This window comes from Equus caballus, chromosome 17 (genome assembly GCF_041296265.1).
Source record: "Equus caballus isolate H_3958 breed thoroughbred chromosome 17, TB-T2T, whole genome shotgun sequence".
Taxonomy (NCBI): domain Eukaryota; kingdom Metazoa; phylum Chordata; class Mammalia; order Perissodactyla; family Equidae; genus Equus; species Equus caballus.
Genome location: NC_091700.1, coordinates 41,914,770 through 41,967,777, shown reverse-complemented (window position 1 = coordinate 41,967,777; position 53,008 = coordinate 41,914,770). Strand labels below are relative to the sequence as shown.

Here is a 53,008-nt window from a genome sequence, read left to right as displayed (position 1 = left end):
CCAGAGATCAGGGATTGGATTCCAAGCAGAGACTCCTCTATGACGTTGACCAAAGCAGAGGGGAGGAAAGCATCATGAAGCAGGGCGGGAAATGCACCTTAGCTGGGCAGGACCCACTGGGGTTCAATCGCACCCAGCCCTGTAACAAAGCATCCCTCATCTTTCCTGCAGTGTCAGCTCTGCTTGGAATGGGGCTGCCAGGTGGGAGAGACTCAACCAAAGCTCTGGGGTCTGGGAGTGTGGAGAGGAGGGAAACCCGGGAGGAAGGACAGGCAGATTCAAGGGCTGTGGCTCACTTGTTAGTATTCAAGGAAAAAATGGGGTGATATATCAGAATGCTGGCCAGGGTAGCCAGCGCTGAAGTCTTCTGAATTTTTATTAGCTGGACCGGCTCACCTAATAAAAGGCTCCTCCCAGGCCCATGGCATTCCAAACACATGTTGGGAGCACAGGATGAGGAACCGGAAGGGAGGGAAGCAGGGAAGAGCAAGAGATGTCTGTCCAAGGGGTTCCCAGCCTCGAGGTGAGCTGCGCTCTCTGAGTGTTGATCTGGGCGGGGACAGCGAAGATGGCTGTGACAGATATGAAGATGCAGGAGAGTCCTCTCTCCTCTGCTGCCGCAGGATGGCTCAGCTACAGGCGAACTGGAATGAGGTAGAAAGCCAGGGCTGAGCGGGATTAGAACCAGGGAGATGGGCCAGGTGGGGCTGGCTCATCATGGCATGAGCTCAGGTTCACTTTCAGAAGGGATCAGTGCCGAAGGAGAGGCCATCTGGGGCGGAATGCAGCCACGGGTCAAGGCAGCTGACAGCTATCACGAGTTGACTGTAGCTTGATTTGGGCCAGTGCTTCCCAAGGTGGATTCTGTGATACACTATTTCTGAAGGACATGACGAGCTATTGACTTCAAAAGAGAGTTCCATGGTCCAACAAACTGGGGAAATGCTGAGTTCAATGGAATTAAACACATTTCTCTACTGCAGGACATCTCCGAGCCCTTAAATATGATGATGAGAATAGCCAATCTCTAAGGCATGGTGGGTGGGGATACGGTACAGTGTTTGATCACGGCCATGCATCCTTTCTACACAGAACATTACAGTGAACCAGTAAACTACTGATAACACTTTCCAGAGTCGGGGCTGGGCATCAGTTGGGCACCAGTACTAACGGGAAAAGGATCTGGTTCCTTGTATGTAGACACCTTCACCATTGCCGCCAAGCTACTCTCCGCTGTCTAGGTCTACTTAGTTTCAGGGCCAACAGGCAAATGAATTGAGGCTTGAGACAGATTCTGCCCTTATAGAAACTGAACGGCTAAATAAACAAAGAAATGCAGTTAGAGGTCTGGTTATAAGTTTCCTAGGCACCCAGGAGGGAGGCTGGGACCCAGTGCGCCCACAGATCCATGGCATGTTGACAAACCCACGCAAAACTAAAATCAAGTCTACAGCAGCCTCTCCACAAGCTGGGGACCTCGAGGCTCACAGTGGCATGCCTCGTCAGGCTTGGCTCTGGAGATGGGAGGGGCAGCTGTGGGGAGGACAAGCCCAGGGTGTCCAGCTCACCTGGTCTCAGTGACACGCAGGAGTTGACAACCTACAATCATAGCCATCCCCAACTCACTCCCCACAGGAGGCTGGGTAGTTTCATTGTCCCAGTTTCTCCAGGTCTCTCATGGTGCTGACTACCGTTCCATTCAGGTGCTGACAAAAATTCCTGTCCCCTGAGGCACAGGCAGAATGCTTCCTTAGAAAGGAAACAAAAGGATGCCAAGGACAAGGGATTGCAAAAGCATTTACGCCACCAAGTAACTGCAGTGTGAATATAACTCAAATCCAGTCTCAGATGGTCGGACTGACAAAGCTTCCAGTGCAGCGGCTTTTTAATTTTTACCTTGTGTTTTCTCCAGTGGGTCTGTTTAGAAGCCCAGTTTTGGGCAGTTGTTCTGCTCTAGGCCTGAACACCCTGGCATGTTTAATGGTTGGTTCTGAGATTTTCTCTCACATGAAGGAAGTGGTGATGTTGTATATTCAGGACCTGGACCATGGACCCACTCAGAGCTAAATAAATGTGAGCTTTTATTTGGATAAGAACGGCTTATTAAATGCTTACTATGTGCTCATCCTCATAACTGTATGTGCCAAGTACCACGATGCTCAGCTTCTGGATAAGGAGACCAAGCAGTTAAATGTCTTACCCTGAATCCCACTGCTCATGAGCCGCAGAAGCGGGGCCTAACTCAGCACTGCTTACAGCAAGGCCTGGCTTCAGGTTCCATCACATGCACTCCGTCTGGCATTGGGCAGATGCTCACCCTTCATCACCAGGTTCTTCTTCCATAGAAGGAAGATGATGACCCCTGTCCACAGAGTTCACGGGGTCGGTGTGAGGATCAGATCACACAATGAACAGAAAGGGCTTGAAGTGGAATGAGTCTGCATGCAGGGTGTTAACAGCGTCCAGTCCTGTTCCAAGACACCAAACAACGTGGCATCCTAAAGTTATCCCTTTCTCTAGCTCGAGCTTACAAACTGACCAGGAAAAGGAAAAAAGACAGACAGATGTGAGAAGACGGTTTTTAAAGTGGGGACCCTCGCACCAACAGCCTGAGAGCGCACAGGAGGTTAGGGAAGAGACCCCACAATCAGGTGGCTTTGAACTTGAACCTTGGAAGAATGACTCCCCCAGACCTCACTGCTGCCTCCCAACCCCACCCAACCCTTCTCCTAAAGGCTCCAGACACTAAAAATACCCCGGCCACCTGCTGCCCGGGGAGGCAGTAAATCACTGGCCCTCCAGCACCAGAATCCAGGTCAGGCCTGGCCTAACATGGCCGATGGCAGCTGACACGGGCTCGATGGGTTAGGTTCACCTCTTCCCACCCAGGCAGCTATCAGGAGCCTGTCTGCAGCTCAAGAGCCAGCAGGGCTGGTAAGAGAGCGCCCCGAGGAAGCAGGGGCCATGTAGAAGGTGCTCACCGGATGTGGGGTGATGGGAGAGGGATGTGTCACAGGAGGGGAGGGGGCGCCCTAGGAAAGGGCAGTGGCTCCCATGGCGGCAGGAATAAGGTCATCTCATCAAAATCCACAGATCGGAGACTCCGCTGCTGTCCTATTACCCCAGGACCACCAGATGTCACTGTTACAGGGAGCACGAATACTTGTGATCAGCTCTGGGGGACAGGCACTGAATTTAAGGGGACGTTTCAAATCGTGGGCGCTGGGGGGCATGCTGGTGAATCCATTTTCAGCTTCCAGTTTTTACTAATTAGATCCCACCCCTCTGAGAACTGAAGTCAGTCCGACTCCCAAAACGTAACCAAAAAATCTGTTCAACTTTATTCTCATCACAATACTGTGAATCAGAAATGAGAGGCCAAGACAGTAGGTTTATTTTTTACTAAAATGCATGCTCAACAAACACATGTGTGGGGAACAAGAAGTGGTGAGCTCTCCTGCAGCGTTGCTCAAATTTGAAAAAGTGGGGACCCCTGAGAGCGTGTCCTCCACTTTGTCACTCTGCCCCCTAGTAAAACCCGTGTATCACACGTGAACCACTGTCACCTGACCATGTGGTCCAACCAGTGAAAAATACTAACAGGACAACACAAAATCAAACTGAAATTAAGAGGCCACTCAAGTATAATGAACAGATTCGGATGATCAGAAACGTGCTTAGGTTAAATCTTTTAGATCATAAAAATAATCCAGAAAATTGAATAATTTTTACAACTTGTGGGCTCCTGGGGACATGTGTAGCACTGTTGGAAGAGAAAGATAACTTTTAAGGGAATTGGGTCCTTGCTCACTAAAAAGCTGTGTGGCCTTGGGCAGGTTATCTAACTCCTCTGAGTCTGAATCTCCGCGTGTGTAAACTGGCCCTCTCCAAGGTCCCTTTAAGCAGCATAAGATTCTAGGATTCTCAGTGTGGCCTTGAGAGGCTCCTGTGCATCTGTGAAGGTGGATGTCAAAAGTCACAATGCACAGCCACTTGGGGCCGCTTCAGTGACACAGACAAGGGATGCAAACCGTCAGAATCCTGCCCTTCTGCCTCCCAGGGGACCGAGGGACACCTCCTGGAAGGGGAGGATTAAACACCTAGAACAAAGCCCCACAGCACACTCAGCACACTTGATCCCTCCCTTGAAGAGCTGGGAGGTGGCCAACCAAATATTTTGAGATGTCAACTTGATCTGCGTCAACATAAGCATCTAAGGAAACTGGTTTCCAAAAATAAATGAGAACCGCTACCTACCAACCTCCGTAAGCGCATGAATTCTCACGAATGGGGGCATGTTCCGTAACACTATCCACGGTCGGCTTTGTGTGCACATGTACAACTGCTAGTTCTTGGATAAGTTCAGGGCAGGGGAGCGAGAGGAAGGAAGGGAGGTTAAACTCTCCCCAAAATGTCAGTACATGCACAGACAAGGGCTTCAGACACAGAAGCTAGATTTGTACTAGTGGTTCTCTCTGATGACACTGGGGGTAATTTTTTTTCTTTTTGCTTATCTGAATTTTCCATTTTCAGCAATGAACATGTATCAATTGTGTAACATTTTTAAATGCAAATATATTCAGGAACGGTAATATATCAAACCACTATCAATCATTAACACCTAAATGTAAATTAATGGATGCAATTTGCTCCCTACAGTGAGTGGTGGTGGGAAATGGATTTTGTTAGCTCTGGGGTCTGCCAGGGTGTCAAGGCAGTGGGAAGGGGGAGAGAAGATGCAGAGATTCCAAAACGGCCCTGCGTGGAGGAGGCCTGCCAGGCCCTACCTGTGACCTGGTGGGCATTTAATTAAAATTAAGGATGGCAATGGTTAACCTTCCCTATGCAAGGCTTTGCCCAAGTAAATTATCTTATAAATTATCTTTAAATCCAAACTCCAGCTTTCATAACAAACAAACTGAAAACGGTTCACAGATTTTAATAATAATTTAAAAATAAAGAAAAACAAACAAAGGATTTGTCTCCAAGCTTTTTTTTTTTGGTGAGAAAGATTGGCCCTGAGCTAACATCTGTTGCCAATCTTCCTCTTTTTTTTTTTTTTCTCCCCAAAGCCCCAGTAAATAGTTGTATATCCAATTATAAGTCATTCTAGTTCTTCTATGTGGGATGCCGCCACAGCATGGCTTGATGAGTGGTGGGTAGGTCCACACCCAGGATCCAAAATGGCAAACCCTGGGCCACCAAGGCAGAGTGCATGAACTTAACCACTCAGCCACAGGGCCGTCACCTTCTCCAAGCTTTTCGCATTTTGGTTTCCATCAAGCCTTCCTTCAGCAAAATTTTATTTTACAATTTCACATTGCAATTTGTAGACTTTTCCTGGCGCCCCAGTGCTAATACTTCAGGAGTTGTAGAGCTGACATACTTAAATACAAGGAAACTTCATCATTTAGACTCCGAGTTTAGATGGGTTATGCTGATATTTACCTCAACATTATCTGGAAAGGAAGAATTTTCAAAGGAAATTTATGGTGTAAACAATACTGGGGAGGGATGGGCTGTTTGCAGAAATCCAGTTACCTTCCATGTAAGCAAGTCATGACCTACTGCAAATCATTTTATATATTCATCAAAATATGTCTTCTACGGCTGGCTCCTGGGCAACAAATGGGACAAAATGGGAGTGGTGGGTACTAGAGTAAATGATCTCTAAGGTCTCAAGCAAAATTTAGACTTTTAAAATAAATTCAAACTATCACCTCCAAGTAGTTGGAGATATTGGGGCTTGAGGAGGGGAACCACATTGAAAGTTGTGACTGATTTAACTGAATCTAAGATGCCATCAATTATAAGACTCATCATATTTTTGAAAGAAAATATCACTGCCAACTAAACTATGACACATCCACTGTAAAATGCATTCTAAATTTTTTTTTTTTGGTGAGGAAGACTGGCCCTGAGTTCACATCTGTTGCCAATCTTCCTCTTTTTGCTTGAGGAAGACTGTCTCTGAGCTAACATCTGGACCAATCTTCTTCTATTTTGTATGTGGGTCACCACCACAGCATGGCTTGATGAGCAGTGCATAGGTTAGTGCCTGGGATTCGAACCTGTGAGCCCCAGGCCACCAAAGTAGAGCCCATACGAACTTAACCATTATGCCACTGGGCAGGCCCCATGCATAGAATGCATGCCCCATGCATAAAAATTAGAAATTTTTAAAATGTTAAAATGTGGGAAGGAATATCTTAGTATTAATGAACTACAGTATTACCTAGCACACCTTGGCCCCACCTCCCTGTGACAGGGAGATGGGTTTCTATTCACAGTGACCTGTTAAGACTTTCATACGGCAACACCAACCCTTCTCCCAACTCATTTACTTCACAGTTAAAACATTTAGATCCTTCCTGACTCAGCAGTGGAGTGTATCTGCACCCAAAGTTCCTGTCAGTGTCTATGATCTCCATTGCTCTCCCACTCAATGCTCAGCAAAAACTCAGTTGAGAGAAATCGTGTTTTCAGGGCTGCCTGCAGGATACGCAGCCCATCCATTTTTCTCTACTCTGTTAACCCTTGGATTGAGCCAGGTCAGCAGAAAGCAAAGTACTGGAAACAAAGAGGTAATCCCTCATGGAAAGGCCTGCACGGACTCTCTCTCTGGCATCCTGCCTTCAGCCCACATCGGAGACACTGTCAGGAATGACCCGAGTTGTACTGCATCTGTTGTCGAGGACAGAGCATCCGCTTCATAAGGACCCACTGGAGCCATTTTTTTTCAGGTCTTCATACCAGGAATTTCCTAAACTTTTGAAATTAAACTATGACATATGAACAGAAAAGCACACCATTCTTAAGCGTATAGCTGAATGAATTATCACAAATTAAAACTGCTGCTCAAATGAAAAAAAAATAAAACATTACCAGCATCTCAGAAGACCCCTCCTGACTACTCACCATCACCCACCCTCTTCCCCAAAGGCAACCCTTGGCCTGACTCCTAGCACCATAGTTTTCTCTGTTTTTGAAACTCACATGAATGGAATCATACAATATGTACTCTTTTAGTCTGGCTTCTTTCACTTATCAGTATGTCTGTGAAATTCATCCATGTTGTTATGAGTAGAAGTAGGGTGTTAATTTTCGTTCCTGTGATTTTCATTGTATAGTAGTCCATTGTATGCATATACCACAAAGGATTTGCTTAGATTGTTTCCGGTTTGGGCTTACTATGAATAATGCTGCCATTCTGGCGCCCTGAGTAAGCATTTCTGTGCAGTATCCACCTGAGAGTCAGATGGCTGGGTTATGGGGCATGCACATGTTCAGCTTTCATAGCTATTTCAAAACAGTTTTCCACTTTACGTTCCAACCAGCAGTGCATGAGAGTTTCAGTTGCTCCACATTTTCACCGACACTCATCGCTGTCAGTCTTTTTCTTTTTAGCCATTTTGATAGGTGTGTAGTAACATCTTATGGTGGTCTTAATTCTCATTTCCCAAATTCTCATTTGCAGATTCTCTTTTGTGAAGTATTTATTCGAATATTTTGTCATCTTTTCTATTAGATTCCATGTCTTTTTCTAATTGATTTACAGTTCTTTAACTATACTTGGGTTGGATCTTCTGTCAATTATATGTACTGCCAAACATTGCGACTTTTTGTATACTTTTTAAGAATATATTTTTCTATTTTTTTCTTCTTGAAGCTTTATCATTTGCCTTTCACTTTAAAATCAACAATTCGCCTGTGATTGATATTGTGCATGGTGTGAAGTAAGGATCCAGATTCACTTTTTCTCATATGGACATGCAACTGACCTGGCACCATTTATTGAAAAGAGCATCCTTTCCCCATTGTTCTGCAGTGGCACCTTTGTCATAAATCCAGTGTCCATATATGAGAAGGTCTGTTCTGGACTCTCTAGTCTGTCCCATTGGTCTATCTGACTATTCCTGTGCCAATACTCCATTTCCTTAATTACTGTACCTTTATATTAAGATTTGATGTCTGGTTAAAAGCATCCCATTTGCAACAACACGGATGGAACTTGAGGGTATTATGTTAAGTGAAATAGCCAGACAGAGAAAGACAAACATCAAATGATTTCAGTCATATGTGAAAGATAAACAAACACAGGGATAAAGGACAGATTAGTGGTTACCAGAGGAGAAGGGGAATGGGAGGGTGGGAGAAAGGGCTAAAGGGGCACATATGTATGGTGATGGATAAAAATTAGACTATTGGTGGTGAGCACAATGCTGTCTATACAGAAACTGATAATGTATAATAATGTACACCTGAAATTACACAATGTTATAAACCAATATGACCTCAATAATTTTTTTTTTTTATAGATTGGCACCTGAGCTGACAAGTGTTGCCAATCTTTTTTTTTTTCTCCTTTGTCTCCCCAAATCTTCCCAGTAAATAGGTGTATATATATATATATATTTTTTCAGTTGTGGGTCCTTCTAGTTGTGGCATGTGGGACGCCACCTCAGCGTTGCCTGAAGAGCGGTGCCATGTCTGCACCCGGGATCCGAACCAAAGAAACCCTGGGCCACTGAAGCGGAGCATGTGAACTTAACCACTCAGCCATGGGGCCGGCCCCCTCAATAAAATAATTTTAAAAAAAGATTTGATGTCTGGTGGAGTAAGTCCTCCAACTTTGCTCTACTACAAAGTTATTAGCTTTCTTGGCCCTTTGCATTTACATAAAATATCTTAAAATCAACTTGTTAATTATCATTTTTACAAAATCTGCTGGGATTCTGATTGGGATTACACTGAATCTATAGATCAACTTGGGGAGAACTGCCTTCTTTACAATATTGAGCCTTCCAATCCATAAACGTGACATCTCTCTCTTATTTAGGTCTTATTTAACTTCTCTCAATGTTTTATAGTTTCTTTTTTTTCTTTTGTGTAGGTATTGCACATCTTTCATTTTTTCCCTAAATATTGGAATGTTTTGATGCTATAGTGAATGGTATTTTTAAAACTTCTATTGTAATTGTTTATTGGGAACTGGTTTGCTTTTTTTGTTGTTTTTCTTTTTAAAGATTTTATTTTTTCCTTTTTCTCCCCAAAGACCCCCAGTACATAGTTGTATATTCTTCGTTGTGGGTCCTTCTAGTTGTGGCATGTGGGACGCTGCCTCACCGTGGTTTGGTGAGCAGTGACATGTCCGCGCCCAGGATTCGAACCAACGAAACACTGCACCGCCTGCAGCGGAACACATGAACTTAACCACTCGACCACGGGGCCAGCCCCAGAACTGGTTTGTTTTTAATCTCATGAATACTGAATTGAATTACTCACTGTTTCCCTACCTGATGTTCCATGAAACATCACCCCACTTGCTGAAGTGGTCTGTTACACATGCTGGGAAAAGTTGGGTTAAACACTTCTGCAGGACTCCTACAGCCTTTAACGTGCTAAGACAATGTTCCTCAAACTTACGTGGCTACACTTATTCAATACCATAGTCAGGTATCATTCAGGATAAAAGTGTAGAAAACAGCAATTACTCCAGGTGTTTTCTGGAGCAACTTCTGGTGTTTTAATTATAGGGAATTAGGTGCTTACAAAAACCACCGGGGGCTGCAAGAGCAGGTGCTTGGCTAAGCTTCCAGGAATGACTCCCAGTGACTGCAGAATGGACCCTCCCAAGGGAGGCACTACCAGTGAGACCACCCCTGGAGCTACTCAGCCCACAAACCCTTTATTCTTGTTGCCCCAACTACAACTGCCTCTCAATACCAGGGAAGTTGAACACTTGGTGTGCCAATGCCCCAAACCCTCACATTTCCATGACCTCGCTTGCCACCACAAAATAACAAAAAACCCCACAAAGAACAGTTGAAAACAGTCTCCATGCTTTCACCCTCCAAATCTCTCTCAAGTACCTGTGAAAGGTGAAACAAGTTTTGCACCCAGGACCATAAGCTACAGTTCTCTGCAGAATAAGATGGAAACATAGAAGGAGGGGGAACACAGACTGAGCTCTCTGAGTGACAGGATCCAGCACAACTTATCAAGTGCCTGGTGCATGTGCCAGGGACCTTTCCAGGCAGAGAACACATCTGTGAACTTGCAGTCTAGTAAGAAAGGCAGGTGGTAAACAAGTTCATGTGAGTACCTGCTCCACATCTCCGATAGAATCGTTCTAACCATCTCTCAAAACTAGTGTCTATGAAACACAATGTGGTCATGTTTCCCTCACGGACCTGAAGGTAAGCACCAAATTTGTGCTTCACGTCTATCAATTACATACGACGTTACGGCAGGCATTTTCCATATTAACTTTACCTTCATCTCATTCTTTCTCACTCATACTTTCCCTATGTTCCTAGTTCCTGATGGACTTTTTATCATAATGCACTATGTAGGTCTGTAAGGTATCCCAAATCTTCCTCTTTGAAAAAGGACAGATATAAACGAATCAGCTGTCTGTGTGAGACCCCAGTGTTCACTCATGAGGAGTGAGCCCACTCACAACTTCCTACTCCTATCATTTTTTGCTAGCTTCACAAATTTGATAAAGTACAAATGTAAAACAGAAGCATGCCTTTCATTTCTGGTTTCACTTTGGTAACCAAAAGACTAATGGGAAGATTAAAGTTGGAGCAACATGCTCCTTGGATAAAAAATTAATAACATGCTTTACAGCATTTTATGATAATAGGCTTTATTAATGTGGAACAATTAATACTAGCCATAAAAATATATAATTAAATGTGTTATTATTACAAATTAAAATTTATTCCCTACATTGCCATTTAATTGGAAAAAAACAACAATAAAACTTGCCACCTTACAATCAATTTGAAATAATTTGTTCAGGAACAACAATATAAAAAGAAAATGTAGGCTGGAATGTATTACATTTGGCCAAACAAAAAGGTTTGATCTATTCTGGCTCATAAAGCAAGATAATTATTGTTTATGATTTTGAAAACTCACTGAAACTTTTTCCTTGAACTGGTTCCTTTGAAATGCATTTTCTTGAGTTCTACCAACGACTGCCACAGTAAGAGTCCTGGGATCAGGACCCACACACTATTGAAAAATACCAGATAGACCCAAAAGTAGAGCCAGTTGTTGGTGTTGAGGTTGGGGCTTCCCATAAGCCAGTCTGGGGCGAAGGTCATCCACCCGCCATACAGTTCACACACGCACAGGGTAATCTGGATGAAATGCCTGTTAGAGAGAAAGAAACAGGGGATGAAACTGCCAGCCGGGCACAGTGTGGCACCCTGAGTCACGACATCTTTTCTTTAATGGCAGCATCAACACAGTCTTCCAAGGTGGAAAACCTCTCCGAAGTTGGACCTCAGGTTTCACGTAGCGCCCCTTTGAGGGGGCAGGCCAATCTAATTAACGGAGACCCATGCTTTCCTGGGAGGAGCACCACTACCCTTTCTAGAAGATTATTCTCAGAGTTAAATAGGTCTCTCAGGTGTCCTGTCCTAGTCTTAGGAAGATTTTACTGAGGTCACCCCTGACCTAGCACACAGACCTGAATGTGAATCTTGCTACAAGCTGCAATTTCACTAGTTGTCAAAGGAGATAACAATAATAGTCCTTTTCTCAAATAATATTGTGCAGATTCAATGAGATAGGTAGATAAAGGGCTGAGCGCTGTGCCTGGCACATAGTAAGTATTCAACAATACAGATATTATCAGTGTTTGAAACAATCAACAGATGGGTGCATGTAGTAAGTCTGCAATCAAGATCATGGAGTCAAAGATACATAAAGGCACCAGGGAGACATTTAATTTTTCTTGCCAACTATCTATGTGAAATTGTGGGGAGGGGATTGGATTAAATGACCTTCAAGGTCTCTTTCAAATCTGAAATTTTGTGATGAAGCCTTACACAAGACTTCTTCAATACAAGATGGTGGAAAATTGAATGCAATTGTGCCTACTCCACATTGTTTCATGGAGTCATCCCCAGCGTGGCAATCCACTTGCCCGGGTCACGTGTCCGCAAGGAGAGGAAGGAAAAGGGAGGGTGGTGTGATCAAGTCTCAGAGTCTGACTGGTGGAGGGTTAGTCTTCCATCTTTCTCCACCTCCTCTGCTTCTGCCTTCTTTGTACCCTCCACAACATGCTGCTGAAAAGGTTCCTGACTTATCTTGTACGTCTAACTCAGAATTACATAAAGGATTTACTTTGTGTCAGGTGGAATAGGCATTTTCTAGAGTGAGTTGGGGAAAAAAAGGATGGAAATGTTACCTTTTTATTCTCCAAAAATATTGGTGGCAAACCATCCAATGCTGTTAACATTGTGCTTACCTCTCCAGTGACTAGGTTGTTACTACAGTCACTTTTCTCACATTTTTTATTTTGAACAGTCTGAAATTATCCTGGTGGCACCAAGATCCTTATCTAACATCAAACAATTTTCATTTCTACTCTGCTTTTCACCTAATAAAGAAATGTGATCTAATCTACTCCAAATGTCACTTAGGTGTTGGGACAGCTAATGCCTCTCCTTTTTCAGTGGGACAGGAGAAGACACTTACCGGTAATATTTCTCTTTGACTATGGCATAAATGAGGACCAATGCCAGAGACCCATCCACGACAACGGTCAACATTTCCAGAGACACAATGGTTGGATCAAAATAAAGCCATCTTGCATCAGCTTTGCCATATTCTTTCCCTAAAAACAAAATACATTTCGTCACTCATCTGGCAATCATTTTTATGACAGTCAAGGGAAATGACCTTTTTTCCCTTACAGAGGAGATAAGCAGAACTGCCATTCTCTCCACATTCTTCATCACGCCTCAGTGGAAGGCAAGAGAAACCCCGAGACTAAAACGCATTTGCCACCTGACACAAGTAACAACAGTATCGTGTTATATTTGTAAAGTAATTTACAGTTTCCAAGGTGCTTTCACATATGCACCCTCTTCGCCCTGTCCCTTTTCATTATCAGCAGCAGAATTCTAAGTTAATGTGGCAGAGTCAGATTTTGCAAAGACGATCTTTAATTATTACCTTGGTAAATGCCTCATAGTTCCTTACTTCAAAATTTCAGTATAAAGTCTGTAAGTATAATTGAGATGCGGGAAAATTGTTTTAAAGGAAATGTTTATAAAAAACACAAGTTTATGAATAATTGAAGAGAAACTGAGTGCTGACGGGGCAGCAGGAGGGGAATGATAATGACACAGCCTAGACTCTACAACGAATCCAAAATGGACAGAGGGGGTGCCTCAGTCTGCTACGGGGACAGGATTCACCAACAACAGCCACCACACAAAGCCTCAGTTGTGCTGACCAGGGAGCGCGTAAGCCCTAAGAAATCTTTCCAGATCCCATTATCGGGAAGGTTTCTTCTAGAAAGCACCATGAGGCCAGAAAATCCTTTTAGAGCTGGACTGAGAGGTAGGCACTGGGTGAAGACATTCCCTCCCTCCCTCCCTCCTTCTCTCTTTTCCTTCCTCCCTTCATCTCTCCTCTCCTCTCTTCCTCCCTCCCCGCCTTCCCCCCCACCCCCACTTCCTTCCTCCTTCCCTCCCTCCCTCTTTCTTTTTTAATTTATCAAAGTAATACATGCAGGTCCTAAGATCTCAAATCATCAAAGTAAAAAAAACCCCACCTCTTCTCTCTCTTTAACCACTGTTCTCATATTATTTAGAAAAGGTATGAATGATCAAAAATCAGCTATGTCATGATTGGTCTGAGCAGCACAAAGCTCCAGTCTCTTAATGGCCAGAGTCAGGATCCCTTGGAGCTGGGACAAAGGGTTCTAATGAAAGGCTGTCCTGAGAGAAAGGACGGCCAGTAAACAGGATTAGCTATTTAATGAGATAACACACAGACACAGGCTGAGAGGAGACTCTGAAAGGCCAGACACAACGAGCAGACCAGGCAGATCTGTCCAGCCTGGCCTTAGCTGACTGCCAGCCATGAACTAACTGGAAAACAACATAATAGTGAAAGTAACAGTTTTTCCTTTATATTTAAACATATATACAATAGGTGAAACATACCATCTAGTGCATCCAAAATCTAAAGCAATGTCACTTAAATAAAATGCCACTGCTTTCGGGACGAAGAGATTAGTAGCTGTTTAGACATTCACAAAAAACACAAATCTTTTGGAGCACATGGAAGGCTCTGTGCTTGGCCTTAAGAATGCGGCAGATACTAGCACACAAACTCTGCCCACAAGTGGTGCACATTCTATGAGGTCAAACCACGCAATAAGTGATGTGACAGAGTATGGGGACATGAAGGAAGTGGCACTTAAGCCAGACGAGGAAGAGGAGGTGTTGTTGGTGAGAGTGGGATTCCTGCCTGAGTTATGGGGAGGGCCCTCCACACAACGAGCGTCATTGGACAGATGAGGCTGAGGGCAGTTCATTAGTCACCCACGCTCACAGCCTGGAGGAGGAGGCCAGTGTGCCACACAGGGCGGTTGCACTGGAAGTGGAGTGAACAAGGAGGAGCTGTGGGAGGCAGGGCTGGTAGTAACAAGAGGAGAGGGTGAGCCCTGGTTCCCTATGCAGGCACTGGGCCTGGTCCCCGCCGTGAGGAGGGTTGTTTGCCTGGGGACCTTACAGGTTGAAGCGGAGTGGGGAGGGGACTAGCAGTTAGCCCTTTGAGCCCTCTGGATTTCACCAGATGTCAAGGCACACAGAATATTGGATCTTCATTTGAGGCCTTACAGCACAAGAGGTGCCCTGAGCAGGGTGAAGGAGAAGGGTGTTTCAGGGAGGAGCATGTGCAAAGGCCTGGAGCTGAGAGAACATGGAATGTCTGAAACTACATTTAATTCAGTCAAGCTGAAGAAGACAGTGTGTGTGTGTGTGTGGGGGGGGGGGGGGCAAGGTTAATGCTGGAGAGGAAGGCGGGGAGGATGGGAAAAGCAGGCCGGCCACCCACAGGTCCCAGGGCATCACGCCTCTGGCATCCTCTGCTGCTTAACCTTGACCATCTCTTTGCTGGTTAAACACCTAGTCAGCAAAAGGACAAACAGAGCACCAATAAGCCTAAGGACGTGACCGTTATCATTTATTTTGTGACTGACTGCCAGGCGTAGACAGAGGTTTAGAAGGAAAGACGCACACCAAGGGCTGGAGCAGCAGAGCCACAGCTGTGCCACGGAGGAGATTAGGGGATGGGAAGGGCAACAACAACTTTCTTCTTGACGGAGCTCGAGTCAGGCTCTTCTGAGCCCTCTTCTTGACAAGGCCTCAGCCTTGGGGTGTGTCCTTGGCCTGCTCAGTCCAGTTTTAGCAAGAATCCTGCTGAGTCAGTTTAGCAAAAGTCCCCCATTCTTGGTATCTTATCAGCCTTTTTCTCCCCTGGCTTTATCGAGACATCATTGACGTACGGCATTGTGTAAGTTTAAGGTGTACGGCATAATGACTTCACTTACACATAGCATGAAACGATGACCACAGTAAAGTCTAGTTGATATCCATCATCTCATATAAACACAAAAAAATAAGATAAAAAAATTGGTTTTTTTCCTTGTGATGAGAACTCTTAGGATTTACTCTCTTAACAACTTACAGCAGTGTTAACTATAGTCATCATGTTGTACATTACATTCCCAGTACTTATTTATCTTGTAACTGGAAATTCGTAGCTTTTGACCACCTTCATTCAATTACCCCGCCCTCTGCCACCTCTGGTAACCACAAATAAGATTTCTGTTTCTTTGAGTTTAGGTTGTTTCTTTGTTTAAGATTCCACATATAAGGGAGATTATACAGTATTTGTCTTTCTCTGTCTAGCTTATCTCACCTAGCGTAATGCCCTCAAGGTCCATGCATGGTGTCACAAATGACAGGATTTCCTTCTTTTTAATGACTGAATAATATTCCATTGTGTGTATATATATATATATATATATACACCACAACTTCTTTATCCATTCATTTGTCGATGGACACTTAGGTTATTTCCATGTCTTGGCTATTGTAAATAATGCTGCTATGAACGTGGGGGTGCAGACATCTGATCACTTTTGATATTTGATCAAATTCCTCCTCGCCCACCCTCTCCATCTTATCACCTGGCCTGCCTTCAGCAAGAATCCTACTCAGTTGCTCTATCAAGAATCCCTGTAGTCTTGATGTTTCTTCTTAGTAATTTTCCATCCACTGACCCCTACCTGGCTCCTTGGCTGTAAATCCCCACTTGTCGTCGTTGCTTTTAGAGTTGAGCCTGATCTCTCTTCCCTACTGCAAGACCCCTATTGCAACTGGTTCCTCTTTAAAAATTAAAGAATAATTTTTCTTTAATGGGGTCTACATAATGTTTGTAGCCCAGCTCTATATCCTGGTGAATCAAAGGACGGGCCACCGATTAACATGTGGGAGGTCTTAACCCAGACCCTCTGAATCAGCATCTGTAGTTTAACAAGAGCCCCAGGCAATTCTGTGCACATTAAAATCCGAAAAGCACTGCCTTATATTTTTTACATCATGGATTTTCACTTTTGTGAGAATAAAGGGCACCTCTATTAAATGAGTTTCCACTTTTTGTAAGGTGAAAATGTAAATTGAAGATGACGGATAAAGATCATGTTACACATTTGCATTTCACGGGTCTGAGCCAAATCTGGGCTGTTCCCTTTCTCTGATGCCAGGCAGGGCCACCAGGACAGAAGGACAATGACTTGGGCTGGGTCCTTCAGCCCCCGGGCTTCCCCGGCAGTTCTCAAGCACAGTTTAATCCAGCCTAATGACCAGAAAGGGCTCGGCTGTGTTTCACTCAGACCCTGGAACTGAAGGAGTGGGATTCCAGGTGCGGGGGCGCAGGCTCCCTGAGCGACACTGGAGAGGACCTGAGAGGCATCAGAGAGGACACATGTTTTGCTCTGAGAAGCACTAAACTGTAGCTGACTCAATTCTCTAGAAGTTTCCTAACACTAGTGGTGAACAGCTGTCCCAACACAGATCCTGGCTGGAGGATATGATTTCAGAATCACGGGAAAAAGGTGATGAACAATGCAGAATTTCAGACACAAAGTCTGAAGAAGTTATCCTGTGCAAGGCAGTTCTATGAGAGTGGCAAAGGACCCTGTTGTTGCACAGCTCATCTATTTGTCAAAATTCACATACGACCTGGGAGGGCGTTGATACTGACTGACTGAATGTTGATTGATTTACAGTGAGCATGAAGAAGATAGGGAAAACTAGTGAATACCTCCGCAAAGCAGGGAGATTTTTGGAAATTATCTACAAGACTACAGATATATATATATATATATATATATATATATATATATATATATATAATAGATACGCAAATATATATATATACACACACAAGAAGAAAATTAGTATTAAATGTATGAACACTCAGCTTAAATATTGCAAGCTCTTCAATCTGCACTCACTGCAAACATTTTTTAATATACAGTTTTACTGAGATATAATTCACGTGCCATATAACTCATCCATTTAAAGTGTACAATTCTACATATTCTTTTAGTATATTTACAGATTGGAGTCACCACCATCTAATTCGAGAACATTTCATTACCCCCCAAAAGAAACCCATACCCATTGTCAGTCACTCCCATCTCCCATTTCCCCCACCCCTCCCCCCATGATCCTAGTCAATCACTAATCTATAATCCGTCTCTATAGAGTCATCTATTCTGGACATTTCATATCAATGAAATAATGCAATACGTGATACAGGCACTCATTTAATTGACTTGCAATTAATCTCAAACATTTTAAATGCAAATGTTTTAAATTACTTACACAATGAAGCAATCAAGCCATCAGAATCTGCAATGTTCCCTACCAAAGACAAGTAGACGAAAGGGCCTTCCTGAGAGAAGAAAAGGAAAATACGCTCTAATTTCGCATCACAACCACAGGATGGCACCGCGGAGACGTGGCATTGCCTGGCAGCATTCCCCAGGAGCCTACACCCCAGTCAGTGCACCTGACCCGAAGACTGCACCTACACAGCCCTGTGGGGTGCGATCCTGGAGCCCGGCTCCCAGGTCTTGGAAATAACTATGTCCAAAGTGAATGTTTATATAGTAAATGCTGTTTTTCAATGATTGGCATTATTAAATCAGAGCTGTGTTCTTACGGGGAAAAGATAAGTTGAAAATTTTGCACAAGGAAAGAGCTTAAATGTTATATTAAATAGGCTAAATTCTGGAGTATGCCAGGCATTTTCCACCTGTGAGAAGTACCTCACAGCAGTTTATTTTGTCTCACCTCAAAAAAAATCCAAGCTCTTTCTTAACAAAAGTGATATTCACCTATCAGAGTTGAATTAATTCTTTTTCCTGCATCAGGGCAAATTTCAGAAAATTAAAAAAGCTTACAGGCTACATTTTTTTTTCTGGAGGGTTTTATAAAGGGGTTTTTTTTGGTGAAGAAAATTGGCCCTGAGCTAACATCTGTTGCCAATCTTTCTTTTTTGTTTTTTCTCCCCAAATCCCCAGTACATAGCTGTATATCCCAGTTGTAAGGCATTCTAGTTCTTCTACGGGGGACGCCACCACAGCATGGCTTGATGAGCAGTGGGTAGGTCTGTGCCCAGGATCTGAACCGGCAAACCCCAGGCTGCTGAAGTGGAGCGTGCAAACTTAACCACTCAGCCGTGGGGCCAGCCCCTACAGGCTACATGTTAAATTTTCGGCAGTGAAATATCTGTAGTTACATTTAGTATTTTCTCATCACTAAATTTCAAAAACTAATTAACTAGAGTTCACTAGGATATCTGACTGTCATGTCACTCCTCTGAACAAATTTTGCTGCCAGTCAATACAACTTTTTTTCTCATTTTTTTTTTACCAAAGCAATTGCTTATATGACATTAAAATTGTGTCTCTGCCTCATCTCCCTCACTTTTAGTACCATTTCCCAGAGGTTGCTACTTAGAATCACTGTCTTAGTTCTGGGGATTATCTTCATAACTCATAATATACTTAGACTGCTATTTCTGTAGACATTATAATTAACTGTGCATCCTGAAAAATTATGATTTAATTTATACTGCTTCCTCTCCCCTTCCCAGTCCTTCCAGTTTTTGATAGTGTAGAGGAGGAAAACCTTCCTTCTACCCTCTTATACTCTGTAGCCAGAACCTTAAGATTCTGGCATAAGAAATAACTGACATAAGACAGAAGACAAGCATACAAATTTTATTTAACGTTTTTACATGTACACAGGAGTCTTGAAAGGAAAACAAACACCTGAAGAAGCTGTTAGGCCCAAAAGCTTATATACATTTTACGCAAAGAACGATAAATTAAGGGGATGTGACAAGACAAAGGGACTTGGGTTAGGGACAGTAAATTGTGGGAAAGTGACTAAGAACCCTATGGGGGAAACTAATGGAAGAGTTATTTCAGTAGGTTTGCTTGTACAGGTCCATTTTGGCACTGAGGCCCAGGCTCTGGCGATAAGAATCTTCCTGTCTTCCTGGTATAGGCAGGGCACTTTTCCCACGGGAACTTAATGACTTGATTTTAGGAAGAAAGGGGGAGGTCAGAGAACTCTTCCTGCACCTGCTGCTTCTCAAGTGCTTTCGGCTCAAAATAACAAATATGCCAAAGTGGCATATTTTGGAGTGGCATGCTCTGAACCCCTTCAAATAGCTAGAGTATATTATTCTCTTTAATTCTATTAGTTACCCAATCTAGTTACCCAAATTTGTAACTCAGGTAATAAACTTAAAACCTCAGCTTACTCACGCATCAATGCGGTGCAGCATTTGGACTTCTTGTCATATAGGAAGAGTGTGACAGCCCCACCGAGCTCTCTCTCTCCCCCACCATTCCCACCTCTCAACTTCTCCACTTTGCTTCTACATTGTTGGGACTGATTACACTTCCATTCTTGTTCCGTAAATATATTCCTCTTACCTATTTTATCTGTAAGTGGATTTTAACGTTGAAAAGCCAGTCAACAGCATTTAAAACATGGTGATTTACGTAAATATCGTTCACTGCAATAGGCCACAACTTCTTTTTTTACAGACCCAGTATTTTGACTCTTGTTTCATTTAAGGAGAAGGTGGCAAATGGAATATTCTTTCTTACATCCCTAAATTTCTCAAAATCATGCTATATTTTAGTTTGCTTTGTATTCGGGGCTGTGACTTTAAGACATTCTTGTTTCTGCTACAGTTGGTAATCACCTTTCTTTTCCTCTGATTGAGAGAAGAAACCTGACTTTCTCCACATCTCATTAATACCTTTCAGCTTCTTATCCATTCCAAGCTCTGTTGAATAGAGGTTTTGAAGCTGGCTTATTTTGTCTTTTCTTGACACTTTGTAAGTTACTTAACTGGTAAATGTGGTTCATCTCAGAGTATATGTAAAAATTCTATTCTTTAAAGGAGATTTTTAAAAATTACATATGAGATAAATAGCAATGTTTTAAAATAAGAAGTACTTCCAGTCCACTTTGTGATTCTTTATTTTCACCAATTGATTTTTTATTTTTAGCAGAGCCATAGGAAATCCAGACCACTTCCCTGACTTGGCCTGGGAACTTTCTAGACAAAATACATCCACTGGAATGGCCAGTAGAGGCAATGGGACTGGGTTGAATTTGACCCTCTCTAGGCCTCAGTCCATCTATCTGTAAGATGAAGGACTTCCTAAAATTAGATGGTGGATCTCATCCTAAAACTAGATGTGACTTCCTCTAGCAACCTCTTCAACTGGAGCCATAAGCAAAACATGGACTCTGACCTTAGGTCCAGGATCTTTCATCAGAAGCAACTCTGCGGATAAGAGGAAGATGGGGACCCGACATTCAACAACATGCAGGGACCTATGAGCATATAACAGATTGGTTCCCTTTTACATCCACCTGTTGAAGTTCTAGTCCTTTTTCAAATCCCAGCTGAAACCCTCCTTCTTCCAAGAAACCTCCCCAAACCTTCTACTGAGGATTAACTTCTCACTCTCCCTTGTTACTAAATTTGTGTTCTGTAATCAACTGTCTGCTGGTTATGGAGGTTCAATGCCCATTGGATCACATATCTCTGGGGTCTGGGATGTTGTCTTCTCTCTCGTAATCCTCAAGAACTCAGGATGGTATTTTGTGCTGAGTATTTGCTAACTGTGAATTAATGATAAGTTCACATAATGAATTCCTTTTAGCTACCATGAATAACGCTGCTATGAATACTGGAGTGCAGGTATCTGTCTGAGTCCCTAGTTTCAATTTCTTTGGGTATTTATGTTGAAGTGGAATTGCTGGATCATATGGTAATTCTACGTTTTGCTTTTTGAGGAACCTCACACCATTTTCCACAGAGGCGGCATCGTTTTACATTCTCACCAGCAGGACACTGTGTTCCAAGTTTCTCCACATGCTTGTCAAGACTTGTTATTTTCCCTTGTTGTTGTTGTTGTTTTTTACAATAGCCATCCTAATGAGAGTAAAGTGGTGTCTCATTGTGGTTTTGATTTGCATTTCCCTAATGACTACTGATGCTGAGCATCTTTTCATGTTCTTATCGGCCATTTGTATATCTTCTGTGGACAAATGTCTATTAAAGCCGTTTGCTCATTTTCTAATTGTTTGTTTCTTGTTGTTAAGAATATAAAAATTTGCGGTGGAGTTATCACCCCTTGGTACTTGAACTCAATGGCTAGACTGCTGCATGGGCAAGATTAATCAATAATTCTGCTGAAGTCAAGACATTTGGTAAAGCAGAGTAGGGGCTACTATCAAAGACTCTGAGAGCAAGCCCTGTCACTCCATCAGGGGAGCAAGGGGTCTGCAGGGAATCTTGAGTGCCTTTACTCTCTTGTCACCTGGGGACTTCTTTTCAGTCTTTTAAGCCCCAGTGACTCCTTCTCTCCCCGGTGCTACCTCTAGACCTGGACCCAATCCTGCCACTCACTGACCAGTCTGCATGATAACGATTTGTTTCCCTGTCCATTTCCCCCACTAGCAAAGCTCCTCAGCATCAGGACCATGTGTTGATTACATGCAATAAACACAGAACACACGGATGGTGAGCGTTAACAGCCAACCCTAGACTGAATCTCCAGACTTTGCACAGCTATCCTTAAATCATGCGGTATTGGCTGGGTCTCCTAATTTCTTTGTCCTCAGTTTTTTCTTAGCTATAGCAGAGGTGAAATGGGTTCAGACACACGGTTGCAAAGATCCTTGGCCGAAACATTTTCAACATGGAGGAAATACCCTTATGTAACAGGAGAAATAGGATCATCACAGACTTGGGGTAGGTCTGGAGGGTCAGTGTAGACCGGTATGGTACAGTGGTTCTTCATAGGGACATTGCCCTTGTGTTTTACGTAAAAAGGTAGTCAAACAGATACACAAACACACGCGTTTCCTTCACAAAGTAAGCTCTGTACCATTAGCAACCATTTGATTCTTCCCTCAAGACAACTCTAAGGGCTTGTAACCTTTCCTTACACCATTGAGTCTCAACGTGCCCCACAACAGGAAAGACATCAGATTAAAGTCAGGAAAAGAACAGAGTGAAAGTGGTGAGTGTGTCAATATCATGGTTTCAGGGAACTAAGTCTCCATCCCTGGAGGGTTCTGTGATTCCTAGACTGGCCTGATCTTATCCTAAAGGAACTCACCACAAGAAATGTAAATTGACAAACACAGGCCCACCAGTCTAGGCTGCACTGTCTGCAGTTGAATCTCCATCAGTAACAGACTCAATGCAAAACTGAGCAAATTAGGTGCAGGGGGCAGAGGCCTCAGCTTCAGAATGAGACCAACTGTTATGGGCCTAAAGATTCTTTGGGGGCTTCTGAACCAAATCTGTTCTAACCAGACAGAGACCTAAGATCAAAGTCATGAAAACATTAGTTACTATTTGCCAAGGGCCAAAATTGTCTATAGAATTGTAGAGAATGGAGACAGACATAGTTCCTTCCATGAATTCACATTTTATATTAAATGAACCATAAAGTATTTTTCCTTCCCTCTTAAACCTATTTCTAGGCTCTGAAGCATGAAGTTTTTATTAAATTGCAGAATAAACATGGAAGGTTATCAGCTCCAAAAGTCTTTAATCATGATGTATGGTCAAGATCTAGCCATCTGGAACTAAAATTCACATTTGAGCTCAAGAAGCACCTGAGGTTCTAAGGATCAGATGAAAGGTGCTTAGTAGGGAGAAAAGGCCAGGTGTAGGGTGTTGCTATAACTGGGAAGGAGCGCTCAAATAGGTGTGTAGGTAAGAGCATTGTGTTGCACTCTGGAGATGTGGGTAAGCTTGAACAAAAACAAGTACAAGAGATTTTATTTCTTACATGCCCTGCTACTTTTACCTCTCTGGGCTTCAATTCTCTAATTAATAAAAAGCAACAGAGTAAAGCTCTTAACAGATGTTTGATGAATGACTAACTGGATGAATGAAAGAGTAATGAGCAGTTAGTCTAGATCTACGTCTTCATCTTTTTACAGAGCATCTCTTACACAAGATTGGAAGTCCTGAGAGCAGCACTTGGAAGACTCATAATTGCTGAGGTCCATTGACCCCACTGGGAGGTCCATGAGCAGTGGTCTGGGTAGAGACGGGTAGGTGTCGTGGGAGGGAGCCAAGAGAGGGTTGTGGGGTCAGAGCCCATTTAAGCCCTAGCATTTCCATGGGCATGGGCCACGAATTCTATACTGCCAATGCCCATGCTCCATGGGAAAGACAAGATGGTGGTGACCACTAGGGTAGACTCCCTGAATGATTGACGGGGCATGAAGATGTCTTCAAGGACTCCTGTGCTACTGTACTCCTACACTGGTCTGAGAGGCAGACACCAGTCCCTTAAGAAGCACAACCTGAATTTTTAGAGATAGACTTACTCAGAATGTAGGGGTCAAATGACAGGGGATCTGGATGCCCTTTAAAACTTCAGCAATAACAAAGAACAAGGAAGGGAAGGAGGAAAAGAAAAAAAGTGACAAACAAAGCAAGTGCAGCAAAACTTGAAAATGTAGATCTCTTCATCATACTACTCTTTCTACATTTGTGAATGTGTGAAACTTTTACAAGTAAAACTTAACTTTAAAAAGATGTATAACAACTTTTCTAAGCTGCACCTACAGAGGAAACCAGCCACAGCACTTGATGCACTATGAGCAAGAGCTCAGAGAGGGGTGCTCCTTGCATTTCTGGACTCCTGACTCAGGATCCTGGGGTCCCAGAGGCTTCTGCTTTCATGCTCTTAACACAAGGCAGAGTCTCTGGACCACAGTCACAAGAAACTGAGCACCTGGGACTCCAGACGGCCTGAGATTAGCTCTCCCAGGATCCCCTCCAGACCCAAAGCAGCCTAGATGTCTGTGTCTGGATCAGCCTAAACTAGCATAGCTGCGGCAAAACCAGAAAAGGTCTCAAGCACACAGCATGCAGAGCAAGCTCATCCCTAAAGCAAGCTGTTTGCTATCGTTTTCCCCTTCAGATGCACTTTAATATCAAACAAACCAGTGTTTCAACAGTCATCATTACTGTGAGTCTCCAGATTATCTGAGCCTCAATGAACCACAGGGCAAACCTGCTTACCTTCTGTAGGTTCTTCTGCCAGCACCACAGTATCCTACACACACACACACATGCACACACATACACACACACACACAGATACTTGCACAAAAAGGATGAAAAGTAAGGAGAGCCAGTGATCGTGACCAAAAAAAGAAAGGAAAAAACTCTCACTACTCATATTCCCTATTTGAATTACTTATGCCCTTCTGGTGAATGACCAGCCATCAAAATGCCAGCTCTGGTGTCCTCCTGGCTCTCGGTGACACGCTGAGTGAATTCTCTCTTATTGTCCATTTGGGTCTGCAGAGAAGTTGCAGAGTTGGGCTCCTGCTCACCCTGATAACAGCTCCTGTCCCCTGTCACAGCTGAGGTGGCCCACCCAACATCTGGGCTCCCACAACACCTATGGTGTGCTGACTTTCCAGTGGATTTTTCTTTACTCGTCTGACATTTCTTCTGGTGGGGTATCTTTACTATTGTAACTATTAAAAATTATTATAAAAGAGATACATGCTGAAACTTAAAAAAAAAAAAAAACCTATATGGAAAGGTATAGAGTGAAAGGTAAAGTCTCCTTCTCTCCTGACCCCCAATCTCACTCCCCAGAGACACCACTGTTGGGTTTCACCACAGCCTTCAAGAAAATTTTCATGTTTATGTTATTATGTAGCAATAAATATTTAAAATATTTTCTTCCTGCTATTAGTTTTTCTACTATTAACCCAGAGGGTGATGAGGAAAATTCCATAATGCTTATTTATTTAAAAAATTTTAAAGTTCTGTGTATCAGGAATTTTGGTTTAAAAACATAAGAAAGTCTGGACTAAGCATCATGGACATCAGCATCATGGTGGAGTGAGGTCTTCCCTTAGACTTTCCCCCTTAAGAAACAATGAAAAGGACATTCATAAACCAACAGAGGACTTTCACACAACACAACAGGTGTCTGAGGGGCCCACACAGCACCACAGCTGAAGGTGGAGGTGCTGGACCCTCCAGGAGGCAGTGGAAGGGTGTAAGAGGATAGCCTCTGCCTCCCCCAACTTCAACAACCTAGGGCACAGGATTGTGCTCAGCTCTGAGAGAAGGAGGACAAAGCAGTCCTCCGTGGAATGCCTTCGCTCTCCAAGTTCCTTCACAGCCTGTACAAAAGCTCTACAGTGAGGAGACAAAGCAATTGTGGGGATGTATTCACAAACCCGAGGAGCCCGGGAGGGCAGAGAGCAAAGGCAAAGCAGGAGTCCTCCTTGGATCACACGTGAAAGAAAGGGCCTCATCTCCTGCCTGGTGCACTAGCTCTGCAGTCAGCTCGAGCAAGGGACCCTGCCAGAGTGCCAGTGCATACAGTGTGTAAATTAGCAGTGGCAAGTGGGCAAACAGAGATGGGCTCTCTCAGCATAGCTACCAAAGGTCAGGCACAGCTGCCAGGGGTCGTGGCAGGCTCAGAATACACAGCTCCTGCCACCTCCCCCCACCTTCCAATGGCAGTAGGTGGAATCTAGGGCCAGATGCTACCACTACATGAAGGCACAAATCCACCCCATCAAATAGTATGAAGAGATATATTAATACTCCAGACCAGAAGGAAAATGAGAAGTACCCAAAAATCAATCCTGAAGCCAAAGAAATTTACAAGCTAAATGACAGAGAATTCAAAATAGCTATCATAAAAAAACTCAATGAGTTACAAAAAAATTCAGAAAGACAGTTCAATGAAATCAGGAATAAAATTAATGAACAGAGGGAATTCTTCACAAAGGAGATGGAAACTATAAAGAAAAACCAATCAGTAATGTTGGAGATGAAAAATACAATGAATGAGATAAAGAAAAATCGTAAGTCCTTGAATAGAGCTGATATTATAGAGGACAGAATTAGCAATTTAGAGGACAGAAATATAGAAATGATTCAGATGGAGGAGGATACAGAACTAAGACTAAAAAGAAATGAAGAAATTCTGTGAGAAATACCCAACTCAATTAGGAAATGCAACATAAGAATTATAGGTATTCAAGGGGGAGACGAGAGGGAGAAAGGAGCAGAGAGCTTATTCAAAGAAACAATAGCTGAGAACTTCCCAAACCTGGGGACAGAGTTGGAATTACAAGTAAAAGAAGCTAATATAACTCTTAAGTACATCAATGTAAAAAGACATTCTCCAAGGTATATATTAGTAAAACTGGCAAAAGTCAATGACAAAGAAAAAATATTAATGGCAGCAGCGCAGAAGAAAATAACCTACAATGGAACCCCTATCAGGCTTTCTGCTGATTTATTAGCAGAAACCTTACAGGCTAGGAGAGATTGGAATGATATATTCAAAACTCTGAAAGACAAAAACTTTCAACCAAGAATATTCTATCCAGTGAAAATATCCTTCAGATATGATGGAGAAATAAAAACTTTCCCAGATAAACAAAAGCTGAGGGAGTTCATCACCACCATAAGACACCCCCTACAAGAAATGATCAGGAAGGCCCTCATACCTGAAAAAGAAAAAGGGTTTACAAAGGCTTGAGCGTGGAGATAAATAGGCAAATGAAATCAGAAAATTGCAGCTCTCTATCAGAACAGGTTAGAAAACACTTAATTATAACATTAAAAATAAAAGGAAGGAAAACATCAAAAATAAATATCATCCCTATATTTTAACACAAACTCACAACACAAAACAGGATAAGTTATGACAACAATAAATTAGATGGGGAAGAAAAAGGGATCTGCTTAGACTAAGGAAATAAGAGTCTATCAGAAAATGGACTATCTCATCTGTGAGATCTTTTATACAAACCTCATGGTAACCACTAAAGAAAAAATCAGAACAGAGACACAAATGATAAATAAAGAGAAAACTGAGAAAACCATCCTAGAGAACCACCAAACTGAATTGGCAGCCTGAAATACATGGGACGAGAAACAAGGGAAATACAGAACAACTGGAAAACAAGTGATAAAATGGCAGCATTAAGCCCTCATATAACAATAATCGCTTTAAATGTAAGTGGATTGAATTCTCCAATCAAAAGACTCAGAGTGGCTGGATGGATTAAAAACAATATGCTGCCTCCAGGAAACACATCTCACCTCTAAAGACAAACACAGGCTCCGAGTGAAGGCACAGAAGATGATAGTCCAAGCTAATGGCAAACAAAAGAAAGGAGGTGTTGCCATACTTATATCTGACAAAATAGACTTCAAGACAAAAAAGACAATGAGAGACAAAAAGGGGCAGTATCCAATGATAAAGAGGACACTCCACCAAGAGGACATAACACTTATAAATATATATGCACCTAACACAGGAGCCCCAAAGTACAGAAAGCAACTATTAACAGAACTAAAAAGAGATATTAATAGCAACACAATAACAGTAGGGGACCTTAACACCCCACTTACATCAATGGATAGATCATCCAGACTGAAAGTGAACAAGGAAATAGCGGAATTAAATGAAAAACTAGACCAGACAGATTTAATAGATATATATATAGAACACTCTATCCAAAAACAACAGAATACAGGGGCTGGCCCATGGTGTAGTGGTTAAGTTCATGTGCTCCACTTTGGCAGCCTGGTGTTCATGGGTTCGGATCCCAGGTGTAGACCTGGCAATGCTTGTCAGGCCATGCTGTGGCAGCATCCCACATAAAATAGAGGAAGACTGGCACAGATGTTAGCCCAGAGACAATCTTCCTCAAGCAAAAAAGGAAGATTGGGGACTGGCCCCATGGCTGAGTGGTTAAGTTTGTATACTCTAGTTTGGTGGCCTGGGGTTTCACTGGTTCAGGTCCTGGGCACGGGCCTAGCACTGCTCATCAGGCTATGCTGAGGTGGCATCCCATAAAGCAGAACTGTAACGACCTACAACTAGAACATACAAGTAGGTACTGGGGGCTTTGGGGAGAAGAAAACAAGAGTAAAATTGGCAACAGATGTTAGCTCAGGACCAATCTTCCTCCAAACAAACAAAAAATCCCCCCAAAAACAGAATACACATTCTTCTCAAGTGTACATGGAACATTCTCAAAGACAGAGAATTGGGAAACAAGGCAAGCCTAATAAATTTAAGAAGATTGAAATCATATCAAGCATCTTTTCTGACCATAATGCTATGAAACAAGAAATCAACCAGAATAAAAAAGATGGGAAAGTGACAAATATGTGGAAACTAAATAACATGTTACTGAACAATCAATGGATCTTTGAAGAAATTAAAGGAGAAATAGAAAAATATCTGGAGACAAATTAGAATGAAAATACACCATACCAACTCAAATGGGATGCAGCAAAAGTGGTCCTAAGAGGGAAATTCATAGCAATACAAGCCCATCTTAACAAGCAAAAAAAACCCCCTCAAATAAGCAATCTTAATCTATACCTAACATAGCTAGGAATAGAAGAACAAACCAAGCCCAAGATCAGCAGAAGGAGGGAAATAAAAATTAGAGCAGAAATAAATGACATTGGAACCATTAGAAACAGTAGAAAGGATCAATGAAACTAAGAGCTGGTTATTTGAGAAGATAAACAAAATTGACAAACCCTTAGCCACACTAAGAAAAAGAGAAAAAAGGCTCAAATAAATAAAATTAGAAATGAAATTCTAATTACAATTACAGGAGAAATTACAATGGATACCATAGAAATACAAAGGATTATAAGAGAATACTATGAAAAATTATATGCCAACAAATTGGACAATCAAGAAGAAATGGATAAATTCTTAGACTCTTACAATTTCCCAAAAGTGAATCAATAAGAAATAGAGAATCTGAATAGACCAATCACAAGTAAAAAGACTGAAACAGTAATCAAAAACCTCTCCCAAAATAAAAGTCCAGGACCAGATGGCTTATCTGGGGAATTCTACCAAACGTTCAAACAAGACTTAATACCTATCCTTCTCAAACTATTCCGAAAAACTGAAGAAGACAGAACACTTCCTAAGACATTTTATAAGGCCAACTTCACCCTGATCCCAAAGCCAGACAAGGACAACACAAAGAAGGAAAATTACAGGCCAATATCACTGATGAACAGAGGTGCACAAATCCTCAACAAAATATTGGCAAACCGAATACAGCAATACATTAAAAGGATCATAGACTATGATGAAGTGGGATTTATACCAGGGATGCAGGGATGGTTCAACATACACAAATCAATCAATGTGTTACACCACATTAACAAAATGAGGAATACAAACCGCATGATCATCTCAACAGATGCAGAGAAAGCATTTGATAAGATCCAACATCCATTTATGATAAAAAAAAAAAAACCTCAATAAAATGTGTATGGAAGGAAAGTACATCAACATAGTAAAGGCCACATATGACAAACCCACCACCAACATCATACTCAACAGGGAAAAACTGAAAGCCATCCCTGTGAGAACAGGCACAAGACAAGGGTGCCCACTCTCACCGCTCTTATTCAGCATAGTACTGGAGGTTTTGGCCAGAGCAATTATGCAAGAAAAAGAAATAAATGGTATCCAAATTGGAAAGGAAAAAGTGAAACTCTCCCTGTTTCTAGGCAACATGATTCTACATACAGAAAACCCTAAAGAATCCATTGGAAAACTATTAGAAATAATAAACAACTATAGCAAAGCTGCATGGTACAAAATCAACTTACAAAATCAGTTGCATTTCTACACTCTAATAACGAACTAACAGAAAGAGAACTCAAGAATACGATCTCATTTACAATCACAGCAAGAAAAATAAAATATCTCAGAATAAATTTAACCAAGGAGGTGAAAGACTATACAATGAAAACTATAAGACATTAGTGAAAGAAATCAATGATGACATACAGAAGTGGAAAGATATTCCATGCACGTGGACTGGAAGAATAAACATAGTTAAAATGTCCATACTGCCTAAAGCAATCTACAGATTCAATGCGATCCCAATGACGTTCTTCACGGAAATAGACCAAAGAATCCTAAAATTCATTTTTGGGGCACCAAAAGATCCCAAACAGCTAAAGCAATCCTGAGAAAAAAAGAACACAGCTGGAGGCATCACAATCCCTGACTTTAAAACATACTACAAAGCCATAGTAATCAAAACAGTGTAGTACTAGCACAAAAACAGACACACAGATCAACGGAACAGAACTGAAAGCCCAGAAATAAAACCACACATGGACAGCTAATCTTTGACAAAGGAGCTAAAAACACAAAATGGAGAAAGGAAATTCTCTTCAATAAATGGTGTTGGGAAAACTGGACATCAGCATGCAAAAGAACGAAAGTAGACCATTCTCTTTAGCCATACACAAACATTAACTCAAAATGGATGAAAGACGTGAAGGTAAGACACGAAATCATAACACTTCTAGAACAAAATATAGACAGTACACTCTTTGCCATTGGTCTTAGAAGGATCTTTTTGAATACCACGTCTACTTCGGGAAGGGAACTAGAAAATAAACAAGTGGGACTTCATCAGACCAAAGAGCTTCTGCAAGGCAAAGGAAACCAGGAACACAACGAAAAGACAATCCAGCAACTGGGAGAAAATATTTACAAACCATATGTCTGACAAGTGGTTTATTTCCATAATATATAAGGAACTCACACAACTCAACAACAAAAAAACAAACAAGCCAAGCAAAAAAATGGGTAGAGGATACGAACAGACATTTTTCCAAAGAAGATATACAGATGGCCAATAGGCACATGAAAAGATGCTCAACATCACTAATCATCAGGGAAATGCAAATCAAAACTACAGTAAGATATTACCTCACACTGGTTAGAATGGCTATAATCACCAAGACAAAAAATATCTGGTGCTGCCACTATGGAAACAGTGTGGAGATTTCTCAAAAAATTAAAAATAGAAATACCATATGACCCAGCTATCTCACTACTGGGTATTTATCCAAAGAGCATGAAATCAGCAATTCGAAGAGACTTATGCACCCCTATGTTCATTGCAGCTTTATTCACAATAGCCAAGATGTGGAAGCAACCCAAGTGCCCATCGACTGATGAATGGATAAAGATGTGGTGTGTATATATACAATGGAATACTACTCAGCCATAAAAAAGACAAAATTATCCCATTTGCAACAGCATGGATGGATCTTGAGGGTATGACATTAAGCGAAATTAGCTAGATGGAGAAAGACAAATACCATATGATTTCACTCATATGTGGAAGATAAACAAACACATGGACAACGTGAATAGACTAGTGGTTACCAGAGGAGGAGGGGGTTAGGGGTGGGCATGAGGGGTAAAGGGGCACATATATATGGTGATGGACAAATAATAATGTACAACTGAAATTCCACAATGTTATCAACTATTATGACCTCAATAAAACAAAAAGAAAAAAAATATGAAAGTTTATATTCAATGCTCTAAAACATAACTGAACTATATCTATCTAACAGAACTGCTAACAAAATCAGCTTAAAAGTTAAAATGTATCATGACAAATAAAATTAAGTAACAAAGGAGAGTCTCATTTTTCACTTAAAGGCATTCCAGACACGTAATTTTAACAATGTATTTTATAGACGTTAAGACAGCTACAAGTAAAGCTCAGATAAAAAAAAGTTCTTGAGCTGTGCAAGCCACTGTCTATAATTCATTGACCACTTGAGAGAATGCTCAATTCATTGACCACTGAGAGAATGCTCAATTGACTCATTTCAACCCTTAAGAAAAATTTAGCAGCAAAAGGCACTATAGAAATAAAAAAGAAAAACAGTTTCTTTTTGGAATTTGTGTTTGCATTTGTAAAGGCTGAATTTATATTTGGATGTATTTGCGAGGTTTTTTTTTTTCTTCAGTGTCTTTGAATGAAGAACCAGAGAAAACAGTGCAGCCTTCATTATTAAGAGTGAGAAAATAAAGAATAGAATTATCAGTATGTAGCTCCTGCCAAAATTTATTAGCATTTTCTAATCTGACTCACAAAATCTCAGCCTAATCAGACTTGATTTTTCCATGTCATGGCAACAGCATACATATTGTTTCCGGAAGGATCAGCTGCGTCAGCCTCCTACAGCACCTCGATGACAAGGTTTTGGTGACTTCATCAACGTATGCTGCCCAGCTGTCGTCCACTTAATGAGATGACAACTTCCATTTGATGGAAGCTGCCCCAGCAGATGGGCTGTCTCCTAATATTAACAACGGACCGTGCCGGCCCTTTCAGAACTTCGGGTGACAAACAGCCACACAAGCTCTATTGTTCCTACAGCATGGCAGCTTAGTGTTTGATTTAGGACTTGAAAAACGTTTCTCCCCTTTTAAGAATGTACCCCTCTCTGCCAAGACAGTCTTTACTCCTCAGATGAAGGATTTGGAAGGGAAGCTTCCAAGGCTTATCTTAATTGGACGTGTGCATTCTCACTTTATGACATAGGGATGGGATGAAAATTAAAGGTTAATCTAAGTTTGGAGTATGGCGAGAAGGGGTCATGAAAAGGACAGAGGAAGAGAGAATGAACATTTATTGAGTTCTGCTAAATGCCAGGCACTGTGCCAGGTGTCCTACATCCTTGCTATTCAAACATGGTCCATGAACCACAGCTTGGGCGTCACCTGGGAGCCTGTTACAAATGCAGAATCTCGGAGCCCGCCCTAGACTGATGCAATCAGAATCCGCTTTGTACAAAGATCCCCGGGTGATTCTTGCGCCCATCCAAGTTTGAGAAGCGCTGCCCTAAATTACAAAGCTTTATTTAATCCACGTAATAACCCTTTGAAGAAAATATTATTTCCATACTTTATAGATAAGTGCTACGGTCTGAATGTGTTCCCCTCAAAATTCATATGTTGAAATCCTACCCCCTAAAGATGATGGTATTAGGAGGTGGGGCCTTTGAGGGGTGCTTTAGCCATAAGGGTGGAGCCCTCATGGAGGCGATTGGCCCCTTTTAAAAGAGGGTCCTGAGAGATCCCCTGCCCCTTCCACCATGTGAGGACACAGCGAGAAGTCACTGGCTAGGAAGCAAGAAATGGTCCTCACCTGACTACACTGACACCCTGATCTCAGACTTGCAGGCTCCAGAACTTGGAGAAATGAGTATCTGTTGTTTGTAAGTGACCCAGTCTGTGGCACTTTGTTACAGCAGCCCGAAGTAAGATAATAAGGAAACCGAGACAGAAGAAGTTTCCTTCCTTCCCCTCACTACAGAAAGGATTTGCAGTAGGGGAAGAGGTACCGCCCAAGGGTTCACAGGTGGTAAACAGCAGAGCCAGCATTCAAGAATGCATCTGTTGCACCCCAAAGCCTACAGTCTTTCTACCTTCCCATCTGCCCCAGGCTTCTGGAATAATGGTCAGACCCGCCCCGGAACAGTGCTGAGTAACGAGCACTGCAGGTAAGGCAACCTGTGGCATGTGTGAGGGTGAGCGACAGGACAGAAAAGCACCAGCAAACCATGTCACGAGAAATGGTGGAGGCACTGGGACTAGGTGGAGCTGCTGTGTGGATGGGGATTCAACTTCCCTTTGGATTACCCAATAGGGCTGAACTAAGACCAATGAGTAGAAGTCACAAGGAGGCTGATTTCAGCTCAACATAAGGAAGAATTCTCTTATAAGTAGAGCTATTCCATTTGGAAAGATGGCGTTGGCTGAAAGCTTTCAAGCAAAGGGTAGATGACCCTATATCTGTCTGGGCTATTAGTAAAATTCCTATTTCAAGGGGAAGATAGGACTACTTGGCTCCTAAAGCCCCTTCCTAGACTAACGTGGTTTTCTCATTTTCCACACACAGTACCGGGTGTTCCTTTAGACATTTTGGTCATGATGCATGCTGTGCCCAGCATGGGAGTCTATACCCAGTCCCCATGGACTGAACAGCTGTGGGAAACCGTGTTTGACAGTGTGACAGCCACTCCTTTGGCTACAGGTGACAGAACCAGAGGAGAAGGAGGGACAAGGAGGATGCTATGACTCCAGAGCAGACAACTCCTAGGCTGGCTGCTGGCCTACGAAGCAGCCTATCCAAAAGCCACACTCAAACAGGGAGGAGCCGGGCCAATGAAATTCTCACTCTCTGGAACACAAATTGAGAAACAGAAAGTAAATCCAAACTGATTCCAAAAACTAACATGTAAGAGAGGTCATGAGATGTCTAGAACAAATCAACACTATGAATAACCTCCAGTTACCAGGAAGCATGGTGGACTTGTTTGCTGGGGCTGCCATAAAAAAGTACCACAAACTGGGGGCTTAAAACCACAAACACTTAGTGTCTCACAGTTCTGGAGGCTGGACATCCAGGATCGAGGTGTCAGCAGGACATGTTCCTTCTGAAAGTTGAGAGGGAGAATCTGCTCCATATTCTTCCCCCAGCTTCTAGTGGTTTGATGGCAATCTTTGGCATTCTTCGGCTTATAGAAGCATCACCCTGATCTCTACCTTGACGTTCACATGGTGTTCTCCCTGTGCACATGTCTCTGTGTCCAAATTTCCCCTTTTTATAAGGACACTAGTCATATTGGATGAAGGCCCACCCTAACAACCTCATTTTAACTTATCTCTGTAAAGATGCTATCTCTAAACAGAGCCACATTCTGAGGTACTAGGGGTTAAGACTCCAACACAGTTTTCTTTGCGGGAGGGTACCATTCAACCCATAACACATGGATATGAGTAGATGCTATGAGACACAGAAAAAGAATAAAGTGTCAGAAAGCCAGCAAGTAGCAGAAAGAGAAGCAAGCCTAGAGGCAAGAGCTGCGAGGAGGGTAACAGTCATCTTAACGCAGGGCTGCCTCTGGTTCAGAACCAACCTCCAATTCGAGACTCCAGGAGGCTCAGCTAGATCTCAGCTTCTGCTGAGTTCCCATGACCTGCCATGCTCCTTGTCGCCAGGTGTGTTTATCTGTCACTTGAACTAGCTCAAATAAATGATTCAGAGGTTCTTGCCCCAAAGAGCTTCACTAACAGGTTTGACACAGAGCATACCGCTGTCCTTAGGAACTTGTATCCTAAAGAGAAAACCAGCAACCCACACTGCCCTCTTCTTTTTTTCCCAAAAATAAACAATGTGCTCAAACAGGACAGTGACTTATAAAGAAGTGTACCGTGCAAGCAAAATCTTGGGTAACACAAAAGTTTCTTCAAATCTCTTCCTCAAACTGGTTGAAATTTGGGGCCACTGTTTTGAACAGCCAGAAACAAACTCTCCATGGATGAGTGGAAAACACCAACTCGCCAACTTGCTTTTCATTGAGCTAATGGAGCTGATGGTCATAAAACATCTTGAGGTCTGTGGGTATTAATAAACAGAAACCTCATTTAAAATAAAGTTGAGAGGCTAGAAGATGAACTCTCACGCACGTGCCACTCAAAGCACACTACAGACTCCACTGGGAGAGACTGGGACCTTGCATCTCCCACAGGAAGCGATACTACTTGACCCCAGCAGAAGGAAGGAAGAGATTCCTCCTTGCTCTGCAACAGCTCAGCCAATGAGAGACTGCCATAACTCAGCCAATGAAAAGTCACCACACTTCCAACTCCCAGTCTCCTCCAATAGCCACTTCGTTTACAAGAGCCCCTCCCAACTTCTTAAAAGAACCTTCCTCTCCTTTGTTGCTTTGGAATTGACGGTGGTTCACCATAGACTGCATGTCTTGAATAGCAATTCTCTGCTGTTCCTGAATAAACCCATTTTGCTGGTAAAATAACTGGCTGTTTATTTGTTTTAGGTCAACCTTATTTGGTGGCTCATATGGGGATCCAGAGAAGACCCCCAACAACTCCAAGGCTGGTGGGCAAACAGGTGGAGTGCCTACAGAGCCGATGGAGCTCACTGCTTTCTTGCTGACTCTGGAGTTTGAGGGTAGGTTTTCTCCTGGATCTCAAGCTCCACTCTCTTTGCATTTTTTTTTTTTTTTTTTTTTGAGGAAGATTAGCCCTGAGCTAACTGCCGCCAATCCTCCTCTTTTTGCTGAGGAAGACTGGCCCTGAGCTAACATCCATGCCCCTCTTCCTCTACTTTCTATGTGGGACGCCTACCACAGCATGGTATGCCAAGTGGTGCCATGTCCGCACCCAGGATCTGAACTGGTGAACCCCGGGCCACCGAGAAGTAGAACGTGCGAACTTAACCGCTGCGCCACTGGGCCGGCCACCTCTTTGCATTCTGAAGCTCGTCAGGCTTTATCTGGCCCTGTCCTTTCCATAGAAGGCTTTATCTTTTCTGTGAGTACTCGTTTGGTGCTTTGGCCTGACTCCTTTGAAATAAGGCTGTTCCCATTGGAACAGTGCTGTTTCTGTGAGTACTTCTTTAGCCTTTGGTCCGAATCCTTTGGAATCAGGCTCTTCTATGGGAACTGTACTGGCATTTGGCCTGAAGGCTGTTTAGGAATTTTTCTTTGTTCTAGAGAAGAACTTATAAGAAATGGGATCCCAGTCATCTAAATGTTTTAAGGGCACTTCCCTCTTTCAGAGACCCCAGCTAGTTTTATGTTTAAAAACTGTAGTCTCTCTTTTTGCGCATTTCTAACTACATGGACCGATTTAACTAAAACTAATTTAGATTACCAATAGCCATTATGAGGAACTTTTGAACTCCCCAAACTTACTTTTCTGCAAACCACACTGGACAGCGATAGTTTTGAAACTGCTATGGGGTCCTAAGTTTCCCCAAACCCAAACTAAGCACCAACTGTGAGGTTTTCTCACATTAATTATTGTCAAAATTGGATTCCAAGTTGCTCTCTTGTGGCCAAACTTCTGTATGTTTTACTCAAGAACAGCAACCCTGAAGCAATTTCATGGAAGAACAGGAGGACATAAGTCTGTAAAGCCTTAGAGGAGAGTTTAATGAGCCCACCTGACCTTGGGCATCCCAACTATCAGCTTCCCTTTTGCCTTTTTGTGTATGAAAAGGAAGGGGCTGCTCACCCAGAAACACAGGGACCCCCGTTGACCCACAGGGTATTACAGCCGGCAACTGGACCAATGGCATGAGGAGACCCCCCTTCCCTTAGAGCCGTCACTGCCACTGCCCCTTTGGTTAAGGCCGCCGAGGAAATAGTGTGGGATCCCCTTTAACCATTTTCGTGCCTCATGCAGCGGAAGCCCTCCTGAATTCTCACCACATTCAGCATTCTGCAGTCAGCTGCCTCACCTCCTGTGTATCCTTTTGCTCACCGCCCCTCACGCAACTCCTCACGCTGTGATCACCTCGACCCCCTGCTCTCTTCCCCTCTGCTACCGATGAAGTCCGGCCGGACTACTTAACACTGGCAGATCACCTCCTGACCCTCATGGTGAAGTGCAGGAAACTCCTTTGAGTAACGCTGACTTCTCATGGTTCACTGGTGGTTCTTATTTAAAAGGTGATGATGGTAAATATTGTGCTGGGTCTGCAATATTATCACCCTTTCGTGTAACTGAAACAGCACCTTTGCCCCTTGGCTACCACAGCCCAACAAGCCGAATTATATGTACTCACGTGGGCCTGCGCCCCAGCCAAGAGCAAAACTGCCAACATTTATACTGATAGTAGACACACTTTTGGAGTGGCTCTTGATTTTGGAATGTTGTGGAAGCAACATGGTTTCCTACTTCCAATGAAAATAAAATTTAAGATGGCCCTTATGTTCAGGAATTATTGGATGCTATACTTTTACCTGCCACTTTAGCTATTATTAAGATCCTGGGGCATTCTAAAGTTGACTCTCTTGGGGCCGGCCCAGTGGCACAGCGGTTAAGTTCACACATTCTGCTTCTCAGCGGCCCGGGGTTTGCCAGTTTGGATCCCGGGTGTAGAGATGGCACTGCTGGGCAAAAGCCATGCTGTGGCAGGCGTCCCACATATAAAGTAGAGGAAGATGGGCATGGATGTTAGCTCAGGGCCAGGCTTCCTCAGCAAAAAGAGGAAGATTGGCAGTAGTTAGCTCAGGGCTAATCTTCCTCAAAAAAAAAAAAAAAAAAGAAAAAAAAAGTTGACTCTCTGAAAGCTAAAGTGAATCACCTTGCTGACACTTCCGCAATGAATGCTGCTCTTAAAGGAATCAATAGCGGCCAAACCTCTGTCATGGTCCAAAGGGCTATTTCCCCAAATGATAACTTAGAAAAACTGGCTAGAGAAGCCCAACAATCGGTCTCAGAAAAGGAAAACCAAAATTGGAAATTCAACCTTGTTGAAATTGTTGGTTTGATAAAAAGAGAAAACTCTGTTTCCGGCCAGGTAGCAAGCCAGACCCTAAAATTCCCACTCCTGACCATGGCACATACATTAAACCATTGGTCCACTAACAAAATGATAGCATTCATGAATCAACATTGATGGGGGATAATAAGGCTGCAAAAAGCACCCACTTCTCTTGTCACACCTGTCCAAAATATAATCCAGCAAAGCCTGTTCACACTGCTTCTGGACATTTTAAATTGCCTAATGGCCCATTCGAGGTTGGCAAATGGATTTCATACAGTTGCTTCTGCTTCATGGATACAAATATGCTAAATATGTTTTAGTCATGGCCTGTATGTTTTCTCACTGAATTAAAGCCTTCCCTTATAGACAGGCTGCTGCCTCATCTGTGGCTAAAGTCCCTTTGGAAAAGATGACCCCTTCCTGGGGAAGCCGTCTTGAACTTCACGGTGACTGAGGAACACATTGCACCAGTCAGGTGCTCTGAGAGGTCTTGCCATTTGGCCGGTTTTACATCACTTTCACTGCGCCTACCACCCTCAGTCCTCTGGTTTAACTGAATGTCCCAACTGGCATTATTAAGTGGGCAAAGTTTGTAGAGACTCTCCAAATACCTTGGCCAAAAGCACTGCTGTTGGTTCTTCTAAATCTCAGACCTACCCCCTTTGGAATCAGAAGCTCTCACCCTTTAGATGGTCACAGGATGCCCAACGCACCTGGCACCTGCCTCTTTTGATCTGCGGCTGACAAAAGGAGATACACTCTAATATTGTAAAGGCCTAATTGCTTCTATCAAAAATAACCGTGTTCTGGTAGAACGATCTTTTCACAATGCGCTCCAGGGAGATGAAGATCTTGAGCATCACACCTTGCAACCTGGAGATTTTGTCTATTGGGAAAGACACCTCCAGAGAGACCCTCGTCAGCCTCGCTGGAAAGGCCCCTTCAGGTACTGCTGACTAAACCTTGTGCAGCCAAACTCCAGGAAATAGTCTCTTGAATTCCTGTGACATGTCTACAGAAAGCACCAAATTCTGAATGGACCCACACACCGTTTGGTGACCTCAAGGTAAAGATTTCCTGGAATTGAAGCAGATGACATCTGATGATGTCCAGACCAGACCTATTAAAAAGATACAGACTTAGATGGGAAATGCTTGAGAGGTTTCCCTCCTACCCCTCCTTGTTACTCGACTGTGATCTCAATAGGTTTCCAAGCTGTTCACTTTCCCTCCAATGTGGGACATGACATCCAGGAAAGGTACTTCCTGGCATCGAGGGACAAAAGGCCACTGAATCCAGAAAAACTTGACCCTTGATCAGTGATGCTTTCAGAGAAAGATCTTGATCAAAAGGGAAAAATGTGAAAATTAATAAACAGAAATCTCATTTAGAATAAAGTCAGGAGGCCAGAAGAGAGAACTCTCACACACGTGCCACTCAAAGCACACTACAGATCCCAACAGGAAGAGACAATACCTTGCATCTCCCACAGGAAGTGACAGTATTTAACCCCAGCAGAAGGAAGAGATTCCTCTTAGCCCAGCAACAGCTCAGCTAATGAGAAGCCTCCATACTTGGAACTCCCAGTCTCCTCCAAGGGACCCTTCATATACAACAGCCCCTCCCAACTTCATAAAAGAATATTTCTCTCCTTTGTTTCTCCAGACTTGTGTGTGGTTCACCATAGATCACATGTCCCAAATTGCAGTTCTTTGCTGTTCCTGAATAAACCTATTCTGGTAAAATAACTGGCTGTTTACTTATTCTAGGTCAACAGGTCTTTGGGATGAAATCAGCTTTGCAAATGAACTGTGCAGCCAGGCAGAGCATCTTTGAAGATGCAAAGATGGGAAGTAATAGTCTTTGTCCCCAAGGGACTCAAAGCCTCTCAAGGGAGATAGTAACTTCCCCATACCCCTCAAAAAAACAAAAAACAAAACAAAACAAAACAAAAAAAGCCTGCAAAATACCGTGATAGAGAGTTAACAAAGAGTTGGGGAAATATTGAAAATAATGATTAAACAGAAAGCAGTGATGAAATCTGCCTTGGGCCATCAGAAAGGGTTTCTCCCAGGGTACATGGTTGGAGTTGGGTTTTGGGTACGTGAGTGAGTGTGTGTGTGTGTGTCTGTGTGTGTGTGTACCCAGAATATGTAAAAAACCCTTTCCCCACAGGAACTAATCATTCTAAAGACTTCGGATAAACAAGCTTACTTTCTTTTGCCTAATTCCCTTCTTTTTGTATTATTTTTTTAAAAGCTATTGTTCTGTTTTAGTTTAAATATAAAGAGAATATGGTTTTGATGTCCTCAGGTTGCTATTTCTTTACCTTTGGCAGTTTCAGGTAGATGAAATAACATTTTCCAGAGGTGGATTTTCTGGAGGGACAAGACAGGAGACAACAGAAAAGACAGAGAAGAGCTGATAGAGACAGAAGGACAAGGATACACAGAAAATGTTCATAGGCAGAAAGTGAAAGAAGAGGAGCAGGTAGGGTGACCAACTCATTTCAGGAATGCCCTCAGTCACCGGGAAACTGGGACGGTTGGTCACCCCAGAATAGGGACCAAGTGGTGGCAGAGTGAGGAGTGAGTGAGTAGTGAGAACATGGAGAGGTGCCCACAGCCCCAGTGATGCTCTCTGCATTTGAAGGGAGAGTTGTGTTGATTGTGCTTCTGGAACCCTCTTCTTGAGGAGATGCCCAACACTCACGGAGGCTGCCCAAGGCATTTAAACTGCCAAAGCTCTTCCAACCGTGGGGCCACCAAACCTTCAATGCCACTGCTTTGCTGGAGCCCTGGCGGGCATCATTGAGCTTCCCCAAGATGGAATGTGAGGTACAAGGCAACTCTCCAGAGTCTTGGCCATTGTCAGCAGGTTAGGTCTCGGTTATTGCTTCCCCAGGCTCAGCGACCAGGGCTGTGGTGGTGGAGGGGCAGCACTGCAGCCTAGAATCTCCTTGGCCACAGCAGCCCATGTGGTGCTGGCAGCAGCACAAACCTGGACAGGAACACAGGACCAAAGGAAGGGGGGCCACTGGCTGGGTGTCCCACTCACCGGAGAAGCTGGGGGCCAAGCTGGGGGGCTGCTGACAGATCTGTAACTTCATAAGTGTTTGAGAATGTGCTCCCTGTTCTGCCTTTTGACTGTGTCAATGTCATTCCCCTCACTGTGATATTCTACCACAGTTTTGCAAGATGTTGCCATCGGGGAAACTGGGTAAAGTGTAAATAGGATCTCTCTGTATTCTCTCTCTGCAAGTAAACCTACAATTGTCTCAGAAGAAAAAGGTTAATTTAAAAAATGGGCAAAAGATTTGAACACACTTACTAGTAGATGATATACAGAGGGCAAATAAACATATGAAAAGATCTTCAACATCACCAGATGGTACTGAAATGCTAATTGAAACTACAATGAGTTCTGGTCATACACATCTATTAGAATGACTAAAACAAAATAACACAAAAATAACAATACTAAGCGTTATGGACTGAATGTCTGTGTCGCCCTCAAATGCATCTATTGAAGCCCTAACCCCCAGTGTGGTGGTATTTAGAGGTGGGGGGGCCTTTGGGAGTTAATTAAGTTTTGATGAGGTCATAAAGTGGGGCCCCCAGGATGGGATTAGTGTCCTCAGAAGAGGAAGAGAGACGAGGGCTCTCTCTCAGCCATGCGGGGCCACAGCAAGAAGGCAGCTGTCTCAAGCCAGGACGAGGGCTCTCACCAGAGCTGACCATGCTGGCACCCTGATCTCGGACTTCCCAGCCTCCAGAACATGAGAAATAAATGTCTGCTGTTGAAGTAACAGTCTGTGATTTTTCTTTTCTAGCAGCCCTAGCAGACTGAGACACTAAGTACTGATGAGGATGTGGAGCAACCAGAACTCTCAAGTATTGCTGAATGGAAAATGGCAGGGAAAACAGTTTGGCAGTTTCTAGTCTAGTTAAAGAATCCCACTCCTAGGAATTTACCCAACTGAAATAAAAACATATGCCCACACAAAGACTTGTAAGCAAATACTCACAGCAGCATTATTTCTAACAGTCAAAAAGTAGAATCAACCCAACTGTTCTTTTTTTTTTTTTTTGAGGAAGATTACCCCTGAGCTAACATCCGTTGCCAATTCTCTTCTTTTTGCTGAGGAAGATTGGCCCTGAGCTAACATCCGTGCCCATCTTCCTCTACTTTATATGTGGGACGCCTACCACAGCATGGCTTGTCAATCGGTGCCACGTTCGCACCCAGGATCTGAACCAGTGAACCCTGGGCTGCCGAAGCAGAACGTGTGAACTTAACTGCTGTGTCACCAGGCCGACCTCCCAAATGTTCTTAAATGTTCTTTAACAGGTAAATGGGTAAATAAATTGAGATATATCCATACAGTGGGATACTATTCAGGAAATTTTGCTAAATAAAGACTACATACTGTATGATTTCATTTATACGAAAATCTAGAAACAGGAAAACTTCAACGACAAGAAAGGAGATCAGGGGCTGGCCTGGTGGTGCAGTAGATGGCTCAGATACAGATACATCCCAATAGCTTTCACTTATAGCAGTGATAATCAGCTAGAACACAAAGGAAAAATACACAAAGTAGCAATAAAAATAAAAAATATTTAGAAGTAAATTTTAAGAGACTATACCAAAAGATTTAAACAAATTGACATTCACTCAGTTCTTGGAAGACTCAGTATTGTAAAGATATCATTTAATCTCTAATTAATCTATAAATTTAAGAAAATCTCCAATAAAAACACCAAGTTTTAGAACTTGGCAAAGTGAATCTTAAGTTTGTCTGGAAGGATATACAATAAATCTTAAAGTGTTTGGAAAAGAGTGGTAAGAAGTTTGCTTTATCAGACATTAAAATGCATTATAAAGCTAAAATAATAAAAAGCAGTGGACAGAACTGAAACCAAAGGATTCATAAAACAGACCTAAAATTTTATGCATATAAAAGATTTTTGTATGTGACACAGGTGGAATTTCAAATAAGCGGAGAAAGAATGGATTAGTCAACAAATGGAGTTGAGACACTTTCTTGGTCAAAAAACAGCATGATAAAATGTGGGTGAAATTCTTTGTTCTAACATATGACCACCTCTTTCACATCAATGAGGACAAGACAAACAGCTGCCTAGAGAAACAGGCTATAGAAAGTGGAGCCCAGGATGCAAGCCCCAGATTCCTGTCCCAAAGCCTAGCAGAGAAACAGCGGAGCTGCCCTCCTTCAGGAAAACACGGGAACACGAGGCTTAGTCAACGAGGGTATCAGCTGTGATCAGGATGGAGCAAAGCCCAGATATCTCTTTTTTCTGGGAATCATGTAAGTCTCCCAGGTTCTCCCGAGACCCTAAAAAGAGAGAAGACTAATAACTGAGGTCGAATTTCCCACTCCTAGGCAGGATAGGAGCTTGCCAATTTAATTTATTTTTATTTTTTTCAGCTTTGCTAAGGTATAATTGACAAAAAATTGTGAGATATTTAAAGCATACAATGTGATGATTTGATATACGTATACATTGTGAAACGATTCCCATCATCGAGTTAATTAACACATCCATCACCTTACACATTTACCTTTTTTTTATTTTGATAAATAAAAGAAAGAGCTATTTTTCACATGACACATCTTGTGGTAGGAAAACAGACCTCCTGAGACATACTTTTTGACCCAGAATCTCAGTTTTGAAATTTCTCCTACAGAAGTAAAGATATCTGTTCAAGGATGTTTAGTTTTTTGTTTGTTTTTAGTGGCAGAAAAAAAAAATTAGAAATAACTTGAAGTTGCATGGTTGGTTCAATTATGGTATATCCATGTGATGGAATAGTATGCAACGAATAAGAAAAAGGGTATCTTGCCTGGGTCCCCCAGAAAGAGTTATCCTATTTCTACTACTTTTATGGGGACTGCTTCCCAGGGAGGCAGGAGGGGGAACAGACAGAGGAGGAGGAGGAGGAGGAGGAGGCGAGGCTGGGTTGCTGAGTTTAGTAACTTAGTAGCACTACTCAGTAACAAGCTAACTGACCTCTCCATCTTCAGTTACTCCAGAGGTTGTATGAACTACTGCTTCTCTGGGGAGTCCGTGTTTGGAGGGGAGGGAAGAAGAATTTATCCTATGGCTCCCAAATACCACTCTCAAAGCTTCATTCTGTGGACACGTGTGAGGGAGCTGAGTGAGTCCCAAGGATCTCACACCTGGGCGGCATCCAAGAGGCCTGGGGCAGGAGGTGAGAGCAGGTGCTCTCTGCTTGGGCCCTAATGAAGTCGGAGTTGGTCGTGGTAGTGGTGGCTGGAGCAGAGCATATCATCAAGGGTCTGATGAGGTATCTGATACGATAATGATACCTGGCACTGGATGGGTGTGAGAAGGCCATGCAAATGGGTACCATCTTTGTGGAGTCTTTACAAACTAGCTTCGCTTAGAGCCAGCAATTCTACTTTCAGGATTCATCCTGGGTAAATAGACAAGTGCATGAAAATGCACAGAGAGCATTCTGTATAACTGCTAGCAATGGAAAGAGCCTGTAAGACCAACAATTAGGGATTGGTTAAATAAATTATATACAAAGTATAATGAAATCCTTTGCAATTATTTAAAATTACGTGGTAGTTCAATAGATACTGATACGGATGGTCACTGAACAGAGTGAATGAAAGAAAAAGTAACAAGGAATGAATAGTGTGACCCCATTTTTGTAAAAAGAACTCTGAAAAACATTTATCTGGATATATATTTTCATACAAATTCTGGAAGACTATTCTTAAGAATACTAACAACAATTACCTCCAGGTAATTTTATCTTTTTCTTCCTTTTAGATATGTAAATGTTACACATTTTAAAATGATCATGGCAATACACAATTTAAACTGTCTGACATAAAAAAAGGACTCTGACATTTTATACAGCTGAGCAATTTGAGGCTTAAAATGTAAATGACTGATACTACTATAAATGAAAAGGATAGACTCATTCTTCCTCTCATTCGATATTAACAAATACAGAAGAGCTCCTACAAGCTGGGCACCATGCCCAGTACCAGAGACACAGGAAGACAAAGGAAATAGTTACACATTGTGTTTAGTGTTACAAAGGAAACAAACAAGATATTTCCCTAGAATGTCTTTTCCATTTCAAAGGAAATAAATTTTAGTAGCATTAAAATTTAATTTTAAAGTATTTACATACTTTTTCCTTATACAAAAGATTTTAGGTCAACTACAACAAAAACAGTCAACTAAATGGTAAAATATACATAAGAATTTTTAAACATTAGTTATTAAAAAATATATAAATGAATAAGAATCCAGATCAGGGATCAATAAGAACATATATATGCAGACCATTTTTTGTTGTTATTATAGAGCTTAATGTGGTTCTGAGCTTCCAAGAAGCCAAAGTGAAAAGGGAGAAACATTTATATTGTTCTTGTTATCAGAGAGAAATAGACAAACCAATTTTTTAGGAGAAACTAAGCTTCTCCTAGCACTTAAACATAAATTTCTCATACGGGTTTGACACTGGGTGTAACATTAGTAATTATTATTCTCCATATGAAACAATAAAAGACAAACTCTCTGCTATTCCATAAGCTCTGAGAGGACAAGAGCCATCCATTTTGTCTGTGTCTAGCACAGTATCTGGCACCCAGGTAGGCACTCAAATATTTGTGGAAATGAGGAACAACAGAAAAGTGTGTCATTCTGAGATGTGGCTAAAAAGACAGCCCTCCCTATTGCCAGGTGACATGTCTTGTTCATGAGGTTAGAAAAACAGACTGAATTTTGGTCTGCCGAAGTACAAGGGCTGTCTACCTACACCCTAAAAAACGGACAGTGGGTCATTATGGGTGCCCTCCCTTGGGCTTTCAATTTGGCACCATTTCTAAGCTTGTGTTAGTTCTCCAGAGAAACAGAACCAATGGGAGACACATCTATATATTTATCCATATCTATGCCTATATATGTATAGAGATATATACGTGTATATATGCATCTATATCTATTTATAAATACCCACCTATCAGGAGATTTATCATAAGGAATTGGCTGTGATTATGGAGGCTGACAAGTCCCGTGATCTGCAGGGTGAATCAGCAAGCTGGAGACCCAGATGAGCTGATGGTGTAGTTCCAGCCCCAGTGCGGGGCCTGAGAACCACAAGAAGCAATGGTGTGGTTGTAGTCTAAAGGCCAGCAGGCTTGAGATGCAGGAAAAGCCACTGTCTCAGTTCAGGACTGAAGGCAGGAAAAAGCCAATGTTCTTATTTGAAGGATGTCAGGCGGAAGGGATTCTCACGGAATCAAGGGAAGACCAGCCTTTTCGTTCTATTCAGACCTTCTACTGATAGGATGAGGCTCACCCACACCAGGGAGGGCAACCTGCTTTACTCAGTCTACCAATTTAAGTCTTAATCTCATCCAAAAACGCCCTCACCGTAACACCCAGAATAATGTTTGACCAAATATCTGGGCATCCCCCGGCCCAGTCAAGTTGACACATAAAATTAACGAGCACAAAGTTTTACCATTAATATACACCTAAACCAACTGTGCTTCACCACATCTGCCAAATAGCATGAGGACGATGAATTCATTTACCAAACAGGACATCTATCTTAGGGCAAAACTGATGAAGACAACACCACCAAAAAAGGAAAGAGGAAACAGGAGACAGCAACAGACTGTGAATTAAGAGGCGACGTCAGACCTAATGATAAAGCAAGTAGTAGGAGGAAGAAATTTTTAGAAAGTTCTAAGACGGGAGGCTGAAAAGCATTGTAGCAGAAGGGGAGGAACTCATGGTGACGTTAAATGGAAAAGGGTAATGCCCCCAATATCCAAATTAATAAGGACTTAAGCAGCCACGGGGCCTCAGGATTTCTTAAAGAAAGACGACCCCTGGGCGTTCGTGTAGAATGAATGGAGACACAACTGACGCCCAGGTTTCACCCTGAAGGATGAGCCTAAGCCGAGCTCCACAGTGACGAGTCACAGTGGGAGTCAAAAGTGCGAGTGACGAGTCAGAGGGCCTTGATCAGAGGACAGCGGTAGATTCAAGCAGATGCAGCTCTCCCGGACGTCTATTCACGCGGCAGCAGACAGCAGGGGCTGCCCAGCACACGTGTCTGCACCTTCTCTGTTCCCTGCATCACATTCCTGCTCACAGATGCACTCAGACCTTCCCCCCTTAAACAGAACCCAGAGTCCGCTGCCTGACCCTGCCATGTCTCTTGAGCTACCTTCCTCCACTCTCCTTCCTCCCACCACCAACTCTCTCTCGGTCTTGCACATGCTGCCTCCATTTCTTCTCTACCCCATCTGCTACGCCCTTGCCTTCAGCTTCTGGCGCCTCTATTCAGACAAAACCACTCTACCAAGGACTTCCGATTGCTGGACCCAGAGGCTCCCGCCCAGCCCTCACCTTTTTCTTTTTCTTTTTCAACGGTGCTGCAGCACTTTACTGTGATCTCGAACTTCCCTCCCTGGGGTCCCAGGAGCCAGCACGACCCTGGTTCTTGGTCTTGCCCACTTTCTCCCCATCCTGACTGTTCAGTACACACATTTTTAAAAGATTCTGCTCTCCTTCCTCAGCGTTTTCACCTTTCTATTCTCTCTTGCTCAGAAAAATCACTCGTCCCCAGGGCTTCCCACTGTCTCCTCCAGCACGGTAAAGAACTTCCGACTCTCTTTAGTCTGCCCTCTCTCTTCAACTTGCCTTACATTTTTGATTGCCTTCTCGCCATTTCCTCTCAACTACACACCAGAACCCCAGATTCATAGCTCTAAAATCTCACTTTCCTGTCTTTGTTAACGTTGTCACCATCCCCCGCGTCAGCCAGTTTCTACACCCCAAGATCATCTCCACCCCGGATGTACAATCGGTCACTTTGACCTGTACATTCTCCCCTGGAAAGCCTCTCGTACTTGGCTTTCCTCCCATTTTAACCTCCAATGCCACCCTAGCTCAGCTTTTTCAGCTCACTCCTAAAACACTGCAAGTGCTTTTAGCTGATCTTCTTGCCCCTTTACGATCCTTTCCAATCCACCCTGCACCAAACTGGGAGAGAATTCTCCATGAATACCTCATCCTCCTGCAACGTCTGGGGTCTCTGAGCACAGGCATTTACACCGATTTAAGAATATTTATATAAGGAGACATTCAGGGGAGTAAAACATAGAAGCCTCTCCCTCCTGAGATGTTCCAGGGTAGTGGAGATAAAGACCTGGGCTCCTCCTCTCCAGAGATTTGTTTACACTCCTGAGTAAAGATAAGGTCTCTCTCCAGAGAGAAGCATGAGCAGGTCACCATAGAAGATGGGAGCCTAACTGGGGGTTCCTCTCCTGTAACGTCCCCAGGGCATGTGCGGGTACTATCTGGCCTTCACTGCCTTGCCCTGTGAGGTTTGGGGATCAACCAAGCTAACCTGTTAACTTGTAAGAAGGGTAAAATCTCAGACCCTTCAGTTTCTGACCTCACACATCACCACCAACTTATCTTTCCGAAGATCTGCGTTGGCCATGCTACTTCCTTGCCTGAAATCCTTCAACGGCTTCCTACTGCAGAATCCAAGTCTTGTCATCCAAGCTCCCTCTCCAGCCTGTCCCCTCACTTCTTCCCAAGGTGAACTCTGTGCTCTAGTCAATATGGACCTCAAGATGGTTCCCAAATGGAGGCAAACATTCTGCCTCCATGCTCTGGCCGTGCCCAGAATGCTGCACTTAGATGGCAGATGAGGGAACATCCTCGAAGCACCACTGCACGACCACCCAGAGCAACCTTTGAGCCTGGTGAGTCAAACCACTGATTTCTTTATGTCTGTTGCCATGGCTCCCGCCGGGTGCACTGCTGGGAAGTCAGCCTGCCCTTCCTTCATCCTAGCCATAACCAACTGAACTGAACTGCAGCCCAGGTAACTACATTCTGGTTGGACATCAGGATGCTGACCTCCCTCTGGGAATGCCTGGCTTGAAACCCTGTTCAACAGGAGAGCTCTGTGTTGATGGTGACCGACAAATCCAAACCTCTCCTCCCATTTGAGAGGTCAAGTTTAAAGGGGGAAGGAGGGGCAGCTCAGGTTCTGGTATGAACACGGGAGTTGTGGTTTTAGTTCTCTCGGAGGCGTTACGTTCCAGTCTTAGCTCGTGCCACATTTCTGGATATTCTTGTAATAAACTCCCAACCAAAGATAATATGGGTCTGCATTTTTCTTGCAGGCCTCAACCACATAACCACATTCGAGCACCCTCCTCATCCATCTCTAAGATACGTATACAAAGATGCTGCTTGAAGCATTAAGTATAAACAGTAAAATAAAGACATGCCCATTAACATGGGCTGGTTAAATACCATATTTCATCATCAACTGTAAGATACATCCCAATTTCAGATCAAATATCAATAAAATGGTCCACAGTGGTTCATCATTGATTGTCTGAATATGTGGAAAAATGTGCACATCAGAATTGAAGAACTAAGGTATGGTGCATTCAGACAGTGGAACATTTCACAGCTGGCACAGGTAAATGGCACAGGGCGGGTGGTGTGGAGGACATTTCCTTCAGAACAGGAAGAGGGGAGAGCGGAGCAAAGATGCCAGACATCGGGATACCCATCAGGGTGCCACGTGTGGTGTAACCTGTAAGAGTCTGTGCTTGAAAAGTAGACAATTTTATACTAGGTGGTGGACATATGGGTATATGTTTTAGTATTTTTATACCTTTTCTGTATGTCTAAAATTATAATACATTTTTCTTTAAGTGGGCTTAGCGACCTGTTTTGCTGCCTGTTTTTTTGAGAGACCTTGTTCAATGATAACTTAAAAATCAATTCTATAAATAAAGCAGTTGAGGGAAATATTTACTGTCTCTTACCTCCACAAGTTAATTATTAGGAAAGAGGGAATTTCATCATTCCAGCAACATCTGGTGTGTGCACATATACAAGTGATAAAAACATACAGACCTGACTGATTACTGAACTTTGCTTTTTCTTTCTCAATGCCATAGCCTTTAGCTTCACATGAGCCACAGGTTGGTCTAGATTTAAGCGAGGTCAAAGTTACAAAAAAGATATTTTGTCATAGTTTTAAAAACTTTTAGAAAAAGTGTGAGTGCATGTGTGTGCCGGGGTGGGGGGGGGAGGGGGTGAGCATTTCAATAGAATTCCCTTAAATACAACCCTCCTGGCTATTTATAAAGTGGCTTGAACTTTTAGGGACGAGTTTCCTAAAGCTTGGCGCCATGTAAAGAAGCCACAACAAATTAACTCCAGCATGTCAGCTGTGTGGCATTGTCAAGTCACCTAACTTCGCAGGGCCTGTTTTCTCCTTGGAAAATAGGGACAATAACTAGTTTATAGGATGCTGTAAAGATCAGAAATTTTAAACACAGTAGTGTGTCTGCACACAGCAATTACTCAATAACGGTGATAAGGCACGCGGGTTCTTCTGTCTGGGAGCAGGCCTCGGTCCTCGGACTCCACGCGGCCGCATCACCTCTGCCCGCTCCTCTGGAGCCCTCAGAAACGACCTCACTCCCAATTATTTTCGGTTCAACATTTATGTGCAGGTTCCAAAGTTAAGCAAGCCAAAGGCTTTGAGTAGCTTAAAATCACACCAACATAACACGGTACAGAAATAACAACTTTCAGGGGGTTCTGTTTTTTGTTTGCTAGAGGAATTGGCACCACTGGGGAAGCTGTGCTCTCTGTAGAGTCGGGAACTCCGAGAGGTGCCGCAACCGGCCACAAGGCCTCGAGTACCACGGCCTCCAGGTACCTCCCGGGCTCCGCGGGCTTCCCGCCGTAGGGGATGGGGCGGCCAACTCGTCCCCGTGCTTTCCAGGAAACTCCCTGGGGAGCGGGAGGGAAGGATCCCGAGGGAGGCGGGCTCCGCCGGCGTTTGGGGGGCCCGGGGCGACTGCACTTACCAGTGCGAAGTGCACCAGGGCGTCGTAGCAGAGCCAGGCGAGCGCCCCGCGGTCCGCCGCCCCCCGCCCGCGGCCCAGGCGCAGGCCCAACGCGCAGCCCGCCCCCAGCAGCGCGGCGCACAGCAGCAGCGAGGCGCCCACCGCCCCCGGCTCCCAGCCCGTGTCCATACAGCCGGCTCCAGTGTGGCTGCCAATTCTCAGGCCAGGAGAGGAGAGCCCGCCCAGAAAAAGCGCGGCGGAGCGGGGGAGGGGGAGGCGGGGCCTGGCGGGAGGGGGCGGGGCTGCCCGGGCGGCCGGGGCGGGGCCGGAGCGGCTTCCGCTCCCGCCTCGCCTCCTGCCAGCACGCTGAATCCCCGGGTTTTCTGGAGTCGGGTTGTGCAAACATGTTCCCAGACCAAGCCCAAAGGACCGATCAGAGGGCCACACCTTTTGATGAGGCTTGATTTTTAACACGGTTCAAAACCTTACGCCACAACGTGAAGTCCAAATGGGAGAAATTTTGCCAATGGACTGGGGAGAATTTTAAGGACAAAAGTTTCTAACTAGGTCCTTTCTAGTCTTGCAGGAGAGGTGACGGCCAAGGGTGTTTTCAGCCACCAGCAGGCTTTTTAAAGCCCTTGTGGCTTACTCTGACCCTATTTCTTAAAAATCCAGAAAAGCAGTAAAAGTATGGGAAAGAGGAGCGATAAGTCATGCTGGCTGGGCACTAGAAGCTTTTGCCCACCTTATCTAATTTCACGACAACCCTAGCAGGGCGCTGTGTTTTCCTATTTTACAAATGTGAAAGCAGGCTCAGATAGGTCGAGTAACTCGCCCACGGACTCTCAGTGATTGGTCTCAGGCCAGAACCCATGACGGGTGTCCTCAAGGCCTTTGCTTTTTGACCCTGCACTCTGACGTCTTAATAGGCAACAATAGCTTTTCTTTAATATAGTGGCACTCTATCCCGACCACGTCAACCTTTTCTCTCTCCTTTTGCTAGAATCTTTTTATTTGCTTTTAACCCCGCCCCTCCCCCCACCCCAGTCTCTGGAGCTTCTTTAAGCCTCTGTTACCTAGAGACTTAGCACTGGAGAAAGGAATCAGTTAAAAAAGATTGTAACCCTTATTGACTAAGCCTGTGTTTTCAATTTTGGTAACTGGATAAAATGCAAGATTCCCAGATACATTTGAATTTCAGATAAAAAATGAATTAATTTTTAAATATATACTTATACTAAAGTATCACTAGGGTATTGTTGCTAAAAAATTATTATCTTAAATGTGGTCTATATATACAATGGAATATTATTCAGCCATAGAAAGTAAGGAGATCTTGTTACATGCTACCACATGGATGAACCTTGAGGACATGCATGCCAAATGAAGTAAGCCAGTCACAAAAAGACAAATACTGATTCCACTGATACAAGGTATCTAAAGTAGTCATATTTCTAGAGACAGAAAATAAAATGGTGGT

At 43.2% G+C, this 53,008-nt stretch overlaps 1 protein-coding gene across 2 annotated transcripts; it reads right to left on the bottom strand.

The window, feature by feature from the left end:
* Positions 1-10,637: 10,637 nt before the first annotated feature.
* Positions 10,638-51,953, bottom strand: EBPL (EBP like). 2 transcript variants are annotated; one of them, XM_023621570.2, is made up of 4 exons: positions 51,550-51,953; positions 17,712-17,781; positions 12,499-12,637; positions 10,638-11,166 (listed from the first exon to the last, which is right to left on the bottom strand). In XM_023621570.2, the coding sequence occupies exons 1-4, from the start codon at positions 51,715-51,717 to the stop codon at positions 10,926-10,928; spliced, it is 618 nt and encodes a 205-aa protein (XP_023477338.1). In that variant the 5' UTR covers positions 51,718-51,953; the 3' UTR covers positions 10,638-10,925. The 2 variants fall into 2 exon arrangements, with proteins under 2 accessions (XP_023477338.1, XP_070096408.1); XM_070240307.1 differs by lacking the exon at positions 17,712-17,781 and having other exon boundaries at positions 51,550-51,949.
* Positions 51,954-53,008: the final 1,055 nt, after the last annotated feature.

Excerpts from the sequence above, each read along its gene's own strand:
- EBPL (XM_070240307.1), bottom strand. The coding sequence starts at position 51,934 with ATGTTTGCACAACCCGACTCCAGAAAACCCGGGGATTCAGCGTGCTGG. Across the intron at positions 12,638-51,549 it reads CCCTGGTGCACTTCGCACTG|GGAAAGAATATGGCAAAGCT; the intron begins GTAAGTGCAGTC and ends TTTTGTTTTTAG. Across the intron at positions 11,167-12,498 it reads GTCAAAGAGAAATATTACCG|GCATTTCATCCAGATTACCC; the intron begins GTAAGTGTCTTC and ends TCTCTCTAACAG.